Source organism: Phasianus colchicus, chromosome Z (assembly GCF_987193195.1).
Source record: "Phasianus colchicus chromosome Z, bPhaCol1.hap1.1, whole genome shotgun sequence".
NCBI classification, from domain to species: domain Eukaryota; kingdom Metazoa; phylum Chordata; class Aves; order Galliformes; family Phasianidae; genus Phasianus; species Phasianus colchicus.
In genome coordinates, this window is record NC_143476.1 from 21,571,646 (window position 1) to 21,638,019 (window position 66,374).

The 66,374-nt window shown below is 39.8% G+C and overlaps 2 protein-coding genes across 3 annotated transcripts; one reads left to right on the top strand and one right to left on the bottom strand.

The window, feature by feature from the left end:
* Positions 1 to 375: 375 nt before the first annotated feature.
* On the top strand, positions 376 to 1,817 carry LOC149912703 (uncharacterized). The gene has a single exon (XM_090131088.1). It carries the CDS (start codon positions 487 to 489, stop codon positions 1,408 to 1,410), a length of 924 nt encoding a protein of 307 aa, XP_089987214.1. The 5' UTR covers positions 376 to 486; the 3' UTR covers positions 1,411 to 1,817.
* Positions 1,818 to 7,980: 6,163 nt separating this feature from the next.
* Positions 7,981 to 59,176, bottom strand: LNPEP (leucyl and cystinyl aminopeptidase). Of its 2 annotated transcripts, none has more exons than XM_031609042.2 (18): positions 58,936 to 59,176; positions 42,660 to 43,500; positions 38,880 to 39,018; positions 33,724 to 33,855; positions 31,669 to 31,789; positions 30,905 to 31,059; positions 30,585 to 30,698; positions 28,957 to 29,088; positions 26,825 to 26,956; positions 23,523 to 23,683; positions 20,746 to 20,834; positions 18,908 to 19,088; positions 18,024 to 18,180; positions 16,850 to 17,034; positions 16,114 to 16,275; positions 15,237 to 15,377; positions 14,203 to 14,284; positions 7,981 to 12,794 (listed from the first exon to the last, which is right to left on the bottom strand). In XM_031609042.2, the coding sequence occupies exons 1-18, from the start codon at positions 58,952 to 58,954 to the stop codon at positions 12,663 to 12,665; spliced, it is 3,075 nt and encodes a 1,024-aa protein (XP_031464902.2). In that variant the 5' UTR covers positions 58,955 to 59,176; the 3' UTR covers positions 7,981 to 12,662. The 2 variants fall into 2 exon arrangements, with proteins under 2 accessions (XP_031464902.2, XP_089986796.1); XM_090130670.1 differs by lacking the exon at positions 58,936 to 59,176 and adding an exon at positions 55,463 to 56,521.
* Positions 59,177 to 66,374: the final 7,198 nt, after the last annotated feature.

Consider the following 66,374-nt stretch of genomic DNA (forward strand, 5'->3'; position numbering starts at 1 on the left):
TGAGGGATAGTGACATACGCAGCAGGGGATTGTGACCTCTTGGCCCTGGCTGCCTGTAGCCGGGCACAGAGTCTCTCACTCTCACTTGTGCCCGCACTCCAGCCGAGCGTGTCCGTGAGGTTTGGAGCGAGGAGCAAGGATAGCCTTGGTGCTGGTCTCGTGCTCTGGGAGCTGCCGACAGCCGCTCTCAGTGCTCGTCCCCAGAGCCACTAGAGCTTCTTCCCCGCCCTGCCTGGCTCAGGCAGCCGGGGCACCCAGGAGGCCGCAGCAGCAAAGGGAACCGGTAAGGGGACGCCTCAGCCTGGGCGGCCCAGCTGGGAGGGTTTCCTTCCTGAGGGACCCAGGCACTTGTTCCTCTGCTGGCGGGCTCAGCGAGTGACCGTGGCCTCTCTTCTTTTCCTAGCGTGACCCCTGCTGCTGCAGCAGCGGGGTGAGGAGCAGCCCCTCATCCCCTTAGCTCTCCTGTCCACCCAGCAGCTGGACAGCATGGCCACCGAGCTGGACCGTCGCTGCCCCATTTGCCTGGACACCATGGATGACGCCAGCCATGTGATGCCGTGCCTGCACCAGTTCTGCTTTGGCTGCATCCAGCGGTGGGTTGAGAGCATGCCCACGTGCCCCCTCTGCAAACGCAGGGTGGAGTCCATCCTGCACTCAGTGCGTGCGGACGACAGCTTTCAAGAGGTTGTCGTCGGACAGCAGGAGAGGGCCAGAACAGCACCCCACCACACAACACCAGCGCAAGAGCAGCCAGGGGCGGTGCCCGCCTGGGCGTCCATTTTCCGCCTGCCTCCAGCTGTGCTCCTGCCACTGCTGCCCTGGCTGCGCCAGGAGCTGGGGCAGCTCTTTGGGGCTGACCACAGGGCAGCCGCTGCAGCACAGCGCCGTGTCCTCTCTGGCCTGTGCTTCTTTGGTCTGGACGGGGGAGCGCTGACTTTGTGGCTGTTCGGCTCCCTGCGAAGCCAGACCGCCAGCTTTGTGCGACGGCTCGTCGTGCAAGCTGCGCATGTGTGCAACGGGCTGGTGCCACCCGCTGGCCCGGAGGCCTCCCGCGCTGCCACGGGACAGGAGGGCAGCCCCGCAGCTGCCCGTGGTGCAGCTGCCTCCCAGGCACAGACCCCACAGCCCTCCAGCAGCACTGGGGAAGACAATGTGGAGGAGGAGCATCCTGTGCCCTCGACCACTGCCCTCAGTGAGGGGCCCAGCCAGCCTCCATCCCTCCCGGCTCCATCGAGGACCAGCCAGCAAGCAGCCCAGGAGGAGCCGGGGGAGGCAGTGCCGGGTCCCTCCAGCACCAACAGGGCCAGGGAGCGCTCACGCAGGGCGCCTCGGCGAGCCCCGAAGAGGAGGGCCCACGACTCTGGGGCCTCCGCACCTCCTGCCAAGAGGCCACCCCGCCGGCAGCGCTAGGACACCGCCCCAGCAGCTGGCGAGAACAGGGCCAGGCCTGCAGCTGGGGCACAACCAGCCCTCAGGGGCTCGGACTGTGTCAGACCCACAAAATCCCAGAATGGCCCGGGTTGGAAGGGGCCTCAAAGATCGGCAATCTCCAACTCCCCCGCCACAGGCAGGGCCACCAACCTCCACACGGAACACCAGACCAGGCTGCCCGAGGCCCCATCCAACCTGGCCTTGAACACCTCCAGGGACGGGGCATCCGCAACTTCTCTGGGCAGCCTCACCACTCTCCCTGTAAAGAACTTCCCCCTGACATCCCACCTAAATCTTCCCTCCTTCAACTTCAAATCATCTCCCCTTGTCCTGCTGTTATCTACCCTTTCAAAGAGCTGACTCTGCAATAAAATTTCAGAAAAATCTCCGTGTTGCTACCAGTGCCTTTGTCAGCGCTGTGCATGGGGGAGGTCAGACTTCTGCTGGGCCTGGAGGCCTCCCACGCTGCTGTTACCGTTTCTTTAGAACTTCCCTTAACACACTGCAAAGACCAACATCCAGAGCTCCACCTCACTTCCTCTTCCCTCCAGGTCCTCTGGGGATGCCGCCATCCCCATCAGGATACTCACAATGCCCATAAGGGGCAGTCAACGGGACCAGAACATTAACTCTTTAACTCCCACTGGTCCACGTGATGTTCTGATGTGAAATACTGACAATAAAAATCACCAAACCACGACGTCTCCCTACAACGGCTGGCCCTTCCGTGAGCCCACGGTGGGTCACAGAATCACACAGAATCACAGAATCGTAGGGGTCAGAACGGACCTCCAGAGATCATTGAGTCCAACCCCCCTGCCAAAGCAGGTTCCCTACACCACGTCACACAAGTAGGCGTCCAGGCGGGTCTTGAATATCTCCAGAGAAGGAGACTCCACAACCTCCCTGGGCAGCCTGTTCCACTGCTCCGTCACCCTCACCGTAAAGAAGTTCTTGCGCACATTTGTGAGGAACTTCCTATGCTCCAGTTTCTGGCCGTTTCCCCTTGTCCTGTCTCCACACATTGCTGAAAAGAGTCTGGCCTCGCCACTCTGGCCCTCACACCTTAGATATTTATAGACCTGGATCAGGTCCCCTCTCAGTCTTCTTTTCTCAAGGCTAAACAGACCCAGTTCACGTAGCCTTTCTTCATAGGGGAGATACTCCAGGCCCTTCCCCATCTTTGTGGCCCTCCGCTGGACTCTTTCCAAGAGATCCCTGTCTTTTTTGTACTGGGGAGCCCAGAACTGGACACAGTCCTCCAGATGAGGCCTTACCAGGGCAGAGTAGAGGGGGAGGATCACCTCCCTCGACCTGCTGGCCACGCTCTTTTTAATGCGCCCCAGAATGCCATTGGCCATTGGCCACGGGTCCATCCCTTCCGGTCACACAGGGAGCACAAGTGCCAGCAACTTGCCTGCGCTCCCTAGGCCAGCCTCACCCCTTCACCAGGTGCTCAATCACCAGTGCAAGCCATGACCTAACAGTTCCCCTGCATGAGGACGCCTAGTCTCCACCTAGATCCGACTGGTTGGTTACTGTGCTGGAATCGCGCCCCTATTTTGAGGATGTTGCTTTTGTGATAGAGGTCTTGTGGTCAGAAGGGACATTTAGCACAGAGAAGCAATACACCTGGAAGCAACTATGAGCAAGTACCTTGACTAGGCAAAATGGCAGATATGCAAGGGCACTGCTCTTATGAAACACTACACCTGCAAGTCACAGGCGATCAAAAATGGCAAATAACAGCTGCCCCTGGCCCAGCTGCCTCCCCAGCGGAAACTCCTGCCTCTGGCCCAGAGCCCTCCTGCAGTATGGAACTGCGTAGGTGAGGTCCCACCTGCAGCTTTCTCCCACTTTTTCAAGGGAGAATTTGACAAGCGTGGCTCCTTGCCTTCCAGTCTTGCAGGACCTCTTTCCCTTCGTGACTCAACAGCCACGGGGCCTGGCCCTGCATACCTGCTGAGGCGAGGGCCTCTCAATCGGCTTCACAGAATCATGACGAAATTAAAGCTGGAGAAGAACTCAAAGCTAACCAAACCCAACTCTCAGCTCATCCTCACCGCGCCCACTGAACCTCGTCTCTAAACGCCACATCTACGTGCTGCTCGATCTCCTTCAGGGACAGTGATTCCATCACTTCCCCGCGCAGCCTGTTCTAGCGCCTCAGCACTCTTTCAGATAAGAAATTCTTCCCCTACGCACTTCTTCATAATCTTCTCGGTCCTTTCCTATCAGCGATGGTGGAAGGTCTGCAAATCCTGATGCAGTACATCTAACTGAAACATTAACAAAGAATGTAGTACTCCTTTTGTGGAATAATTTCCTACTGACTTCCTTCCAATAAAGTGATGAAATAGCTGCTTTTTCTTTCTCTGAGTTGTAGACTTGTAGAATCATTAAAGGGCCACATCCTCATTTTAAAAAAAAGATGTAAACTTTGAACACGTTCTTTTCTTTCTTGCTCAAAACTAGTTCTATCAGAGCCAGAGCCTTAACACATTGCAAAGGCAAACGTTGAGAGAGCAGGCACTGCTTTATTTCTACGCTGGGGACAAGGTGGGTCATCTGTACCCATCAAACACACCCATGACCTTAGACTTGCACTCCCAAAGGTTTCACTCCATATCTATAGTAACACAGTAACAGGATGGAAAACACAGGAATGATGTCGGAGTAGCCAAATCCTAGGCTACAGGAAGTGATGATATGCTCAAATACAGCAGCCATAAACAGACTCAAAGGAAAAAACCTGCTTACCTTTGGAAGGCCACAGGTAGGCAGGGATCTCCAGCAAGGCATCCTTGCCTCTTCTGCCATCCCTTAAATGAAGTCTGGGAAGACGTGGATCCTGGTTCCACCCCTTCCAGACACTTGGGTGCATTGCATGCACCTGCTTGTCTTAGTGAAATCCCTCCCCGATCCTCATTGGTCGAGGACTCTGTTGTCATTCTGGGGCCGCTGTGTCCAGGACAGCTTAGCACTGTGTCTCTTTCCAGTCCTCTGCTTCTCTAATTATTACCAGTAGTTAGCAGGTTACTTCCCTTGGCAGGCTCCCTCACCTGATCCTTATTGGTCAAGGACTCCGGGATATAATGTCTGTTTGACACTTTTAATTCCCTCAGCAGATGTCCCTCCTGTGTTCACTGTTTGGTTTAGCTTTCATGGATTTATGCTTTGGTTGTCAGTATTCCACACCATACAAGCATTTCAAGCACTAGGAGTTAAACAGTTAATGTTCCAGTTCTACGGACTTCTGATTTCCTGGGTACCTGGTTCTCAGAAGAGAAGAACTACATACCCCAGAGGACTTTGTTTTCAGAGGGAAAGATAAAACTGCTCGCAAGTCACAAGACTGCTCTCTTCTTAACTGGAGGATGGCTCTGAGCTCTTCACTGTATTGTTTTCCTGCCCACATTTTGTTTACGAGCAAGCACATAGCCTGCTGCAAGATTTATGTGCTTTTTTCTGCTCTGGCAGGGCAGCGTCTGAACTGAATGCAATTCCTCCTCAGCATCAGAATCTTATGAATTTTGCATAAAATACATATCAGACCTCAGACCTCACACAGCCACTGAGACAGGATTAGCCATGCATTTTATTACTACTTCATAATGAAGAAGAAGCCCAGCAACAATCAACACCTCAAGGGTCCCAGTAAGCTTGGAGATGTTAGTGCTGGGCTGCGTTTAAAAGATGCTCTGTATGCAGACCTATGTAGTTAGAAGAAGATGCCTCCCTGCAGCAGATGCAGCAGAAGCTGTGACCACACAGTTCACATCACAGTGAGTTGCACTGGGCCCAGCCCTCACAGCAGTGATGAGGGAGAGTACAGGTCACCATCTGCTCTTTATTCACTTCCTTCCTACTCCTCCTCCCAAACCTTAGTTAAGCAGGCAAATTAACATCATCCTGGTCCTCCACATCAGATCACAGACCAAATTTTAAAATATGAGTGCCCTGTAAAGTCTGACAGGAGGTCAGCTGAGTGGCAAGAAGTTAGATTATTTCACTGGAATCATTTACGCTTACAGATAGCTGTTGTTTCAGGCTCTGCTGTGTCACTGCTAGTTTGCCTTCCGATGCTGCGAACAGGAGCTCCATTTGTTCTAGCTGTTACAAGGTGGAAGCCTGATATCACAAAAGTAAATAGGAAGAAATAGCTTGTTCTACGCTGAGCTGTGAGTCGCTGGACAACAATGTTCTTATAACCGCGAGTATGATGGCAACTAGCTTTGCACTGAGACTACAGTCATGGCTCACATTACCAAAATACCATTTTTTAATGACCCTGCAGCTGTCAACAAAACCACTTAAGTAAGAGAAGGGATCTATATCACTCATTGCTCACTCAATGTTATCATTTTACCTGTTATTAATCACCTTTAATAAATGGTATAATTATCAGTTAACTATCACTAATAACATTATTATTATAACAATAATAGCTCTCACGGTAGGGAATAGGTAGACAATAAATTCTGAATTTTGTTTCAAGTTTTGTCCACTGCATCATGACATCTCAGAGCTTTTACAGCAGAGAAAGATTTTCCAACTTTGAGAAAACAGCCTGTGGAACTTAACATATGCTCAAGTGTCATACTGAATAGTAACAGTACCAACGGTAACAACACACGTTTCTTGACAGTGAGAGGTTCATACAACAACTGTGCCAAAATCTGCTCTTCTATGTGTTGCTCAAGTAAAAAAAAAAAAAAAACTTCTTTTCCTCCTCTTCTGTATGGACAAACACATGGACTGGGAAAAAGGAAGGAAAGCATACTCCAAAGACAGGAGAGTTTAATACAAATCCAGAGCCAAGATGACACTGGAATTATGCTATTAAGGAAAAATTACTGTATGACAAAAAATTAGTGCAGAGTATCATAATGGCAAAGTTATTTGTTGCTGTGGAACAGTTTAATCACTACCACCACAAGCTGAACAAATTACCACATTCTTCTTACTAAATCGAGAGGGCATACAACTGTCCAGATTTCCGCTCCGTTTGTAGATGTAAGCAACACTAAACAGCAGCCATTCATATGTTTTCCCCACCATCATGGCCCTAATGTTCAAGATCTCCAGATTGCTGTTGTATTTTCCACTCCTTCCAAGTAGCATCTCCATAAAAATTAGCTAATACAAACAGTGTCACATAAGAGTAATTAGAAACACAGCTACCTTTCTGTATAATGTGGCCAGATACGGAACAGTAACATATACCATGTGGTGGAACCAAGTAATTGTGTGAAATGGGATACAGGAACTCTGAAATCCAGCTTACAAGTCTGGATGAACAAAACACATACAAAATGTATGGTTGGTGGGATAGCATTGTTTGGAATTTCAGAGTGCAAGGAAAGATAACATCTTCCAGCACTGGAAAAATCCAGTTCATCAGAGGAAGGAATGTTCCATCTAATGTAGAACAGGTGAAAATATGGAGACAGAAAGAACTCACTTTACGGCTCAAACTTCCTGCAGCCCGTACATAATTGGTGAAAATAATTCATGCCACCCACAGAATTCATGCAGTCTTGCTTTTATAATGAACGGCCAATTTTATCTGCCTCAGACAAGGCAAGATATTTTAAGCTGCCAGGACTTTTTGAAATTGCAGTGACAAAAATAGATCACCATGGTACCTGTAAGTTCTGTAGCAGAGGCTTTGAGATGAGATGCTAGCATTTGGAGAAAGGTTTTTGTTTAATGCTAAGTATACCAATGTAGTTTGGTAGTATCGTGATTGTTTTTTAGAATACAGAGCACTGGAGCACCTTATTATCCTGCTGAAATAATAACTAGGTATTTGCAGATGATAGACTGTAGTTTATGCAAGGAGACTGACTTTCCCCATAGGTGCAAGTTCCCAAATATACTTTTCTGACTATTTCCCACAACAAATTTTTCCACATCCCATCAGTTATTTCCTTTATTCTAGCACCTGTTTCTGCCTGAGCCATACGAGGACTTGCTCGTAAACCTAACACCACTAGTCTGAAGCAGGAATCCACCAGCTTCTTTCTGCCATAGGTTTGTCTGATTAAGACAGAAATGATGTACACTTTGGCTCCGTAACTGAGAATCACACAACCCTTATACCTGTTCCTGGCCCCCAGAACAAGCTATGACTAACTTGGTCTACATAAAACAGATGACAAGAAGTACAAGTGGAAAGGATAAACCCTTCACATTCGTGTCAATTCTGTATGGTTATGACACTGAGGGCAAGTTAGGTACAATTTTCCTAAAAAAAAAAAAACCAAAAAACAACAAAAAGCAGCCACTGATGTTCAGTAATGTCCTCATTTATACCTGTAATTCCATTATAGCTCAGGCTGAAGAACTAACAAACTATCTATTAATATATCAGCTTGCTAAAGCTGCAGCTATGGAGGCAGTCCTAACTGGTCAAGGATCATCTCCTCCAAACTTCGGGGACACCCACACCATTGAAGAGAACCAGGCAATAATGCCTGAAGTCTAAGTGAATGAACAAGGATTTCTGGGCACACTCAAATATAAAAATACAGAGGGCGGAAGCACAGACACGTAACCTTAGTTATATTGAAATACTTTATTTCTATCTCACAAAAAGCAATAGTGTTTGCAGTACACATGCCTTTCAAATCAGTGCTGGTAATATGCAAAAACATTTCTCTGAAATATGAAGAAAATCAGCTTTTTCTCCTTTTACAAATGAAACAGACAACTTTGCATATTTTATATATATCTATACGTACACACGCACATATACAATATTTGAATCCCCATTTGAAGGCAGGTGTCTTACAACCTGCAGTTTTACCACTCACAGTCAGACACCTGTGAATTGACATTGTCTTGTATATTTCTACAGTGTTTAAAACACAAAGAGCAACCCCTTACAAGTACCTACACTACACAGCATTTCAAATGAACTCATAAGTTATTTTTCAGGGATACCTAACTTAACCTTGACTAAACGAAGACAGGACTCAGTTCTCATTGTAGAAAGTTGTTTTATGCCATGTATTCAAAACTCTTCTAGTCTCCAAATCTTGGAACAGAAAATCTATGCTTCATTTTTAAGAACTCCATTCAAATTAGATTGTTTAAATCCATTCAAGCTAGTATGTTTTTTAACAGCTGTACCTTTAAGGTTGTGTTATAATTTGTTTTTGTGCCACCATTACTAATTCAGAAAAGATTCCTGTCTCCTATTCTGGATCAAAGTTGAATTATCACATATAAAAATCAATATCTCTATTACAACAGCAGGTTTAAATAGCACAGCAAAATTAAAGATTTAAATTCTTTAGCAATATGACCTGAGTTTAATATGGTAAATATTTTTTTTTCTAGAAACCATGTGACTCCATGCCTTAAAAAAAGTAACAAAAATTTTTGAACATTTAGTAGCATCTTGATGAAAGTGATAAGCATAAACAAAATGATTTTGAATAGTAATATTATGTACACACTTTATTGTAAATGTCAGACAACGAACGTTCAGCGTGTGGCTGAGTGCACTACGTGACTCAAGGATCAGAGATATGTGAGGAGCTAAAATGTACATGACTGAACCCAGCAAGTGCATTCAAGTGAGAATGGTCACTGAGGCAGCATTAATAGAATTTCAGAGTGCAAAGAAAGATACCATCTTCCAGGAAAGCAAAGGAAGGATGGTACAGTCTGTGTCAGAAAATGGAATGTTCTACCAAAGGGAGAACAGGTGAAAGATAGATTCAAAATGTTTGCTTAAAAAGAATTCTGAAAGTTACACCTTCTGTATCTGCTGGCCACCAAGATGAAGTGATTACTTGCACCATCTGTTTCCTCCTAGCTCACTCTTACAATGCGCGTACAATCAGTTTATAAATTTTCAAGATCTACCCTGTAGTAGACAGTACCTTTCTACACCTTCTCAGTGCCAAGCCCAACAACTAATATGGATTTAACAGCCCAAGCAAGCTGGCTCTCTATCAAGTAAGGGATTTCCATAGATGAGTGGATAAGAAGGAAGTTTCAGGATTAATCTTGACAGCAATATAATAACTGTGAGTTGCTGTGACATTATTTTCAAAATGTTTACACATGTGGCAGTTCTGTAACTGGAAAATCTGTATGCTGATGTACAGTTTTTAATCATACTTAGAGCACACAACAAAAGCCAACATTGCTCAGTTGTTCTCCCTCTACCATACCTCACTTACCCACAAAACAATCTGTATGACAAGGAAGCACCCTCAGCAATGGTATTCTGCTTCCCCATCAGCTCAGAGTTGAATTGTGCTCAGAGAAACAAGCCTCATCAGCCTTTAAGACCTCATCCGGCTCCTGAAGGAAAATGGGGTGTTTATGCTGTCTGGCATATTGCTTCAATTACTAGCTGTAAGGCACAACAATCACCTCTATGATCAGTTACACAGAAAAAAAATTATACCTATTCTAAACTTCTTCATTCCATATGTTACCATCTTTTCACACATTAGGAGTCTTATACTCTGTCCTGCACTATTTGCACTTTTTCCATCTCTAAATTAAAAAAAAAAAAAAAAAAAGAGGTGAGCTGGCAGTGGGATCAAACCTTTCTCCAGGGTCAACTGCTTGCCTGCACTTTTCCTGGTAGGCAATTTTACATCAGAAAAATATTTTGTTTTACTTAGAGAAGTAAAAAATATTTATATGCTTATTTGATTTTCACCACAATAAGTTCTTAAAAGTCCACTCACCAGGAACTGAGGATACTGGAAAATAACAAAACGACCAGTGTATAATGGCTTCAAGGACAGTAATTGACGCAGTCCAGCCGAATACAAACTGTGCAATTCCAATGTATTAAACACCATCATTTCACACTGCAGGAAATTATGCAGTCTCAGCATAGCTTTGCACTGTAAAGCTCTTCTACTGCAAAGTAAGAGTGTCCTAAGATGTACAGAAAACATTAGCTCTGCAATTTTAACTAGAAAATACTATGGAAATTAAGTAAAGTGTTGCTGCCGGCTAGAATATGTTTTTCATTTGACCAGAAGCCAAAGAAAATTCAAAGAACTAGTAAGATTTCATTCTCTGCAGCAAGGCATGACAGATGTGACTCTCAAAAGGGCAATTCATTGCTCATGCCTTTGCCATTCTAATCCTCATCAGTTTCCAATAATCTCAAAAACAGAGGAGTATATTTAAGAACTTCACTTGAAAGAAAGACTCCAGTATAACTTTTAATGAATTTATAGACTACATGACATAAAATAGTATCAAATCTTATGAAACTGACATACTGAAAGTATTGTTTATTTTTAAAAAAAAAGAATAGCAAAATGAAAAAAATATTCAGAAATCCCTCCAAAATCTTTGATCTTCCAGACTTCCTTGGTACAGTTCACATTCTGAAGATCAGCTGCATGCAATTTCCTTGCAAAGAGCTAATTATCAGTAAAGCATCTGAATCAAATGTTAAAAAAATCCTACAGCAGAAATCAGGAAATAGGAAGAAGAGGGAATTTTCCTCCACAGTTTCCATTTGAAATTTATATGCCTCAGTACCAGTCAGAGCTGAAGAAAAACAAGTTTGACAGGATAGAAAAGTGAAAGCCTTTAACATTGAGAAGGGTCTGCAAAACAAAACTGATAACTAAGTACACACAAATATACAAATATGGAGATAATATTTATGCAAAGAGCACAGAGATTTAAAATAAATGAAGAAAACCACAAGACACGATAGCTGGCTAAAAGAAACAAATAATGTAATTAATTACAAATCTAATTGTATAACTTGTATGGAAGTAGAATGGTATGACCTACTTTCAGTACTCAAACCACCAATTCCTTCTGAAGTACCTGTGAAAATTGTTCATTTCTGTGCCTTATGGGCAAACATATGTTTGTACACTTTCAAAGCTAACATTCTTTCTGATAACTTCAAGATTAGAACTGCAAGTGTTATTTTTAATGTGAGCTGATGAAAAAATAAGAGATTTCTTTTCTAAGAAAGAACTTCTTATTCTGAAAGGGAAAAATACAGCATGGTTTAAGCAATCATAGCTTACTGTTTCTGCTAATTAACTGTACAGCCAATGCTGCAATTTCATAAATTAAAGCCTTCAGTTTGAATTATCTGTGACAAATTCTCAGTGTTATTTTCTTCAGAATTTACTGGTAAATTAAATTTGTTTTGTTCAAAAAATTCAACTTCTGTTAGCACTTTCACAGCAGTTTATAACTGATCATTTAATTGGCTTGTAATAAGACAACAGGTGAATCTGCTTGCAAGAATCCACAAAAGGTGTGTCAGTAGTGAAATGAACATTTGAAAACATCATCACATCTACACATAAACAAATATGCTTAATCTTCTATGTGTTGTATGTATATGTGACACCTCAAAAATGGCCTTTTTCACTGCTTTTGAAAGACAGAATGCACAATTGGTATTTTGCCTTTCCAATGTGGTACATCTCTGCTTTTAGATCCCCTTCTTTTAAAGAATTTGCAGATTTGTCTCACAAGGTTTTTCACAACAGTGTAAGAAGAAACCATTAAAATCTAAATGAGAAGATTTCTAGATGTTAAAACAAGAAACAGTGTACATAATTTGTCCTATAATATAGGAGGTAACAAGCAAGGGAAAAAAAAAGTATAAACTTATCCAAATGAAGTGGCTGGCACATACTGCCTAACTGTAGAACCTCTGAAACAAGTGATGAAATTAAAATTAAACAGTCAAAAGTGGAGAAATCAGTAGTCACTTTAACAGATGAACTAGCCTGTAGCCACTTTCAATGGTAGTTTTGTGCAGTTGCTCACAGATAACATAGCAACATCAATTATGGTTCAGTCCACTAACAGATATCTTAAGTATGATTCTGTTGCACAACAGGTTCTGTAATTTCTGTGGACACTATCTGCATTTTTACGTTTAAAAAATTATTAATTCCACTGTTGAGAAACTGGAACATGACCCCAAATAAAGGATGTAAGTTTCAAATATAAAAATTAGGTATCATCACTCATGGAGATGTTTGGTCTACAGATGAAAACAGTTCCAGAATAAATACTTAATCCTGCACATAAATGCTTCAAGGGAAATCAAATTTTATGTGAGACATGCCCTGAGCTTTCTAGACTCTCTAATAGTGCAAACAATGTTGCGGCGATGCCTGGTTTCATCCTGGCTTTTGCAAAAGAAACGGAGCAAATGTCCACAGATTTCCAATGGCTGGCACACTATAACATTATGTGCGCTACAGCCATTCTTGTAGCTTTGCTAAGTTTGTCTCCATCCACTGGACATTAAGCTGAATTGTGTCAATTGCCTCTTTTACACAACGCAATTTAGAGCTCTCTTCTGATTTTGACTCAAAAAATGTTTTCACCTGCATAACAAGAGAAAAGAAAGAAAGTCTTAATTAAAATCAACACTGGCCAAACAAATAGGTTCAGAAGCAAAGGCTACATGCATGTGTCAGAATTTGTATCAAGCCAAATTCTCAGAGCTGGCTTCCCAAAATGTAAGGAGAACATATTTTACAAGAACTGCAGTAAACATAGAATGGATTGAGTTGGCAGGATCCTTAAAGACCATCTAGATCCAACCCCCTGCCATGGTGGGTTGCTGTCTGGTTTCAGTAAGTTAGTTTACCAATAAACAGATATTCACTCATTACATTAAATGCTGAGCAATCACAAAGCACTCAAAGTTCTAGAAAAATGTTTTGTTTTCTAAAAAAGAACTACTTGTTTTTAGAGACTCACTTCAGTCCTCTGGAATGACCCCCCACTTCCATTCAATATTATACCTATCAGTGGTTACACTTGAAATATGACAGGTCAAATCACAAGCGGCTATCTCTGTCCAATTTTCTGAAGGAAAACATTAGCATAAACCTTAAACCACTTTTAACACATGAACTTCAGGGCACTGTTAGGGAAACCTTGGAGATTTCTAATGAACATTAACTGGATACTGAACATCCAAAACAGCTCTTCAGGACTGCTGACAGCTAAAATAACATAAAGCAATCCTTATGGCACTGATCCACAGAAAAGTAAAGCACAGACTATCCACGAAGTCTAGACCAAAGCCTCTCCTATCAGGACAGGCTGAAAGCTGGGGCTGTTCAGCCTGGAGAAGAGAAGGCTGTGAAGTGATCTGATAGCAGCCTTTCAGTGTCTAAAGGGAGGCTACAGGAAAGAAGGGGACAGACTCTTTAGCACGGTCTGTAGCAACAGAACAAGGGGAAATAGCTTCAAACTCAGGGAGGGTAGATTTAGTTCGGATATAAGGAAAAAGCCATCTATAGAGAGAGCGGTGAGACAATGGAACAGGCTGCCCAGTGTTGTGGTGGATGCCCCGTCCCTGGAGACTTTCAAGGGAAGGCTGAATAAGGCACTGGACAGCCTGATCCAGCTGTGGTGTCCTTGTTCACTGCAGGGGAGCTGAACTAGATGGCCCTCAAAGGTCCCTTCTAATCCAAATGATTCTATGATAAATTTTTTTATCACTATTTTGGGAGACAGAGCATTCAAACAAACAGGAAACCAAAGCAATATAAAGAGATAGCTGTACTTGACTGTATGTCAACTTTGCCACAGATCCAAAATGTAATCTTCAGCATGTTTCTGTATACATTCCTTATGTGCGACATGAAGATACTAATAGCTGTATATCCTTGCAAAGGGACTTAATCACAATAAATACCACATGTTTTCCCCATCCTCCAAATAACCAAAGACAGCACTGGCACTAAAAAATATTATTTTCTGTTTAATTAAGTCACCAACCTCAAGTAGATGCACCTTTGTTGCAAACTGGGAAGTTGATGAGCTAATGATATTCTGGATAGTGTATGAGCCTAGGTGAAACCTGAAATACAAAGAAGAAAAAAAAAATGAGAAGCCACTTTAACATACAGTTTCTGCGTATGTACACGAACTTCTTATTCCTTTTAGTTTGTTTGTTTCACTAGAAATTGCTAGAAACAATTAAATTCAAGTTTACATACCTACTTTTTTCAAAGCAGATACAGGGTCTTGGAAATCTAATGCTCAGGATATTTAAAACCTCTAAAAATTGAACTTCAGAGCCACAGAAATTTTTCAAGCATCTATGAACAGTAAAAGCTGAAGACACCACACATTGAACAGCAACGTCTGTATTTGTGGTACACATTCAAAAACAATCAAGTTCGCCTCCAAAACTAATTCTGAATCAAGTAGTTTTGTAATACTGATTATTAATTAATCCTGCTTGCTTAAGCATGAATTTTCATCTGGAATAAGCCTTTTTAGCAACACAAAGATGTTACAGATCACAGCTTTAACACAGAAATACAATTCCCCATGTAACTGTCAGCTTATATAAGATTTGCAGACCAGCTCTCCAGCTGGATATCCTTTAAGGTCAGTTATGGAGAACATATATTTCTAAAACAAGTGATGTTATTTGGTTTTGAGATTACTATAGAAAGACTGAATAAAAAAAAGGATGAATTAATTCCCTGGGTCTACTTCTGAATGTCTTTCATCACATAGGTATCCTACATAACAATCACAGAGGGTATGCTTTTAACAGAAATTCAAATCAAGACCTTCTAGAATAATTAATAGGCTCTAGGTGTCTCCAAAGTCACATCAACTACTAGTGAGATAAAAAGACACATTTTCCAAGTATTTTTGTAAAATCAGATTTTAAAACAGGAATTAAAATTTCAATATAAATATTCTTATATGAAGCCAACTACTTATTCACTGGGCCATAATAAGAGCTATCCTTTTGCCAATGGGACTGTGCATTTCAGCTACATCAAAAGCCTTACTTCCGTGTAAGTTTTTCCCAGTTCTCTTTGACAAAGTCCCAGGCCAGCAAGTGTCCAGGCAAACTGTGGCTAATAGTTGCTATGATATGTGAAAGCTCCTGCGTCCTGATGACTTCTCCTTCAAGGCTGTTCTGCATTAACCTAAAAGACAAAGTATATGAAAAGGGGCAGGAAAAGAAATCTTACTTGTATTTTCACATGGTTCTCTATATACTTGTGAATTAGAAGGACAAGGTTATGTAACAGAAAAAATAAAAACCACTTTCTGGCATCTGGAGCATATTGATGCTACATTCTATATGCACTGTATTCATTTCACTTGAGTTTTCAAGAACTGAATGACATCAGCTGTAATCCAAGTACCTGAGTTTTCACTGCTATTGAGGTGAAGTAAATTTTCATAACTTCTAAAATAAAACATAATTCACTAAAGTTAAAAGAGAAAAGTTGTAAGTGGAGTCACCTGCCAGGATATGTTTAGTGTGTCCCTCACATAATAATCAGATTTAAACTTTAAAGAGGTATGGGAGCATGGTGTAAGGCCAGAGAAATAACAAAAAAAAGTTATTTTCTTGGTTAATAAGATGTAAATAGAATGATCTGCCATTTGTGCTATCATTACCACAAAAACCTGAAGTTCCTTTACTACTGCTACAAAACTTTTGAGTTCAATTGTTTTCTTTGTGCATATTTCACCTTGACCTACTATAAATTATTTTGAAGTGAATTATAGTATGTTCTTCTTTTTACAGAATCCTGTAGAGAAGATCTACCTAGATTTTATTTAATATGTAGAATTTTTTTCAATGATAGCACATAAAAAAGAAAAGATTTTCTCTTAATTTACACAACACAGAACTTATTGTCTATTTCATACCACATCATCTTTCTGACATCTTCTGTGCTGGCCAAAGCTTCAATCATTTTGCTTTTCTCTGCTTCAGGGACTGAAGAGGAGTACATCTTTAGGAGGAATTCCCAGCCATCATTAGTTTTGGCTCCAGTTATAAATATGGCTTTCATAAGGTCACTAGGAAGACTACAGGGAAAAAACAAAACAAAACAAAACAAGCGAACAAAAAAAAAAAAAGAGGGAGGACAAAAATGCTCATCTGAGAAAAGAAGGAAGAAAAGTTACAAAATGAAAAGATTAGCTTGAAAGAGATCCCTCTCATTTCTGCAGTTTATTTCCATAGCACTCGTATGCTTGCTGGACACAAGAATTCAAGCCATTCTAGTACTTTAACACACTTGGAATAAGCCATATGATAACACAGCAAATGGTACAAAAATTAGAGTCATTTTGTGCACAAAACACAAAAAACCCAGAACAGAATGAGTTCTGCAAGACAAAAAGGTACACTTCAACACTGCTAAGGAAGTATGAGTATGCAGCTTAAGAAACACACATGGATGCAATCTGCATATGGTTTTGCAGTTATCTTCAGTAAGACTTCAGACAAAATTTTAAAATCTAACAGAGTTTCCCCTCTCATGTTAAAACTGCAACTACTTGTAGACAAGCAACAGTGAATGACAGAACGAAGTGCCCTCAGATGGCAGGGTAACAAGGAGAGGTAGGTAAAGCAGCAAAAGCCCAATGGTTTTAGTACCTCATTGTTCCATTAGATTTCATCCACTTGTCAAAGATCTCAGACGCATTTGTTCTACAGTTTCTTATATCATGGGTGCATGCAAAAGTTAGCAGCATCGACCGGAGTTCTCGTTCAGCCAATGTCCCATCATCTGTCCAGTGCTGTTGATCAATTTTATTTCCAAGTAGGTATTCTATTCTGTTCTAAAGGAGGAAAAATTATTAGCAATAGCTAATTCTCACCACAGGATTTTCCACAAACCAAATCAGTTAAAAAAAAGAAAATGAAAAAAAAAGAAGTTTTATAACTGTGGAGGTTAAGCATAATAGTTTTTCTCAAATACATTAGGTATGACATAGATCTCATACACAGTCCAGTCTACATCTAAATGTTAAATATGCAAATTGAAGATGATTCCTCTAGCTACTACAGTTCAAACTCATAGCCACATTATGATCTCAACTAATTACAGCTTCTGTATGTTTAACTGCTTTTAACTCCATCAAGTGACAGTAGAGCTTCTTAGTTTAGCACAAACAACAAAGCTTTATCTATAGCACGAACCTTTTCCGTTCCTAGTTTTGTGGTATTAGCTAGGTGCCCCACCAAATACCTCATCAGCTGAGATATCCAAATGTAATGTTATCATCTAATAAACACCACAGGTTGTTTTTCAGAGCAGATAACGAGGTAACAAGAACTGAACCTACCATCTTCATTTTATTGCTATGTCTGTAGCACTGCATTATGCTAACACATCTCTCAGCTGGAATGAGGGAATGATGACCATTTGCACATTTGTATTTTTATAGAAAATAGCATTATCTTTTTCCCCCCTGCAGCTTCTATATCAATGTGATCTGTGATCTCCAGATACAACAATTTTGGAAACAGCCTTTCTGTACTAGAAATTGTCACAGACTCTGCACTACCTTAACCTTCATAGCCCCTACTACAATTTCCCAGATTCCACTACTTTGCCAGTCCTACAAAAAATTGGGGAAAAAAAGCCACTACAGAAAATTTAGCACTGCAGTAGATCATTGCTACCTCACAGAAGTTGCAAAGACTGACAACAAATCCCAATTTAGTTTGATGAGGTTAGTGAATTCAACACTCAACTCTAATTTAACTGTAAACATTACAAAAAATTATTATTTCAAACTACAATTAGCAGAAAACTAGGAGATACCATGACACGTGCTGCCAGTTGTTGTTCTCCCCTTTTCTCAAGAAGGTTGAAAATAAGACCCAGCTGAAACAAAGCTTGAGTGAGAGGTGCAGTGCTGCTCTCCTCCTTAAGGTAATCAATCAGATCAAAGGCCTTTTTCAGAGACTCTTTTCCTAGACTGCAAGTTAATGAACAGAACATTGAAATGGTTTAAATGATAACATCTGTATTGCCCAAGTTACAATAACCTCCATTACACTAACAGAGTAATAGGTTAATAGAGATAGTAATAAGAAATGCTTCAGATGTACACGTTTTTGTATTACAACATCAGCAAGAAGATAGTGACACTAACTTTACATTAATGTCTTCAATTAACATAAACTGAAATAGGTAGAAGGGTATAAAAATGACATCCAAAAATATTTATCATAAATGAGGGTACTCAACTAAAGGAAAGTGATATCCAAGAGGTCTTCTAGATCATTCAACCTCACAAGTAGCGCCAACAGTGAAAGAGCAGGGGAGCAGCCAGTAAAAATTTAAAAGGCAAACCCCTTGCTTGTCTATGGATGAGTATTCGTTGACAGAATACAGAAAAAAACCAAACAGCAGACTAGGAGACAACTAAAGAAAATAACGTCTTCCAGCAATGGAAGCAATTATGTGCGTCTGGGGTGCAAACAAATGGATGCTGCTCTAAGAGAAGAAAAAACAATGAAAGACAGAGAGATGACATCTCAAACCAATATGGAAGCATCAATGAAGCAATAAATATATATATATATATTGAACAATATGTAGTTTTAAGAAGCTAATGAAGCCATCACCACAATCCAGATCTGATTTGACTTGGAAAATCCTGTAATTCATATTAATTATGTTTTCCAATACGAAAGTCTTACCTTGCAAGGCTGAAAATATTGTTGATCAAGTTGGCTCTGTCTTTAGCACTTAAAGCAGTGTGGTTTTTTTTCAACAGATCAATCAGTGTTTCCCAGTCTTCACCATAATTTACTATGTAATAACCATTCATGTCTACATTGAATTTTATCCATTCCACCTCTTCTGGAAGTTCAATGGCAGCTAATGGACAGACAGCCAGTTAGCAGCAGACACTAAGACACAGCATCTGTTCTTTCAAATCCAAATGTACGAAGTAGTACTTCTAGAGAGTTATTAATTCATTTTCCACTCACTAGTACCCCCTACTATGAGGGAGAATAGGTAGCAAAAATATTCCAATGAAGGCTCCAAAATATTGGACTGTACTTCTTCACCTTTCCAAGCTACATCTGACTAGTGAACAATAAAATAACAGCCCCTTCTACATCTATGCATGCTAAAATACAACAAAGGAAAAGCAACACGGCAGGTAACTGCCATAGCACTGTGAACAATTTTTATAAGCGATGCTCTCCTACCCAGAAACAGATAGGAACACTTCTCACTCATGATGACTGTGTGTAATAGATAATAGGGCACACTCTATTACTCTTGAGATCAGGACAAGTATTTCAATATGCTAAATCAAGCCTCAGGCTTGATGAGACAGTAAAATTAACACTGTTATTCTATAGTCAGGGCTTGTGAGTTACTATGTATTCTACTATTACAGTTAATTTAATAGAAGTAAACTACTGCAAACTATTACAAACTAGTACAAAGTAAAAAAAAAAAAAAATAACAGCAGCAGATGATAGGAGAAGGGCTAAGCTCCACAAGTGATAGCATGCTTTCAAATTAAAGGAGTAGTTTGTAGGGAAGGATAGATACAAGTCAAGTTTTAAGAATTTTGAATTAATGATAAGAAGCAAATTTATAAGGTGCTTTCATATTGAATCCATATCCACTCTTAAACCTTTTAACACTGTGCAACCAAACCAGTTAAGTCTCCATTGGCATCTGCAGCACTTACTAGTTAAGCGAGACTTGCTGCCAGCACTCCTTTCTAATAACCCTGTCCCAGTCTCTCATACATGATTACCAATGACACATTACACAAATAAACTGACAATTAGAGGTGACGTTAAGGTGAAAGGACAATGTATGGGAAATTTAACAAAGAAAAAATGTTTCTTCATTGAGATGGTGTAAAACAGTAAGAGTCACTTAAAATGCAAAAAATTATTGATGTCAGCGGAACAAAGAGGGAAATATCTGAAATGATTTTAGCACAATACTACATGACACTGTAAACAAATATTCACGTAGTATGGAGAAAAACAGGACTGAAGTAAAACAACAACATCACAAAGACATGAAATTTAAGACATGAACTAGCTAATGCAGCAAAAGCAGAGCAGTTATCCGAAAAGATCATACAGTTTCAAGTTTTACAATAGCTTTCTCAAAAACTTAATCTGTTCCAGACAGGATACATTCTTGTAACAAGAAACAAAGTAAATATTTGAGCTGAAAATAACTTCTTCAGATTTCAGTACATTGGCAGAGCAACTCTAATCGTATTCACTCCCTTAAGGATATGCAGCTCAAGACAGTTTGGGCATGCATTAGGATAAGAAGAGAATAAGATTTAACAAATTCCAGACCTGTGTTTCTGTGCATGTTGTTATCAGTTCTTTAACAACATTCTTTGATGAGAGACCTTACTGTGCTTTAATTTGGGTCTCTGCAATTATTTTGTACTCTATGGGTCTTCATCTTTGCATCCTATGCTCAGAAAGGTCAGTAATCTGTAATACTTAAATTAAAATGGCTTCCAAAGTTTTGAGTCACATACCTGATTTCTGGTCCAGTAAATATGCATTAATGCAATGGGTAAAGTTGCACCTGTTAGTTGTGTAGGTGAGAGGAATATCCCAGAGATAACTACAAAGAGAAGCATATATTATGCACAATTTATTATTTGTCTTGAAGGTTACTGTGTTTTGGTTCTTAATTTAAGCATTTAATACATTAAAATTACACTGCATGCTGCATAATAAAGTATAAATAACATTCATATAATCTGAATATGATAGAAGAAAACACATACAGCTTTTTTAAAAATTATTATTCCTATCACGTTGAGAAAATTTCCTAGTACTTATTTCTTAGTTCCAGCATGCTAAGTACCTTGCCCAAAGTAATGTGGACAGAAAATCTTCAGCTGTATCAGAAATTCAGCCAGTACTATTTTCAGTTCAGTCTAGTGTTTCTTTCTTCCTGTTTCATTAAAAACAAACAACAAAAAACCCAACAAAACAATTCAGGTTGATTCAAATACAAGACTCAGATTTCAAATCGTGGTAATAGAAACCATAATTGACTGCACATCACCAGTACTGACCCAAGTGAACTGCAAACTGAACAAATAAATGCTAACAACTAAAGATGATTGGGATGCGTTTATTTAGAGAAAATTTAACTTTAAGTGAGGCAAAACAAATTGTAGATACACATCCTATTTGACAGGAGGTCCTTCCATGAATGACTCACATGGAGCACTCATCAAAAACTTTCCATGCACTTCCCAAACTGATATCCACCAGACACAGAATGACAATCAAGCCCAACAATCTTTCCCTTCCAACCATAAACTGTTTTTTTTTTCTTCCTCTCCAAAAAAACAAAACACAGCCCTGTAACTTTCAGCATCTCAAGAGACAAATTCCTTCCATGGGTTTGATTATGGAAGAAGATGCAAATAATTTAGTTCTTATTAAGACTTCACATAACTGTATAAAATCAACAAATTCTCTAAAAAGATTCTAGCTTATGATACTTCATTTTGCTACAAAATACAGTTAATTTTCATGATAAGACATATTTGCAATAAATTCACTTTTACAATTAACAGCAGCCTCACCTTTGCTTCTTCAGAACTTATGTATGTACTTTTATTTTTTGGTACAGTAAGAATTGCCTGTAGTCTATTCAGCCATTTGCTGTCAAGCACTAGAGCCATCTTAAAAATTTTTAAGCCAAGAAAGCTTTGATTGTGGTTTTATACTTTACTGTAACAAGGCACAAAATGCACAACAAACACTGACAAAAAGGAAAAGCAGCTCTACATCTCTAAAGAAAGGGAAATCAGCATCTTGTAGAGACTTCTGCAATGCAGCCTTTTTCAGTTTCTCATTAATTTTTTTCTCACACATCATCTCCTGAAAGATATCTTTACCTGTGAGGTTAGGCTTTGGATATCAAATAAACTAAGCAGTGCATTCTACCATTTACCACAACTCATCAAGCCATGCTTAAAAGCTTCAGAAAACAAGAAACAGCTTACAAAGGAAGCCCACAGAATATTAACAGTTGCTTAGGTAGAAATAGGCATATATCATCAATTATTTTTCCAGTGCAGATATTAGATGTACGTCCTGTGCTAAATTATCTTATTATCTCATTATTAATTGTATTGTTGTTATTATTATGTTATTATTATTGTAAGAACGCCAGGAGGCCTCCATGGATCAACACGGAGCTCCTGCACTTCAGCGCAAAAAGAAAGTCCATAGGGAGTGGAAGCAGGAATGGGTTACCATTATCGGTATTCCACATCATAGCATCAAGTAGTGCACTGGGAGTTAAAGAGTTAGTGCTGCAGTTCTGGGTATCTGTCCCAGAAGAGAAGACCTACGTACCCCAGAGGACTTTGTGTTTAGAGAGAAGATATAATCCCTGGCAAGGTCACTTGATGTGCATTTTTTCCTTTTCGATCATCAGGCTCTCCTCCCTGCTGCTCGTCCCAACTGCACACCCTGCCTCAGCATTAGTGTAAGGCTTTTCAGGTTTTTTTGAACCCTCTTTCTCTCATTTAATTTGATTCATTAGCTTCAATTTTAATTATATAGTATTATATTGTATTATAGTGAGTTATCTTGTATTTTGACATCTTATTTAGTAAATTAGTCTGTTCCTCCTCGTTGCCACTTGTTTTGTTTTGGGGCCCATCTCTCTACCCTTTTTCCCTCATCCCTCCACCCTGTCACAGAACAGGGCCAAATCAGCCCATAAACCATTGACAGGCCCTCAACACAAGTACTCAAGCTGTTGGAGAAAGTCCAGAGGAGTGCCTCAAAGATGACCACAGGGCTGGCGCGTCTCCCCTATGAGGACAGGCTGAGAGAGTTGGAGCTCTTCAGCCTGGAGAAGAGAAGGCTCCAGGGCAAACTTAGAACGGCCTTTCAGTACCTGCAGGGAACCTACAGGAAAGCTGAGGATGGACTTTTAATAAGAGTATGTAGTGACAGGATAAGGGGAAATGGCTTTATCTGGAAGAGGGCCGATTTAGACTAGATATTAGAAAACTATTCTTCAGTATGAAGGAAGTGAGACACTGGAAGAGGTTGCCTAGGAAGGTTGCGAATGCCCCCTCCAGGGAGGTGCTCAAAGCCAGGCTGGATGGGGCTTGCCTGTAGCAGGGGGATCCTGCTACCCTGCCCAAACCATTCTGTGCTTCTTTTTTCTCAAGTAGTAAAAACATAGAGCCCAAAAACACAAATAAGAAAGGTACAAGACAAAAGATACTGCAAATAGATTTTAATGGACAGAAAGTAGTAAGAATGTAATTACCTTGTGTCTGATGTCCAATTATCTGGTTCCACACGATATGAAAATTTTTCCTGATGTAATGAGATGATCTTTCCCTTTCGGTTAACAGTCACTAAAGGAAATCCTTTATGCAGAACCCAAGTTTTCATTAACTTTTTTACATCTAGTGTTCCATTGGTGATCTTAAAAAAAAAAAAAAAAACACCATACAATAACAAGAACATGGCAAAACAGGAATACAAGTTTTCAAATCTCTCTGTTTAACTTACCAAGTTGCACTACTCTATAGTGCTTTGACACTGAGTGCGTAAATTTCACAAGCAAGAATCTAGGGGAAAAAATCTATTTTATTTTCCAAAGTAGAATAAATCCTAAGCAAGTAGTGAAAAGAGAAATTGGAATCTTCATATAGATAAACTGGTATGCTGAGAAAATAGAGACAAGAACATTACAGAAAAGAAAGTTATGGAAGCTCCCCATACCTAACTTGTTGTCCCCACTTGCCCTGACACTGTAATTGATATTACAGTATTTTGTGCATGTTTCAGACTAAAGACCTTTTCAAAATTCTGAAATGAGTATTAGAAATGTAATTAAGGTTATGATGTTTGTATTACAAAATGATAAATTCACCCTTTATACTAAGCATTCTCTTGTAGGATTTCTCTTTTTTTTTTTTTCTTTTCTCCTCACTAGTAACCCACTTTACCAGCCTTTGTATAGCCTAACCCCTAACCTATCCCAAATTTTCAACATTTGTTTGTAACCGTAACATCACCACTGCAGGACAAATACTTTATAATGTCTACATACTGCTGCTTCTCTACTAGCAAAGATGTTCATCCAACCCTAAAAAGACAATACGACCTCTAACAGTACATTTTAAGTGGAGCTAATTATGGAAGCATCATACACCTTTCACCAACTCATGTTGTCTCTTTGTCTGGGTACCCTCATCAGCATCTTACTGCTCGCCTTATGGATTCAAGTTATCTATTCACACCAACATTTAGCATTTTCTTGTTATAAGCTGGAAAGGAGGAGGCTGAGGAGGAGCCTCGATGTCTATAAATACTTGAAGGGAGAGTGTGAAGAGGACAAAGCCAGGCTCTTTCCTGTGGGGCCCAGAGCCAGGAGAGAAGACAGTGGGTATAAACTGGCACACAGGAGCTTTTCTCTGAACACCAAGCAGCACTTTTGCAGTATGCAGGTGGCACAGCAGTGGCAGAGGTTGCCCAGAGAGGTGGTTGAGTCTTCTACTTGGAGACCTTCAAAAGCCACCTAGATATGGTCGTGGACAACCTGCTCTAGGTGTCCTTGCTAGAGCAGGGGGAGGAGTAGAAGGACCCAGAGCTCCCTTTCAACCTCAGCCCGTCTGCAAAAGCAATGAGAGATTTAGAATGTCTAGATTTTACTGTTATCCAACTGTTTGAGTACAAATGGCAGAGAATCTGAAAGACTATCTAAAAAAGTAAGAGAAAAATCACAATTCAAGGTGCAAAAAGAAAAATATGAAGAGAACTTCCATGGAAATGGAAAATGAATACAGAGATAGTACATCTCAGAAAATTCAAAGTTGGTATTTCTCAGGGAAGCAACAGATAAAAGGCCCAGCTGTAAACAAACTCACTGCAATACCAGACTAGTCAAGCTAAACACTGAGCCTTCCAAAAAGAGACACATAAATGAGTGTACATGAAATGCAGGATAAGTCAAAACACAAAATTAACAGTATTAACACTTACAGTATTAATACTTACAAAAAAAAAAAATGTAAAAAACCCCACTGTGAGCACATCACAGGAAGGTACCTTCTGGCAGATAAAGCTATCAGTAGGAACTTGGTAACTATTAAATAAGCCCCAGATACAAAGTTTTGTTTGTCATTCAAGTAACAAATAAACTCTTGAGTTCTGAGGTTAGATGTTACTAAGTTGGTTGGAGGCAATTTACTTAACAATATTAATAGAGGCAGATACAGCAATCCCAGCACTGTTAATAATTAGTTTTGACTCTTAAAGATGATGACTGAATTTCAATGGACTGAAAAATGAGGCCTGCTGAGTTCACAGAAAAGCTAAAGTTGCCCCAAAGACAAACAGCAGGGCTATAACAAAACAAAGACTAAAACTGAGTTATTTCTGGAGACACGGATACAGACTAAGAGAGAAATCTTACATCTTGAGAATGGCCCCTTTTCCATGCTGGAAAAGCAGTGAAGCCCTGCCTCACGCAGATCAGATGCAAAGCATCTGTTGGGGTCACTCCATGCTGTAGGTACTATTGCCCACCTCACAGGGCACTCTCTACAAATGCATGACTGAGGGGTGTTGGTTGGAGGTTGCTTTTTCCACTATGTGTAACAGATACTCCTAGAGAGCTCTGTTCTGTTCCTATAACTGAGCATCTTGAAGCTAAGATATCCAGCAGCTTGTTCCTGTTGGGATCCCTTCTTTTGCTGCTGTGAATCAGCATTTTCTCTCCTTCATCAGGCCCTCTCTCCCATACCAGGCATAGCCACCTTCCTGCCCTCCAATTCCAGAGTGGCAGAACTTGGCTACCAACAATCCTGCTTTCCTACAGCCCCAGCTCTCTTTGCAGAAACAGACATTGCCACCGACACAAAGTTCCACAAGGACAGAGCATTCCAAGATGCAAATATTTAGACAGACTTAAGATTCAGCTCCTTTATGAAAGAAAAGTTTTGTCCTGCATTTAAGATGACTAATTTTAGTCTGTCTATAACACACTAACAGTGTAACTCTAGAAAGAGCGCATGTGTATATATATATACACATGATGCTGGGTTTTCCATAGGTTGGATATAGCAGTGCATACCCACTTACAGCACCCTTCTGGGATACTAGTAAATAGAGTCCTAAAAGCTACAGCACTTTCTGTATTTATACGACCAGAGTGTGCTGCATCTCTTGATCTGGAGTGTGCTGGATCTCTTGATCACAGCCTCCCTCTGTGCTTCTGGGAAGTGGACAAGAAAGGCCTCTGTGGACAGCGGCTCTAACCCACAAAGTGCTGTGAGGTAGGAAAGAGTTGAACTGCATAAGCACAAGTTGCAGGGGGAATTCCTCATGCGTCGCTCATAGCTCATTGCTGGGCCCAGCATCCCAGCACAGCAGTGAGCAGGGGAGTGCCTTTGGACAAAGCCTCAACCAGAAGCACCAGACAGAACTATGTTAAGACAGAGTATTTATTTGCAGCATATTGTCTTATTTCTTTCACAAACAAATATATAACCCAAAATGCACAACGCAATCTGAGAAGTGAAAAACAAAACACAAAAGCATAGTAATAAAGATGAGTACCTCATTCATGCTGTCCCACAAGTCATCACTCTGGGCAGATCCATACTTGTGATTATGCAAATATATCTCAACACCAGCTTGAAAAACATCTTTAGTGAGATAATGCTTCAGCATCATTAGAAGAGAAGCTCCCTTTGGAGAGAGAAAAAAAAAAGGTAAATTACTGTAACAGAACTCAGTGAAGAATATGCACACAATAGCTCATCCATTGCACACACACACAAAAAAAAATCAGAAAATAGCAAGTTTTATCCCAAATTTTATTTTTCATTTAATCCCAAAATTTATTTTATCATCAAAATAATTATCTTAACACACAGCTACTTTGGATATTTTCAAATACTTCATAAACTTCATATACAGTCAAAAAAAGGTCTAAAACCATTTGAATTTTTTCCCCAGGTACTTTGGAAAAATAAATTTTTGTGTATCTGAAAGGCTCCACATACAGTTACAAAGCAGGACAGTAATACTATTTCCTCCCCCTCCCCAGTTTACTATATCTACAAAATAACATTTTCTAACTGACAAGTCTCTCCAGGCTGACATTCTTCATTAGCAATATTCTTCTGCATGGTAGTGAACTGCACTCAAAAGACAGTGTTTGACATTTGTATGATTTTCATCTGTATCAAAAGTTCCCTGAGAGCTGAGCAGTTCCAGTTTCCAAGTAGACAGGAATGTTAGACGTAAAGGTATTTTTTGTTATTATAGACACATCACATCCACTACTAAACAGTTACCTGAGGACTTGTACACTGGACTGCTAAATATAAATTAGCAGCCATTCATCACAAAAAGGTAACAGTGCACTATTGGTACTATTTTAGAGTATGCATCAACAAACATTAAAAGGCAGATTTTCATGAGAACATGTATAGTTTTCTCACACTCTAAATTCTAGTCTGGGAATTCAAGTAACATCTTGCCTGAACGTGAAGGTTGCCTGAACTCTGTTGATCTAATTCTTCACTGAACTGTAGGAATACCCCCTCACTAACAATTTTGAAAACATGGTCATTATTTTGCCTATAACAAAAATCTATACTTAAGTTTTACTTCTTTGTATTACTGTCAAACAGTTCCAAGACTGCAGTAATGGTAAGTGGACTGTTGTCCCATTGACACATTACTGATAGTCTGTAAAACAACCAGGCTAAAATAATTTTACATGTCAATTTCTACTTCAAACAATAAAATTCATCTGTGTCAGATTGTAGGATAGCAATACAGTAAAACAAAGCAACTTTTGTACACAGTAGCAGCCACACCCATAAGACTGCAAACTATAACACTGCAAATGTCTTTGCATTCCAAGTGCCAAGAGTATTAGCAAAGTAAGGCACAGAGTCAAGAGCACTGGAATACAAAGACTATCTTACAGTAAGCAATAGTGTTCCCTAGTTTCTTACTAGACAAAAAAGTACAAGCACATACAGATACGTGGTGCTGAAAAAATAACAGCTAATCCAAAAGAGATGTTAAGATTTCCACCTGAAATACTAGTACAAGGGATACAATACATAAAACCTAAGATACCTAAGACATATAAGTAAAAAATTCAACAAAGAAAGGTATTTGCTCTCTCCAAGTAAGACACTGTGAAGCTTTGAAAAAGGGAAAAGGGAGAAAGGGAAAAGGGAAAAGGAAGAAACTTCTCACATATTTCTCACTACAAATTAGAAATGAATATAAGGTATTTGAAGAAAAACAGGATACGACATAAACTCAAGTCTCCAGTTCTGCAAGGCCCTAGAATACTAATTTAAAAAAGCAAGCTGTATAAGAAAGGAAACATAGGTGCCTTTTTCTCACTCTTTTCTATAAAGCCAGTTATCAGAAACAGGATATATGTGCAGCTGGTCATTTGTCTTACCCACTAGATCCCTTCTTACATCTTCGTAACTTAACTTTGTACTGAAACAAGCACCATACAGAAGCGTGTTGAGTAAGCACAAAAATTCTTTTTTTTTCCCCCTCATTAAAAGCCAGTTGCTCATAAGCATCACTGAATGGTACCAGAGGTAGCCCCAAATGACTGCCTGTACATGTCTACTTACACATAATCCTATATTCATGCTTACAATAGGTAATACATCACTTTCTAATTATTTCTACATATTTTATGTTACCTTGATGTAAGAGAGTGCATCAAACATTTCTTCGATTTGCTCTGATGACTGGACAGCAGAAGAGACTGGATGTGAAGAATTCAAGGAATCCTTCATCATAGCCTTGAATATAAGGTTTAGGAAATCTTCATCCTAGAAGATGAACTTTTTTTTAGTGTCTGAGAAGCTGGAACATACACAAGTAGAATAGTAAAACTCATCTTTGCCTCAGTCTTCCAATAGTCTGATATAGCACTGCTCGCCTTTCTGTCAGTGGAGGCAATAAAAGATGGTCAGAATCTGCATTCATGAAATCTGCTCCTTCCCTGACATATTTCAGCAGTAAAATCTACCTCCACCATTTAATCATCATCCAGACCCTTAAGCGCTCATCTCAGTAATATATATGCAGCACTACTGAAAACAAACATACCTAATAAACAAATAATTGTGAGCTCAATTTCAGATTCAGCTCAACAATGTTTTCAGTTCATTTGCAGGAAAGAAAATAGAAAAACATGATTTCTGTAGAATATTCTAATGTTAAAAGTCTGAAGTCTACAGCATCATGTTATTCATAATTTTGTTAATGTAAACATCTTACCACAGGATCCTAGCACCAAAGTGTCTTCCTTCTTTCCTTCTAGATGAAGGATATTTGAATTTAATACATTGTTAGCATAATGGAACAACCCCAAAAGCTAACTTTTAAACTACTTTTAAAGAAGCTGACTGCATTCATATTTGTCCACTTCATTTCTGTGCAACTTCACCAAACAATTATCTGTACAGTTTCTGTATAGAAGGAGTGGATCTTAATGGCTTTCTGGAAAAACAGAAAAGACCTGTATAATGAGATAATCAAGATATCCTTTATAGTTGAACATTTAAAGCTATTCTCTTTGAGTGAAGAATTTGGAGTGGATTTTTGTGTTCAACAAAACACTTTTTTTGGCATCACCAAGTGGTGGAACAATGTGTGCAAAGGTACCCTGTCAGGCACCTCTCAGAAGTAACTACTCCAACAGTAAATGTGATCTTGTTAAAACAGTAGCCTAGGCTTTTTTGGCCCTCCTTTCAAACACTTACTTGCCCCAAAAGCAGAATGTCTTTGGAAACATACTTCTAGTGGTCAAACACAACAACCAAGGTAAGTCAAATAAAAAAAAAAAATTAAACATTCAGTTCCAAAACATAAATCTACTGAACAAAGTTAGGAACCCAAGCTTCTTAACGCACTAACAATTATGAATTAAGCACAGAGAACTCACGCGTAGTTACAGGATACTGACAAGGACACAACCCTGCCCATGGAGAAAGACAATACCAGCCAACAATGTACATTCAGTATAAAGACTGTAAATTAGTATTTGGTATGTATACAAATCTACTCCCTTTGACAGCTGATATTTTGCAGAACATTTTTAACCTACATATAACACAGGTACACTAGTACCAAAATAAAAAAGGCCCACATAACAAAAAGAAAGACAAAAACAAAAAACACATCTAATATAATGAAATACAGTGTGAAACTGGAGATACAAGTGGTGCTCAAAGTGAACTTCAAATTATCAGTCCTTCATAGTCAGCATGAAAAAAATAGATCTTACCAAAGGTGTAGTAAGCGTAAGTAAGAAAGAACTTACTGAATGTAATTCTGGAAAAATCTCCTCCATCGCAAAGTACTCCATGAAAGTGGCAAATCCTTCATTCAGCCAGAGATCATTCCACCACTCCATAGTTACTAGATTGCCAAACCACTATGAAAGATTAATAGCATAATTATTTTTTCTGAAATAAAATCCAATGAGTATAGTGACACTCCACTCCTCCTCAACTTTATTTTGTGGCAAAAGTTTCTTCACAATATCAGTAATGCTTTTGCATGAAAAACTCTGTAAATATACCTCCACTGTATTCCACTAGAAAACCCCACCAAATCTAAATAACGACCTCTGACATCTACCTGATGGGCAAGCTCATGAGCTATCACTGCAGTTATTAGCTTTTTATCCCCTGCAGAAGAAGCATTATTGTCAAACAAGAGTGTTGTTTCTCGGAAGGTGATCAAGCCCCAGTTTTCCATTGCACCAGACTGAAAATCAGGAATTGCTACGAGATCTGCAAAAGATTTGAAAGAAACTGTTGAAAACAGCTAGAGTTAAAGCAGCTCTCTATTTCAAGTCTGTCTATTCTACTTCATAATCCATAAAAAAACCTCATTATTTAAATTCTGCAGTGTGAGCATGTGCTGGCATTTCAAGAGCAGAGGCCCTACGGATTTATAGCCACGTTTCTTCAGCAGTATTTTATACAGACAACTTAAAGCATTACACAGACACTGCCTATAGATACTGTATGCACACAAGCAAACAGGAAACACAGCTGACACTTCTGAAGGCAACATCATCCAAAGACTAGGAATTTTCCATTTTCCTGTCAAAGCTCCAGTACAATGAATTACTTCTTTCATGTCACACAAAACTGTAAGTAATCCAGTGTCAAAAGATTAGAAATATTTTCTGGCTTGCAATTCAATTAATGTTTGCATTCTGTAAACCATATTGTGAATTTTTAAAATAGTTTTTAAGGAACCTTATTTCAGGGATATTTTATAATATTTTTTTAAAAGGAAGAATGAAAATATTTGAGAGGAATTACTGTTCCCCTTCACTTCTCAGAATTGATTAGGGTTCCTTTTTATGCTTAAAAAAGTTCAAAAGAACTTACCTAATTTTTCAAGAGGGTAATTTATTAAAAAGTACTTTTCATAAAATTCTAGAAGTTTCACTGTTGTGTTTAGAGCATACTCTACTTGGTTTATATGCTGCGGTATGGCATGGACAGATACCTAGACCAAACAGACAAGAGTAAAGATGTTGAAACTTAACAGCTTTAAAGAAACTTACATAAATTCAAGTGGTCAAAACTTTCTGAAATAGATACAACAGATGCAAGTTACAATAAGTGGTTATAAAGCTGTGCTTAAAGATCAGATTCCTTTGCTAGAGTTTATTCACTAGTCAAAATATACAGACCATTCAACTGACAATGTGTATACAAGAACAATTCAAGGCTGACACCTTTAAGGAAGATACTCAGGAAGAGTCTGTACAAACAGAAATTGATCCATTTTCCCCTTTTATTCTCTCTATTAACTGATCTTCCTTGCATACTTCAATGAATCTGTAAGTTAGGCTACCAGTATGAAAACACTAGAATCATCTGCAAGAAATTTTCTCAGTAGACAATAATTGGCACAAAATTCATCCAATGCCATATCTCATGTGTGACTACTTTTGATATAGTGCAAAAACCATTCACAAAAATTGATTGGATACAGTCTCCCATTCATGTCGAAGTGGCTCTATCAAAAAAAAGAACTTTCATTAAGATACAGATTAATCCTGGTTTAGGATACCCTTGCATACAGAAGCACAAAAGGTGTTGAGAGTATTTTTCCTTCTTACAGTCTCCAGTCTTGCCAATAGAATAATTCATCAGCTGCACTCTAGCCTGACCTAGTATTATCATTTTTATACTTTCCCTCATTAAGCTGGTAAGTATATATATTGCTAGACTTGGTGTCTTATAAAGCTCTGCTAGACATCCTTAGCTTAGCTAAATCTTGCTTGGTCAGAATAAAACACAGAAGAATTGCCCTCCCTCTGTCAGAATACATCATTCATTCTTTCTCTTCTCCATGTGCTTTGCCTATCATAAAATACTTCTAAAATATTGATTATCTAAAATCTATTATGAAAAAAGGAAAGCATACCACACACAGTTGTTTCAGGCTCTCTGCAAACATGAAACATTGAGTGTAGTGACCAACTTCCTTCCTCCCTAGTAAAGAACTGGTTACCCTTGCCAAAACAAATTTCAACCACAGAGCTCAATAGAAGTCACAAGGGGAAAAAAAAGAGCAACTTTTCAAGCTAGATCAAATGAACTCTGTCCTATTCAGATATAGTTAAAAATACTTGTCCAAATTAGAATGAAATCCTACGGAACAGCATGTTTTACATCTGTATATTAGAGAAATATGTATCATGATGTTGCTCCACTGGCCTACAAGGCAACAATTCTCAGTACTGCTTTTTAAAAGGGCTTCTTATCCCACCACGATGCTATTGCTCCCTATGTGACGCTTGCTCCTTCTCGGCACTAAGTAGATGCTGACACTTCCAACATTTCACCACAAATGGGCAGTTCCTGCTACAGTCATGAAAATTACTGCTTACATGAAATCCCAGGAGTAACTAAGGAACATTTCCTAGAACTATCATGTTCTTTATTTAGTTACTTAAATACACTGTAGAAACTGCTCGGTGATCTTAGGCTATATTCACAAAGAGCAAATAGCATGCAAGCTTCCTTTAGAAACTGTACTGTTCCTGTTCATCCTCCGAACAACTCATAGTTGTATGACATGAATCTCTCATTGATCAAGCATTAAAACTAAGCATCTAAAGCTTCTGATTAAGAAAGCTGCAAGCAGTTTTACATTTTCTGAGTATCTGCTGCTATTATGTTGAGATCCACGCTGTAGAATTCTTCTCAATCTGACATAAGCCCAGAAATCAATTCAATCTGCAGCATATGGTCACTGTCTACCACCTGTGATAAGCACAATGAAACCAAATAAATAAATGGGGGAAGGAGAAAGTCACTTGGTATTGTGAAAAGTTTGTTTGCTCGCTCACTGGTCTTTCCATCTGTTATCGTTTTATTTGGATGGACAGGGAGAAGGTGAAGGGTGACTTAAAAACAGAATAAACGTACCAGGCTCCCATTAGTTTCCATACTAATGTTTTTCAAGTCTGCAACAACAAAGGCTACTAGGTAGGTGCTCATTTTCAAGCTCACAAAAAATTCATCTTGAACAATTCCCTTTGTCACAGGAGTAGTGGCTTTCTGTAAATAAAAGAAAAATATTAACACAAAGAAAAGAACACTAAAATAAATAAAAGAATTACTTTTAGGTGGCTAAGAACAGTTTATAAGCAAACTTATAGAATATATTTATATTTTAGTTATGTTCATTGGAACAGATAAGGCCTACGACCTTCTCATGGTGTAATAAAGCATGAGAAGCTTGGAACATTTTAAGCCTTTATACCCCCAAATTACTTAACAAGCTTTTAATATGAAGTATTATCAGACTGCCTTGCTGGAGACACCCTGTATCTCATTTAGTTCACATAAAGCCCCTAGTTTAAGCTCCTAATTCAACAGAAAGATTAGTATTAATCCACAAGAGCTTTAGGCTGGAGACACTGTTCAGTACAGCCTGCTAAAAATACAGATACTGCATGAATTAAATATTTGTCTCTCCATACGAATCCCCTCAAAATTAGGTAAGTAGACACATTCATTATTAAAAATAAAGAAATAAAACAGAATTATTCCTCTTTAACCTTCTCACCCACAAACTGGAAGAGATTTCATCTGAAAAAGTGAAGAACGCTTGCCTTCTAAAACTTCCTAAGTACCTTTGTTTCCAGAAACAATCAACATTAAAAAGAAAGCCCTCTAGCTTTAGACAGAATTATTTCAAACTCATTTAAAATATGAACAATGGCTAACACTTAACTGCCCCCAAAAAATTAACTGCCAGACTCAAAGAGGAATAGATGCTTAATTCTGAATAGAGAAACAATCACCTAGTCTGACAACTACATAGGAGAAGTTTAATGCCGAACTTCTTCAGCCAATTAAAAATGTCTGTCTTTACCACAGCTTCATTTTCATAAAGACATGACAGAGGTGATACTCTGAAAGAGAATCTAATGGCTGCAGATAAACTCTTTCAAAAAAGGGGAAAAAAAAAAAAATCAACCACAAAACGCCACAAACACAAAAGACACAGTTTATTCTAGCTTGAATGTGTCAGCCACTAAACAGTGCCGCATTAGCTACGTGCATGCTAGTTGAGATCTGCTTCTGAGCTCTCCTGCTCACGCAGATACTATGATGAGGCTCATCCTTCAACATTCTCCTGGATAAAATAAAAACTCTGATATTAGCTCTGTTATTCTACACCAATCTGTATTTTTTTTTTTTTTTAAACAAAGGTTTGCTTAAGTGCTTATTTTCAGAAGTAAGCCTATCCTAGTAATGATCTCATCAATGCAACACAATTTATGCAACATGATCCCTTAATCCACATTTCGTTGTGTGCAAGAGCTAAGCAGCCTATAGCACTGCACTGGGAGCTGAGACTACCTAACAGAATACCTAAGTCAAGCTAAATCTAAAATTCAAGAATTTGGCACGCACTAGAACACTTTGGACAAGAAAAATCTGAAGTAAACCATGCCAATAAAAGGTTTTGTGTATAAAAGTTGGTACTGCTAAGGAGAACTTGTTGATACTAGGAATACTTGAGATAACTTATTTTTCCATTGAATCTCTCAAATCTAATTCTTTTATTTTGTTCAGTCAAAAAAATATGCTATGATTTCATGATTTTACTCTGACTCACAAGCAAGGAGACCAAGTCTTTTTGACAAATTACAAAACCCACAGGGACCATTTCCAAATCTAGTTAAAAACTTGGATGTAAAATTTTAGATTCTTGGATGTAAAATAACAGCAAATGAGTGTGGGTGACAGGATCTTTTGCCTATGGCACACGGAGATAGCTAAGCAGAAGAGATTAGTATCTAAGATAACAGAAGGCAATTCAAGTGGTATGACAAACAGGAGCAAGAATCAAAATGCCAAGAAGATTGTAGGGAGACATCATGTCACTGAAATGGAAATTTGACGGCAGGACTGCCACCAAGTCACTTGAGAAATGATTCTACGCAGACCCAGTGACAGAAACAAGGAAAGACATGCATGTTTTCTATCTAGTACAGAACAGCTAAGCTACAGTTAAGGTGACTGCAGTGGAATTGCCAAGACACAGCGTGAACCAGTGGTTGAGCACCAGGTGAGAAGGCATGTCTAACCCTGGGAAATAATGTGCAAGCAATGCACCTCAATGATTAGAAGCCTGTACCCACTCCTTCCTCATCCTCATTTAAGGTTTAGCAGTGGAAGGTGCAGCATCTCTCTGGATACAGACTGCACCCCTTAAACATTGCCAGATATCAGAAGGGGTTAACAAATTTTCCTTCTTTATTACGCAGTACTGCTCTGTAGTGCCTGTATCCCACTCAAAGGCACTTTCAATAATTTCTTTTGCCATACAAGTGACCAATCTGGAAAATCTACAAAATCGCTGTTTATAATACAAATACACAACATCAACCTATTTTTCACTGCAAGTAGAAAGGGTAGAAAGTCACATTTCCCACACTCCTATTGCTCAGATACAGGGTTTGAATTCTGGGTGATTCTGTATGAGGCCATGAGAAGGACTAGTGGGTCTATTCCAGCTCAAGATATTTCGCTCTGTTTTGAATCCATTCTCATCCTCTCCATTATGTCTATCAGAAATAAGCAAGGCAGAATATACTAGAAATAGAGCAACAGTAAACATCCTATAGTAGTGTGGTGCAGTAGAAAAGCTACTAACTATTTTGGGGGCAAATGTGTCTTTCAGAATACTCATGAACTGTGGAAGGTAAGCTTAATAGTATGATAAACTTTTAAAAACCATTCGCATTTTGCTTGGTAAATCTACTAAAGCAATAACAGCAAACAATACTTTACTATTTCTATATAAAAAAATTACAGAAGCTGTTTATCAAAGTAGTCTTAGCCACTTGTCCAATACTTGCAGAGAAAAACAGAAGCGCCCTTTCTTGTCTACATCAAATGTGAAAATTGTCCACAAGGGCCTGCATATTGAATCTTTCAGAGAAAGAGAGAACAGCCAATGAAGTATTCTTCAGCCTGGTATAAACAAAGTGCTTGCAATCCCATCAAAGAGAACGTTGAGAATCACCACATACCCATGAAAATAAACATTCACCCAATATGAGCAAGATAATATTTTGCAAAGGCATAATTATCAGTTTGGTTTTCAACCATCAGCACCTGAGCCTTTGATAGTCTTCAGAAAACTAAATTGCGCAGTGTACATGTAGGTTTCATCAACATCAAGGATGTAATTCTTTTTTAATTACTGCTAAGATTAATGTCAATATTAATGAGTTTCTACTGAGTGATAAATGATGATAATGTTTTCGATGAGAGGCAACTTCATTCTGAGACATGCTGGGTAATGTCAGTCTTGATGGGCTGTCTGAATGAATTACGCTTCTATAAAGCTTTCTTCAAACGCTCAATGGCATAAATCATCACCATAAAATACAGATATGCTCATGTAAAATGATATGCTCTTATAAAATTTTAACTGAAAGGATCTAGTTGGAGGAGTTCCAGATTCTGATTTGAATTCTGGAGCTGAGGCTCCAGAGCTGAGGCTCTGTTCACAGCCTATTTCCCTTTGCTCAGGTTCAAAAGCCATGGCTTCCATGTTAGGCATATCTTTCACAAGAACTGTTTCTAGTTACTCAAATTATGATGAGGACATTCCAACTTTTTGCAAATGTGCAATATCAGCAAACATAGAAACCTCAAAGGGAATCTTAAGGGCTGTTGAGACTGTTTCAGTTAACAACAAAATTCCTGCAATTGGCTTCTTAACACTGAGTAAAAATCACAGAATCACTAAGGTTGGAAAAGACCTTTAAGTTCATTTAGTCCAACTGTCCACCTACTGCCAATACTGCCCACTAATCACTCCCATAGCCATTCAGCTGTCACAGAATCACAGACTGTCAGGGATTGGAAGAGACCCCAAAAGATCATCTAGTCCAATCCCTCTATGGGAGAGGGAGCAGGAACACCTAGATTAGGTCACAGGAACATTCTGAATGTCTCCAGAAGAGGAAACCCCACAATCTTTCTAGGCAGCCTGTTCCAGAGTTCTGTCACCCTTACAATGAAGAAGTTTCTTCTCATATTTATGTGAAACCTCTTGCGTTCTAGCTTGCACCCATTGCCCCTTGCCCTATCACTGGATGTCACTGAGAAGAGCCTGGCTCCATCCTCCTGACGCTCACCCATTACATCTTTATAAACATCAGTGAGGTCACCTCTCAGACTCTTCTTCTCCAAGCTAAAGAGAACCAGCTCTCTAGTAGAGGGGGAGGAGAATCTCTCTCAATCTACTAACCACACCCCTTCTAATACACCCTAGGATGTCATCGGCCTTCTTGGCCACAAAGACACAGTGTTGGTTCATGGTCATCCTGCTGTCCACCAGGATCCCCAGGTCCCTTTCCCCTGTGCTGCTCTCCAGCAGGTCAGTTCCCAACCTATACTGGTACCTGCAGTTGTTCTTGCCCAGATGCAAGGCTCTACACTTGTCCTTGTTATATTTCATTAAATTTTCAGCCCCCCTCCCTTTTCTCCCCCCAGCTCTCCAGCCTGTCTAAATCACGCTGGATGGCAGCACAGTCTTCGGGTGCGTCAGCCACTCCTCCCAGTTTTGTGTCATCAGCAAACTTGTTGACAGCGCACTCTATTCCCTCATCCAAGACACTGATGAATATATTGAATAGTACTGATCCAAGTACCAACCTCTGAGGGACTCCACTAGATACGGGCCTCCAAACAGACGCTGTATCACTGACCCAACTGTCTGGCTTCTTCCCTTCAGCCAGTTCACAGTCCACCTCAATATTACACCCATTACACAGTGAGACACTCTGTATGTTCCTACACATCCCTACATTGTGCAGTGTGTTAAACAGTCTAATTTTCTTTATAAAGATACTTAGTTCAAGTCCTTGAGAAACAGAAGCATTTTTATTATATAAAGTCACTGAGTATGCAGTTTACCTTCGCAAGTTCCAACATGTATGTTCCTGCAATTTGAAATTAAACACCTGGACTTTAATGCAACAAATACAATGCAAGCACTTAAGCGGATTACCTAGAGGACAGCGCTACTAAAATTCCCATACAACAGTAAGTACCTTTGGCATATTCGACAGCGTGGAAAGTTTCTCATCTCTCTTGATTCTGATTGAAAAAGTAGCTTTAAGTGCTGGTTCATCAAAGCATGGAAAAGCAGACCTTGCAGCAAGAGGCTCAAACTGAGTTGCAGCAAACCACCTAGTGAAAAGAGTAAAGAAGAACAAATTAAGAATTATGAAAAGGAGTAAGGTTGTTTAATTACAGTAGAACACTGTCACTTTTCCTCTGACATACGGAATCAAACTCTGTAACCCAAGTAAGATTACAAAGCAGGTATGGTTTATGCAACAGTGCACATATGCTGGGTGCAAAGGGGATAGATCTGCCTAACTTGCACCCTGTCAGGAAAAAAATGTGCTACAGATATAGGCTAACCTAATACATAATCAATAGTTTTTCTGGAATTCAGATACATATTCATTACACCCCCAAGAGTTCATTAGCATGCAGACCCTCCCCTCTTGTGTGCATAGTGGGTTGTTAGGGTCTGCTTCTGGTGGTCGTGGACGAAGAATCCTCATCTTCCTTGCTGTAAACTTCTGACCTTTCAGGAGGACATCCCCCCAAACCGGTTTCTTCTAGCCCTGTGGACATCTAATCACCCCCCTGCCAGATGTCCTTGGGCTGTTCTCAAACCCTTATCTGTATGGCCTTCATCCCCCTCACTATCCCAGACCCAGTGTCTGCCACCCCTTATTTTCTAACAAGCTCTACATTCTTGCTTCTATAAACTATCTCTAACTATCCCCCTTTACCCCCCTTTTTCTCAGTCACTGTGAAGCCTTCTTGCCTTTTGACCTTCACTTACGGGGCCCTTCTCACCTTTCACCTCCACAATCCTTGTACCTGCTTACCATAGAAGCAGCTTTCCAATCTATACATGACATGGTTAGTCCAGCTACGAACAATTTCTTTGAGATTATGAAGAAAACAGTTCTTTAAAATCAGAGATAAATTTATTGGAGGACTAATCTCCCTGGTTGTTTTTTGTTGTTGTTGTTTTCTTATCCTACACCCAGAATAACATAACTACAGAATAATTACCAAAATATGTCAGCTAATTTTCAGTAAGAGTGAATTAAACATAAAAAACCTGAAGAATTAAATTAGTGATCACACACACTACCCTAAAGTTTTGAAACCTCAGCAGCAGACAGGACTGCAGCGAAGCTCTTCTATCTGAATGTTACGCATTTGTCTTCAGACACTCCCACAACTCTTCTGTCTTCCTGCTCCCTTCCCTGACTACTGGATGCTGTGTAAATTCATGCACTGTCTTGTCTGCAATACATGTCTTATGTGAGAATCTTTCAGTGGACTATGCTCCTTCTCAAGCATTTTGATATTGACTAGGTGCAGAAATTAAAACTTTTACTAGAGAGTATCTCTGATGAATTCTGTTCCTGCAGACAAGAAGAGCATAAAACAGACCTTAACAATTTGTCTTCCATTTACCAAAGATCAGAGATAAACAGAGGAGAGAACAGTGTTTTCAGCTGCTCTTTTTTTTTTTTTTTCCCTACTTAAAGCCTTCTACCAACTTCCCACAAATTCTGAGAGTTAAGTTTTCTTCTTCCCTACAACTCCAACACTGTGGACCTACCCTTTTCTGAGGAGGCATGTTGCTGCCGTAACATTTCTCTCTATGCCTGCTTTCAACTTCTTACTCCCATCTTTCTTTTCAAACATTATCTTGATGTTGGTACAGGAAGCTTCAATTTTTTTCCCTTTCACCCCAAATGGGATGCAATCTGTTTATGGTGGCTTTTGGTTTTTACTTTTTAATTTGCATCTGGCTACAGTGACTTTTTTGGCATTTAATAATTTTAACACTTTCATCTTTAAAAGAAAATAAAACTAACATAAGAAAACGTATTTTCTTGCAATAGGTTAAATTTTACATTGAAAATTCAAGAAAAATAGAAAAAATAGATGTTGTCAAAATAGCCTGTATCTCTAAAACCAATGGTATTAAACATACAAAGACAAACCTCTTGGAAATAGACACGCAAGGCAAGAGAAATGATAGTATCAGTAACTTAGCTGGGAAAGATTTACTGAAAAATGCACAAATTAAAGCATCCTGTCTCTGAACAAAAAGCTGGGAGCACTATACTAAAGGGGAAAATCCTCCACAAAACATACACACAGATAATCTTTTTTTCTCTGCAAATGCTCATAAATACTCTTTCTATTACTGTAAGCACAAAGAAAATAAAGTTTCAATATATCAGACTGTAAAACATACAGAAATTCAGAAGGAAGCTAATTACAACTCTTATGAGGCTTTGTATCACTCACTGTAAGACCCTTATCATACTTCACTCAGTATTTTATGGTAATGAATATATTTCAGTGTTACATTTGCACCTCAGAAAAACATCTTCATCAGACAGGGGCAAACTGAAAACAGGTCCGTAACCCTTCTGCCTACATTTCCATTCTTTAAATTCTTGATCTCTTCAAGGTCTCCAAGACAAGATCAAGCGAGGAACAGTAGGAACACATACAGGAAGGAGGAGAGTTTCTCCCTCACTTCAGATGCCAATCAGTTCAGGAACTCAGTCATGTTCCACAATTCCTCTGACTGCAACAGTTTTGCATGTACTTGAAAATTCAACTGCTGCAGATAGCCTATTTTCTTGTACATTTTAGCAGCAAATCTTAGCCCCACTGTGATCTAGCTAAGGGTAGTTTAAACAGCAAATTGTAAGTAAATTTCAGAAAAAATAAATAAGCTTTGATTTAAACATCTTGTCAGTGCTTAGAAATGCCAGATGAATCTGAAAGAAAACATACTGTTTTTATTTATTTAAAAAATAAAAAGAAATAAATATTCCTTATGTTCCAATGAAATCATCTTTATACTGAGACATTTTATTATTTATGAAAGATGAGCAATCCCTGAAAGATTCAAACATTAGCAGCATACATATATTATGTGTATCTCACTGGAAATATTATAGCCAAATTTTAACACTCGTCTGTTGCAGTCTTCAAGGAGTCTCATTCAAGAAGATTGTAACAGCTAACAGGTTTTATTTGAAGTCAGTGAAAATAAGTGTTTTTTTTTTTTTTTTTTTTTTTTTTTACACTTTAGGTCTCGGCATTTTTTAGCACAAGCTGAAAAGGGTTTCATATCTTTATTTATCTAATAGCTGTTTTACAGGTTCTTTACAACAACTTTCCTGTCAACAGAGTGAACTGACCTATACCACTCTGTTTCCACAAAACCTGCATGGATTGTACTGTGCTAACAAAGGCATGAACAACCTTAAGAATGCAATAAGCGTAAGTAGCATTTGAAATGGGGTGGTAGACAGCTACATTCTCTAATCTTCTTTGTAAAAAGCACTCATTCCACATAACAGTGGTCCTGCCAACTAGCCAAGTACACGTTGAAAAAAAGAAACAAAAATCCAACAAAAATCCATGCTAGAGTGCCATGTGGAGCTCACAGGAAACTGAGCTCCTGAAACACTGAACTGAGGAAGAAGCTGCCCTGATTTAATGAACTCACCCATGAAAGACAGTTTTCAGAGTGCTGATTTTAATCACTGTTAAAATCTATGTCCCTAGCAGCTTTGCATAAAGTGTCAACAACACAAGGAAGAAATTTGATATTTTAGAAAAAAGCTGTAGATTTAAAACATCAGATTTTTCATTTTATTCAGTAGGAACCAGTTGCACAAAACATTCAACAGAAAGAATTACTCATTATTTCTATCAAAGCATGATCTAAGAGCAACGTAAGAGAAAAACAGGATTTGTGTACCTACCTTTGCTTAGAATTCTCATCCTTGTAAGAAATCTTGTAAAAGCCATAGTATGTATCTGATAAATTAGATGAATATTCCAAGTTGACTGTGTAATTCTGTCCTGCAAGGAGAGACTCAGGAGCCATGACTGCAATCTGATCATGCAACGGATATTCCAGCAACTCAACTGCCTTTTCTTGACTTCCTCCTGATGAAGTAATAGTTGCCTTGGTGATATTTAGCCCTGAGCTGTGAAGCACAATCTTCTTAGTTACTTGGGTGACATTAACCACTATTTTCACAGAGCCTGTAAATTTCAGGGTAGTTAGGTTTGGCTGCAAGTCAAGATCATAATGCAGTGGTACAACATCAGAAGGAAGTCTTATTTTTGCCCATGGAAACAGTTTTCCATTGGTTGCCAAAGGGTATATTAGTTCCATTGTACGATTTTTTTTATGGCAGCCTTCTTTGGTAAAGGTACATTTGGGAAGAAGATAAATCACCATTATCACTGCAACTGCAATCACAAGAACACCAGTGCAAACCAGCAGGGTCCTCATAGAGGGCACTGAGCAAGAACCATCTGGACTTTGTCTATAGACAGACATGTTATTCCGGAGACCCGAGCTTCTGTTAATGAAGGACATCCCCAGCAGTTTTGCTGATGACTCATAATCCTCTTCATCATCATCCATTTCATGCTCCCCAAGGCCACGCACTAAGAGCCGTGAGCTTCTTGGTTCGTATTCAACTTCATCAGGCTCCAGGGGGTGTAAACAGGGCTCTTTTGCCAAGTCAACAACATCAGGCTCTTCCTCAAACATACTGTTTTCAATCATGTTCCTGGGTAGCTGAATCTGATCTGAAAAAGAAAACAGAATATGCTACATCATAAACAAAAGATGCAACACTTCAGTGACAGATCATTGAGGTAAAAAATGGGAAAAGCTTTCACTGCATATACTATCATTTTACTTTCCTGATTTGTTTCCACTAAAGCCATGTTTCTCTGCCTACTGCAATTCTTGTTTCAGTATCTTGTCCCTTTCTGAACTTCAAGAAGATGCTTCCGTTGCACATACTCAGTTGTCTCTTGTATCATAATTGGGAATCAGTTACATCACTGAATTGTACTTCCAGCTCACTGACACCATTGCCTCAGTTGCATTATGTCTACCCAAATAATTCTCCCTGTATTCAGCTACACTAGGTATGATGGAATAGTCTCTATGTTGCAGGGTGAAGAATAGGCAACCAGAACAGTTCTAATGGTGTTTCTAAGATTGCAGTTCTAGAGTTCCTGTTAGAGGACAAGACCTGCTGACATATTAGCAGCTACACAAACAAAATATTCATTTTACACTTTCAGAATTAATTTTTTACACATAAAAAAACCCTCAATTTCTTACATGGCAATGGGAAGATGACTGTTCAAATCAATCATTTAAGATCTAGCTTGCACAACCCTCAAAACTGTCTGGGCAGGTAAGAAGTTAAGTCAGAGCCAATAAGACAGTTAGTCCCCATAATTTTTTTTCCGTAAGACTTAACAGATCACAGAATATAAACCAAAAGTTTAAACTGCTTTCAAGTTTATCAGATACCCTCATATTCCACATGTAGTTTTATTTTAAGCAAACTTTTGATTGTGTCTGTAAACAGTAATGTCATATAGAAAGTTATCTTTCAGCTAAGCCACCCAGTGAAAGTGGTGAAGTTAGAAACACTGATGGGAAGAAGCGCATACAGGTTATTGGACACAGAGACAAAAATTGCTATATCAGCAAGGAGGTTATTTTTCGTAATGTGTTTCATCTAGAACATTATAAGCAACATAGAAGGAAGTTGATTGTTTTTTCTTAGGGCACCATAGAGCTGTCTGAAGAACAAAACAATTCAATTGGAAAAGACATCTATATGGAGATTTCTCATACCGAATGTCCAAAAAATCTCATTAACTTTTCAGGCCCTTGCAATCTAGTCAATATGAGTTAGTCCCCTATCACAGCCTCAAAGAGACTAAGCAAAACTTCGAACAGCAAGGCGTCACATATGAAGGTCTACTGCTAGCTGAAATGTCCTTGAGAAAATTGCTCTCTGCAACAACTTAAAATATCACTGTCATCATCACTGCTCTCATCCTAAACTCAAATCATACCAGCACTCCCAACACTATAAAGAAAATTAACTCTCTTCCAGAGGAAAACAGCATACATATCTTCTAGTTTGGAACACAGTTTCTTTCCTCAGTGTTTCTGGTTTTTGCCTCCCCTCTCCTGAGCCAATGGCGCACTTTGCAAAGTGCAAAGCTGCAAGCCAATTACCCCCTGTGACTGTACTGGTTCTTACATGTGTCTGACACAATGGAGTTTCAATTTTGCCAGAGCTTTCAGTGAATACTGTGACAAATGCAATTCATCATCAATGTTCCAGAAGCAGGCATTCAATGTTTTCTACACAATTCCATAAGGCATACACTTAATAGTTATAGTCTTGGTCAGTCAAATGTATCCTGGAACTCAGTTGCATTAACATGATTAATGTGCCTGTATTTACATGTGGAACAAAACTGCAGCCTCTTGATAGATTCCAGAGGAAAAAATTAAAAAAAACTTTAACTGAAAAGAATATATACTTTAACCATATATTTTTAAAAAAATGCTTTATTATGCTTATAAAATATCACCCAACAAAAGCTGTACAAGATTTCTTAAATTTGGCCCACAGAGAACTGATTTGCAGCAGAGTAAGCAAAGAATCCCTGCTGCTATTCCTAATGTGGTGCAGACGCAGCTCTGGAACACAGCAGCTCACCAGGATAGCAGCACTGGCATAACTCTTGCAGTTCTTAAGCAACACTCATGTTGTATGGGAAACCTACGCAAAATCCTAATGGAAACCTCTTTCTTCAGTAGCTCAGGCAAGCAATGGTATTTCAGGATTCACGCCCAACCACAGAGGAAAGGGGAACTAGACAGTTTGCATAAAAGTGAATTCCTCATCTGATTCCCAGCCTTGAAACTTCCCAAATTGCTCTATGCAGTGAGAAGCAGGACACATTCTACAGATGACAAGTCTAACTTCCTAGACTGAAGACATCCAAAACCTCATAAGTACACATTAATAGGTGCCCAGAAACATAAAAAACAACCAAAACCTTTGTTACGAAATTTGCTCTTTAAAAACACACTATAATCTTCACCACTGGAGTGGTGCACAGGCAAAAATTTAAGTCACTTATTTTCCGTTCTTTTGCTCAGTGTTTCACACTGAAGGGATGGTACTTATGGCCATCGCTTGAATACTGCATTACGTTACTTCTTCTAGTGGATAAGTATCACTATGGTATAAGAAGGGATACAATTCAATAAAGCAACACTTCTTAAAAACAGAGGTTTTCCAGGGAGCACAGCAGACAATTTTAACTTACAGTAATTTTTTATAGAAGAAAAATGAAGTCATATACACTGTATTATTTGATTGTAACACAGATGTAATCTTGGCTGCTTCTACAATTCTAGCTTCAAAGAGATCTCTCCTTCGACAAATATGAACAAATTTCATATTACTGATCACAAATAAAAACAAAATAACCTCAAGCTGGTAACACTAATCTAACAAAGATATCATCAGACCTTAAAAGTGGTGTAGTGAATGCACCTTTACTCTCAGGAAGTAAAATCTCTAAAATTTGCTTCAAACTGCCACATCTTAGTTTACGATCATTGCTTCCGATCACATCAGTTTAGTTCTTCCTCCCAAAATGTAAACTACCTCCTTTACAGCTATGCTTTGAGCTGTCTCCAATTTTCTGTTAAATATATATATTATGTGTTTGTTGTTTAAGGGAAAAAAAAAAAGACAAGAAAACTCAATTGGTCTTTCAAATCAGCTTGTTCAGCTGGTAACAACAACCATCAAATTCTGACTGAAGTTTTACTCTCTTCTAAGCATCTGTTACATGCATTTAAATTCTTCTTGAGCAAGAAATTATAAGTTAGTGCTATGCGGAGCAATTATCTGCTGTTATTAAAATAGGTAGGCACACAATGTTGTTCACCTAAATTAAAATCAGCATCTATCCACAGAGAGGAAACATACACTTACAACAATCAACCAGCTTAGAAATAAGACAAACACCTGATGGTATTTTGGGAAAATCAGAAATCCTACTTGAAATCATTTTGCCTTCATTCCATCATCATTTATTTCACTTACCAGCTTGGAGACTGAACAAAGAGAATGGAAGTCTTTATAAAAAGAAAAATGACATGCAACACAGCATACCTGAGAACAAGATAAAATCAACCAGCCAAAATTTATAGGTCACATCAGAAAACCAGTCTGTCAAAAAAATTGCAGTTCCCAGCCCTACTAGTTGTTTGTGCAAAAAGCAGCACTCAAATATCCCCCATGCACTCACATGCACACAGCAGCTGAAGTCCCCAGCACCTACGAGATCTCCAGAAGTACAACTGGGGGGCTCAGCAGCTGCAGCACAATTAGAGTTCAGCTGAAGCACCCTTCTCCAGACATGGAGGTTTCCAAAACCAAACCCGCAGTCCCTTCACAAAGAATGGGATAAGGCTTGTTGGGTATCCCAGATCTGCTACTCTTCTTCACCTGAATGCAGGTTTATACCCCCATCTTCCACTTGTGGGAGGAAAATCGTGAACTGACAGCTCCTTCAGAAATGACGAGTTATCCTCAGACAGAAACACGATCAGCACCAGTGCTGCGCATGAGATTGCATGTGCTCATTAATGGTCCGTGCCAGCTTTCTCATTATAAATAGAACTAAGGCATGACTGTAAACATTTGCTTTGGATGGAAATATCTATGGAAACATTACGTGCCCTGTTCTGAATTTTCAAGCTCCATGTTGTTTTCAAACACTGCGCAGCAAAGCAAGAGACACAGGAAGCATTCAGAACTGGACATGAGAGAGCGAGCTTGAATCGCTTCAAAAATGGATTATGGATTTTACTCACTAAAAACAGGGTCTTACATGATTTTCCAGACTCCCGTGAGTATTTTAGTTGGCTCCACAGCAATTAACGCTTACAGTTAAGAGCTACTGAGCCAACAAAAAATGACTGGTTCAGTTAGGTGAGAAATATGGTGCAAAATTCAAATAACAAAGCAGAAATGCAAGTCCCTCCTGAAAACAGTAAAATAAGATAGGCCCACAGAAATCCCGTATCAGAATAGCAGGCTGGCTGTCCAAATGTACCTATTGCTTTGTGTATACATAATGAAATATCCTGAAAGCCACTACTAAATGAGCATCTCCTCTGTCTGGAAGACAATGAATATCCAAAAGTCACATCACGACAGCCTGCCAAAAAGCCCTGAAAGTTAAGCCCTGATGACTAGTGAGAGCTGCACACAGAACTCCCACTTAAGGACTTTATGCATTGATTACTGTGTTTCCTAGCAGACTAACAACAGCACCCTGCAACAGTTTGTGACATACACCGCTTTGCTTCATGATGCTTTCAGCAGAGACAGTTACAGAAAGAGTCACAAGCTAGCACAAAACCAAACACAAACGAAGGAGTGGTGAAAATGATGGAAGCATGTACCACAGCAACATAAAGAATGTCAGCGCACACGCTGCGCATGATGTAAATATACCAACTGTTTTTATTTAAGGAGAAAAACGAGAGAAGGAAAGCACATCAGAGTTAAATGTATGACACTACTACTCCGAAGAGATCATATCTGAATTTCATGACATTTGAAATCCAGTCTCAGATTTAACATGACACTAATGTAACCTTCATAAATAGCATAGCAAGTTCTTTGTTTTCAGCAGGCACAGCTCAGAAGCAACTGGCAATGAGCAGGGACAACCTAATAAAGAGCTCACATACACACAGTGTTACGTTCATAATTTAATTTTCTCTTGAATATGCATAGTTGACAAAACTACAGAAGAAGAGATTTAATCAATACCCAGAAGAGATTCTACTCCCCCATATGTTACCAACCACCTGTATAGAAGCCATGAGGTCAGAGTTATATGTAATAAGTACTCTCTAAGGAGTAACCCTGATGACTGCTACAGCATACATACACCTCTGAACAATCTCAAATCTTGACTCACCTTGGAAAAATAACTACTGTTCACTGCAAACTTGAAACTATTTCCACTTAACAACGTTAAGTCCAATGTTCCAGACTTCTCTGCTCTGAAGCAAGCTTCACTTTGGAAATTTCCTAGTTTTGGCTAGGCTTGAATTAGTTTTCTTCACTGTGTCCAGCATGGCCACGTTTGGATTTGTGGCCACAATAGCACTGACAGCACGCCGATGTTTAGTTGCTGCTGAGCAGTGCTGCCCAAAGCCACAGATGTTTCAGTATTTCAGCTTCTTGTACTATCTGGCCAGCAGGAGGAGCTGGGGGGCACAAATTGCTAGCAGGGAACCTGGACAATGCTCTCAGATACATGGTCTGATTTTTGGGTAGTGCTGTGTGGAGCCAAGTTGGACTCGATTATCCTTATGAGTCCCTTCCAACTTCCGAGATTGGATGATTCACAGCAATAGTGTTTCTCCTCCCAAGCAGCCAAGCTGCATGATGAACCCAGTCATCCCACCTGATGAAAGGAATTCCTTCTCCAGCTTTGCTTACACAGGTACTTCTGCTTCACCCAGCAAACTGCCCACAACGCTGCAAAAGCTTTCCTCACTGCCAAATGCAGCCTAGCTGCGTTAGGGGTCAGACCACAGCAGAATTTCTATCTGCTGGTAAAAATCAGTGTACAGGGCAAATATCCTTCAGTTTTGAATGAAGAAAACCACAAGTATTTCAGCTTGCAAGTAAAAAGCTTCAGGTGTGAAAAGTATTTTGCATTTGTTAATATTTTATTTTCAGTAGAAAAATCTTTTTGAAGAAACAGAAACAAGATACGTTGGTACAAGGCCATGCGGCCATTTCCTGTCTTAGATTAATGAATTCAGAAGGCAGAGAGGAATAATGCAAGAGAAGAAGCACAGCCAAGAAGCTTTTGGAAATCCAACATATTACTACAGAAATTCCAGAATCACCCATATGCCTTGGCTGCTTTTTGGAGACTGAACAGAAGCAATATGTAGGCTAACAGCATGTCCTTACCTCCCATGATGCTACAAGAGTACACATATTCATTTTTAATACACCAAAAACAAACACCTGAAAACACAAGCTTATGTACTTTTACATAATGAACATAGTCATCTAAGAAAGAGAAACAAAACCATTTGTGTTTTGAGCCTAGAACAAGACTTGCAGTCCTCCTAAAATTACCGTGTATAGAAAGCAAAATGGCACACACTAACACAGACAGAAGCAACTTTAATAAACTAACATAAAATTAACCTCTCTGAAGACAAATGAGCATTTTTCTGTCATAGCTAAGAGCTCAGCGCTCTTCATTCACACAGATAAAGATGTTTCCATTTTGCAGAGCCATAATAACTGCAACAGGCTCTGTTGCTTTTTGCTGTGCCATTACTGAAGTATCAACCCTCTGTGCAGTTTTACTGCAAACTTTCACCAAAAGATATGCATTTCAGGAAATCTATCCAAAACCAAAGCACTGGCAGTACATCCCAGCAATGCCACTGTGGAAGGGTTTGATTTCAGTAGACAAGTAAGGCTACAGGGGCAGTCAAACTGGTAGACATTGCCAAAAATATTTGTAGTTACACATATTTCACTGTTTCCTCAGTTAGGTCACAATGGGATCACAGAATCACAGGGGTTGGAAGGGACTTCAAGAGAACATTGAGACCAACCCTAGGTCAAAGGGTTGCCAAAGCTAGGCCAGGTTGTACAGATAGGCACCCTACTGGTCTTGAATATCTCCATAGAAGGACACTCCACGAGCTCTCAGAGCAACTTGTGCCAGTGCATCATCACCTTTATCACAAGGAAGTTCTTCCACATGTTAGTATGGAACATCCTATTAGGCCACTGTTTCTTGTCCTGTTCTTATGGAGCACTGAGAGGAACCTGGCCATTCATTTGTCTCCGACCTCCCATTAGATATTTATAAACATTAATCAGATATCCCCTCAGTCTTCCCTAGGCTGAGAAGACCCAGGTCTTTCCATACATGGGAGATGCTCCAGGCCATTTAACATCTTTGTGGCTCTCTCTCTGCTGGACTCCAAGGAGGTTCCTGTCTTTTTTCATCTGGGGAGCCCAGAACGGGATACAGTACACCGGATGTGTCCTCACCAGGGCAGAGCAGAGGATCACCTCCCTTGACCTGCACTCTGGGATACCACTGGCCTTCCTGGCCACGGGAGCACACTGCTGGCTCACAGCCAGGAAAAACGAAGGGAAAAAAAAAGTCTAAACTGAAGTAATAATTTGGTCCCATACTAACTAATTTCAGCTGTTTTCCCTGTATTGTAAAAGAGGACAAATCCTGCTTTCCAAACCAAAATAAGCAAGGGAACATAAGATACAAGCCATACAAGGTCTCTCTATATTTGATATCCTGCCTGTACTGGAAAGAGTACTTTTGCTGCTTTTTATTATTATTATTATTATTATTCCCCCTTAGGAATTATGAGAACAAATATTACAACAGCAAGTTCCTGCACGTACATTCTGCCAACAAGACTGGACGATGGAAATTAAAACAATACACGGTTATGTATTTTCAAACCATCTCTTATCTTAAATTGCCATATGAAGCAAGAGCTAAGAGTGTAATCTTATTTAAGCAACTGTTTATTAGTCTTGGGTGCTTCTAAAAGGTTTCCTCAAACTCTTTTCCTGGTTTTTAAGGAAAGCACAGATGTCTTTGGCAAGCTTTAGGGCTAAAGAATCACATGGTTCAATTACATTTCAACATCTGCCAATACAAAGTTCTAAGTGGACTGATACACTATTACTGGCATGTCATTACAAATTATTACTTTGACACCATCCATTAAAATAAAACATTATGAAAGATACAGAGAAAGGTATCACTGAACCCCTTAACTAGTAAGCTGGGAGCACCCTATGTTACTTTTTTCATAACTTTCCCTGGAGGCCAGTGGGGATTAGTAGAGAATTTAAGGCTCTGCAGTACAAGCTCAGTCTGAATCTTTATATCCAAAATAGGCATATCACATTCATTCACATTTTGTTGAATGTTTCTGGCATTTTTAAATGACACTGCTCTTTAGGCACTACTGAGAGAGAAAACCCTATAGAAGTCCAACAGCATCAAGTCAGCATACTATCCTCAGTCACTGACTGGACATCACACAGGAGAACAGTGGGAGAGCTTCAAACATTAATTTTATAGACATGATTTTAGTTCCCAGTGTAATCAAGCACATCTTTTGAAATTAAACTGATATAAAAAGATTTAACCACAGGGTCTAACAAAAACAAGCCTTGGAGACTCCTGGAAGCTGAGTCAAATATCCTGAGCCACTGAAGCTCCCACAGCCAGGACTGCTGACTGTTTCCCAGACTGCAGCTGTCTGATGAACATCAGCTATGGCTGATTAACACCAGGCTAGTCATAGCTAAAGATACAGGAGATTCCTCTGTTAGCATCAGTTCTGTTGAACAAAGTAAGAGAAGTTTGTAAATCCTTCTTATGGATTGTTAGGCATATTATAAGACTGCATACAATCTGATGCTGCTTAGCTACATTTTTTTGTTTGTTTTTGCTATGTTTTGTGCTCTTATGCTTTAAGCAATACATTCAAACTGTCATCTTGAGCAATTTCTAGAAAAACCACCATATGTGCCTTACAATACATGCTTAATGCGCATTTGATAATTCCTAAAATATACTGTACAATAAAAGCATAATAAAGTCATAAGCAAGTAAATTTCTTTCAGACTCATTTTAAGACAAAATCAAGCACTCCGACCAAAAAAAAAAAAAAAAAAAAAGGCACAGTGCCTGCACAGCAGCTCAAGAAATACCAAGATCTAAAATGCTCCAAAGCCTCACACAGCTGTCACATACTCACATCAGTTGACATCAGTCTTGTGACAGCTGGGAAGGGGCAGCCCCAGAGCGTCAGGCACTTTCCTGATTTCCAGAGGGATCACCTCTGTCACTCGAGCAGGTGGAGAGCTGCTGACTGTGCAGCCCATTGGGTAAGCATGCCTGCAGAGTCTGTTGAAGGTCTCTGCAGAAATATCAGCAGGGTCACTCCAGAGCCTGCCTTGCTGGGGCTTCGACCAACACACATTGCTTTGCGACTGCTCTGGGTTACTCTGACCAGAACTGCCATACCCTGTCTCCATCACTATCACTGGATGTACACAAATTTCAAAACACATAAACTGTTGCCAAGAGAAGGACGAAAGACACAACAGGGGAGAGTGGAGGAGGAGGGAAAAGAAAAAAAAACCAGATGACCCTCAGATCCTTTCTAGACAAAACACACTTTGATTCACCATTTTTATTTAGAAGAATTTCTGTAAACCACAGCTCTGCCACTGGAGCATCCACTTACAAGAACACTTCAGTTCTGCTGCACAAGTTTCCCTTTCATTGACTTTAATCTCACAACCACTATTTTTGCACATGAAACATTACCATGCTATTGCCCACTCTCTTTGTGAGAAATGTCCATGTTTGGCGAAGGCATAACACAGAATCTACATATTTATCTTCCAGAGACTGCAAATTAATGGCTGCTTCTGCTTTGCACATCCACGGGGGGGAGGGGAGAAAGAGAAGGGGAGGAAATAAATAAAAATCAGAGGGATGGGTAAAAATATCCTTACAAATACTGCATACTGATATTTAGGATAGCCGTCAATATTGCAGACACCAACCCACCATCACAGCAATAACTGAACCTTTGCCAAATCCACCAGCAGTTGCCAACAAGTCAGACGCTGTGCTAGGGCTAGCTCCATCAGAGCACATAATGTGGAACAAAACGGCTTTCCCAGCACTGCAATGCAGATCACTGTCAAACAGCACCATAACCACAAAAGACAGATATGAAGGAAGATTTGTTTCCTCAAATTGTTTCTTTTCTTTTCCCAATGTTTAGCAGGTTTGCAAGTTCTGAACAACATTACTATTCGTGTTCCCAGTTCTATTTTTAATTGCTGCAGTGCAATATTTTGTACTGTTCCCTTCAATTATTTTCCAGCTGTTTGTAGAACAGTAATCACACACATCTGCACACTTAAGAGGCCAGTGCCAAGGCCTCATCAATATGCTTGTAAGTGACTAAGTTGGGTAATAAAACTGACAGCTCACATATTCCATATTCACAGTTGATTTTCTGGGGAACTACTTTTTGTCTTTCTTTTATCTGCCAAAGCTTACAGCTCAGAAGCAATAAGTCTTTTAAGTATTCTGAAGCTTTTAAGACTCCCACAAATACAAGCCTGACTGATCTGGAAAGACTGCTTCACATACATGAAAAACAGTCACAAGTCATTGTTGATATATTAACAATTCATTATTACAGCAGAAAAAAAGTGTCAGATTTTAAATAGAAGAAAGGCTGAAATACAATACAGCACCTGGTGCCAGAGCTGCCAGTAAATAAAGCATGTTCCTGGTGTTTAGCACAGGTGGTTCCCTTTGTAGTCAGTGGCACTGGAAAAAATGTCACACCTGGGCTGAAGTGTTTGCAGAACCAACTCCCGTAGCATCAAAGAGTAATGCAGTCGGGGAACTGCACACAACTACACTCACCACAGAAGAGTGAAATCTTCCAAACCAGGGGAAAAAAGAACACCCAACCAACTAACACCCCAATAACAGCAAAACAGTAAAAGGCATCTCAGATCTCTGTTGAACTCAGTCTCCTGTCTGCCCAGCTGTGGTGAAGGCCAGGGCAGCAGTACATGAACACAAAGCCTGAACCACCCAGCAGCAACACTGGGATCTTATTTGAACCTCTGGACTGAGACAACACTCAGGAGAGGCTGCAGCCCCAGTGATGCCCCAGGTGGTGGGCAGAGCAGCACTCTTTCATTCCTACCTCTGAGGTCAAATGGATGAGGTTTCCGGGTCTGCTCCCTACCCACTGCCTTCTCCCATCCTTCCAGGCTACAGAGTCCAAAAACTTTCTGCAATTCTTCTAGTTTAAGGTCAACACACTTCTACTATTTAAAGCAGTAGAAAAAATAGTCAAAACGCAGTTATTAGCATGTACAACTCTTAAGAGATGCTCTGAAATACATAAGTCCCAGCTCACAAAAACGCTGGTGTTTTAAAAGTTAATTTGATTTTATTTTAAGGTATTGTTGGACAGAAGTCTTATGCTTACAAATTTCTCTCACAGCCAGAAGAATAATACTGCTTTCCTTCAAAGAAGTCTTAACTTTTTTTTTTTTTTTTTTTAACATGATCTCTGCTATAATACTTAATAAAAGAAAAATACTGTCCAGTAGACTGGAAACTCACTAAACTTCCTTCACTCGGATCATTGAGTGAAAGAGGAAAACTTTGGTTGACTGAATTCACTTCAACTCATCTTTACAAAAAACAGACATTCACTAAATAGAAGCAAATTTGGCTTCTTAGTAGGTAATTGTTATAATAATGCCATTTAATATGAAAAAGCTGATTAGCTGTTTGTTTAGCTAATCAACGGATTTTATTTTAAGCTGTTATTTAGTTCATTAGCAGACTTTATACTAGCTTTTATTAGGTTTCAACACTTTCTATAGCTGTCATTAAAGGGCTTCATCTAGTGCACATGCATACAGCTAGAAAGAGACGAGAGTCCTGCAACAATTTTCCAGATGGCAGGTACTGAGGTCAGTACATTTTCAACAGTTACGCCTCATTACATATCCCACAGATGTTCAGTGGCTCCATTCATCCTGCAAGCGGAACCTACCTCCTCAGTGAAAAGGCACTAGCAGGACCCACGACTAACATTTACACTCTGATCTTCTGACATTGTTTTAACAGGGCATGAGACTTGCAGCCCCTTTCCAAGTAGCAATGTTGGCTCTCGTCAAAAGGAACACTTCAAGCAGTTCTTTCTCTTCCCCTCATTGTTCTGTCATCATGTCACCTTTCTGCTTGTAACAGGTGCTGGGTCACTCTGTTCAGGTTATGTTGCTAATGCAATGCATCCAGTTCCAAGCTTGTAGTTTACAGTGCCCGCAGAAAAGAGCACACAAGTCTCTGTGTACACACAGGGATGCAGGGACGATCTCTCCTTGCTACACAGACCACACCTGTTTCAGAGCATTCAGTACTAGACAGAGTTCACAGAAATGCAGAAAAAGCAAACAAACACATTCTATAGAGAAAAGGTTCTTGTTTAGCACAGCTGACACAGGAACAAAAGCCACAGATGTTACAACATGGCTTCGTGGAAAAATACCATCTAGCAACATGCATTTTGGCAGTGTAAGACAATGCAGAAACAAATAGGGAGAGAGAATTAGCAATTTTTTCTGTCAGTAATATCTGACTAAAGCAAAATGTTGGGATATGTAAAACATAGGGGGAAAAAACACTGAAAACAAACCTCTTAGATTTTTACCATCCACCATCCTACTACCACAGATTACTCACTCTGCTGTTCAGGACCAACTAATGCAAATGAAAACACAGGAACCTTTTGTGTCAATGACAGACAGCAATATGATATTGACAGTTAAGGGGAAGCATGGTGCACCCATACTTGGGCTACACTCATAGAAGATGCTCCTGCAACCTCTTGCAATGCACTGCTAGACCTATACTACTAAAATAAGAAAAACTATTTCAGAATTGAAAGGAATAAAAAATTGCTGAAATGAATTTTGCAAATTACATTCTTCCACAAATTATCTCACCATATAGCATGGCTTGTTTTTATCCTCTACATAAGCACAGCATTTCCCTCTATGTGAACCTTTTTTTTCACTATCAGTGGGAAAAAAAAAAAAAACAATCCAGCTATGGAACTAGATTTCATTCCAGAGCTTTCATGCGTTGCATTAAAAAGGCCTACAATAATTCTAAAAAGTTAACAAAAGGGATTGTTCTTTGCCTTTTCATATATCATCACAAATCATTCCTTCTGTACTTCCTTGTTTTTGCACATCACCTGTCCTGAGTGTGAAACACTGCGATCTCTCATTTCTGCATTTTCCTTCCACGTCAAATGGGTAGAAAAAAAAGTTTAATGTCCTGTGTATTAAACAGGAAATGGTGAAATGATCTTCTAGAAAACACATACAATCTAAAAGTAAAAACAAAAACTTGCAAAATATCTTGCAATATTGTTCAGAACCTACCCCAAATTACCTAATATATTCCAGTCAGTCAGAATTTCATTTGTTATCAATGCAAACAATTCATTTTTCCACAAAGAAAAAGAAAAAGGTCTATGTAACAAATAACTAGTCAGAATTAATTAATTAATTCTGGTAATTAATTTACAGTCCCCAATTTAGGGGGATTTGAGATCACACACAGAAAAAAATTTTACATGCCATAAAAAGTCTCCTGTGCACTTTTAATCACACTTCAATTACTCACATTTCTGAAAAAGACTTAAAAACAGTTTGTAAAACAGAAGAATTTGCCTCAAAAATAAAGATCCATTAGCAGCAATTCCTGAAACATTTCCTAATTCAGCTATTCCAGGCCCACAAACAGATCTGTGCTGAACTGCTCCTCCAGCGCCCCAGATCTCAACATGCCAGGAGCAGAGCTCCCACAAACGGGGAAGGAAGGGAGCAGCCAGTCTGGAGAGCAATGGATCCAAGTCCCCAGAGGGGAGCTTTGGCACGGTGAAGCCAAAGAAGGCACCTGATACATTTTTATTTAAGTTGTCTGTATATTTCCACAAGGGAGACTGTCCATACAAGAGAAATTCAGCACATCCTCTAGCATTTAGACAAAATGACCAGGGTCTGCCTTTACTTTTAAGATGAATTATGGCTGTGTTTTTCTTTACGATTACAGATTACATTTGGATTAGGAAAACGGTGATCTGCCATTTCCACTTCAGTGCATCTGCTGCCTTAAAATACTATTTTAAGATATGCAGCCCTTCTCAAAGCAGCTCAACATCTGTAAACTAAAAGCAGAAACAAACTTCTTGTCACTTTGGCATACAAGCATCAGCGTTCTAAATCCAACTAAAATGTTCTCTAAAAACCTTAAGATACGATCCAATCCCTCTGTTTAATATGGAGAAAAGCCTCAAAGGGCACAAGAATCATTCTGATTTTCCTGCGATAACCATCTTCTGAGTTCAAACAGCACCTTGCACAGGAAACCAGCCTACAGATTCACAAACAGAAGTCATTACCACCATATAAGTGAAAACCAAAAACCTCCCGGTTACTGTGGAACACGGTTTATTTGAGATACGAAGCTGACAAGTCTGCCTTGCAGACCACCAGCCAGGAAACATTCTGCTTGAAAACCAAGCCTGTAAGCCTGCAATTCACTTTAGGGTTTAGCAGTTGGGTACCAGACACCCGAAGATCAACAGAGGAGCAACAACTCTGCTTTGGTCTCTGCACACTCTTAAGCAGCCCTTCCTGCAGGAAGTCTGTTTTCTCCCAGCAGTCTCACCACCAGCCCGGGCACCGGTTTTCACTGCAGGGATCTGGGTCAGCAGTAACAGAAAGTGTCTTGAACTGTGTACTGGGACCTCAGCACCACTTCTTCCAGTTTCACAGGCAGAGAGCAGAAGTTTCAACGTCTTGTTGCACAATGCAGTCACAGCATTATTTCAAACCACTGCTGAAGCGACAGCAGCACAACGGCTGCCTCTCCTAACAAGAGAAGACTCCCCACGATGACTTAAGCAAACACTGCAATTAGAAACATAGTCTCTTTACAGCGAATACAGCAGCAGGTGTTATAACTGTGATAATAGTTAGCTGAAGTTGAATGGCCTTCTGCTAAGGCTAAGTACAGAAACATCAACTGCTTGGACGAAGTGCCAAGCACAGCAAAACACATCCTTCACTGAAGTGTCGCTAAGACACGCGGATAAAGGTGGACGTTGCTGCTTAAACCAACAGAACAAGCCCTGAAGCCCGCCTGCTAACCTGCAGGCAGTGTGCCGGGCGCGGGGAGAGCCCGAGGGCACCGGGTGCTGAGAGCACAGCGGGCAGCGCCCGCCTCTCACCTCCTCCCTGGGGTTACGGCCAGGCAACATCGCGCCTCAGAGCGATGAGAAGGCGAGAGAGCTCCTCTCGCTCACGTAGCGTCTGTGGTCAAGCCAAACACAAACGAGGCCCAAGAAGTCTCCGAGTTCCGCGCGGGGGTCACGGCCACGAGGCCCGCCCGCTCCCCCTCGGGAAGCGCTGCCCGCCCGCCGCCCGCCCTCGCGGGGATGGCGGCCGCACTCACCGCTGGGGAACGGCTCCATCTTCCTCCCGGCTCCTCCGGCAGCCCCGACAGCAAAGCCCGGCGAAGGAGGAGACGAAAAGTCGCGGCCCTTCACTCGTCCTCCTCCAGCCGCCGCATGCTCCGCGCACGGCCACGGCGACTCCCCGCAGAGCAGCTCCTTTTGAAGAGCAGCGGAGCAGCCAAGAGCGCTTCCTGCCCGCGCGGCTCCGCCCGCTCCTCCCTCACGCAGCGCCTCTCCCCGCCCCGCCCGGGCCGCGGCCCTGAGCCCGCTGCAGACGCCGCCCCGCCGCGGCAAAAGCGGAACTGCCAGAGCCGTGCGCGGCCTCAGGGCCACGCAGAGCGGGGTGGCGGGCGCCCGGAGGTGGCTGGGCCTGCGCTCGGCGGCGGGCTGTTCACAGTGTCCCCGCTGCCCTGCTCGCCCCGCTCCCTTACTGATAAAGTACCACCTGGGGTTTTTTTGCTCCTGGAAGTGTTTGACCGTCAGCTTTTGGATGGGTGGGAGGAGAAGGAAACTGATTACTCCCTGAGAATTCCAAATTTAAAAGCCATCTGTTTTCCCCAAAAAATAAAAACTGAAGTCTGACCTTGTGTTTCCCATGATGCGTGCACCGCCTCAGGCCCTATTCCCACTGCCGTGCCTGTTGCCATTGCTCTGTAAACCTAAAATTGCACTTTTTCACACAAAATGACTTAGTTGTATTGACGCGCCTGCAGCATAAACTGCATCTTAGCTCTGTTTCATATTAGAACCATACGATGCTAGAATATCCTGAGTTAGAAGGCACCCACAGGAATCCCCAAACCCAACTCTTGGCTCCGCACAGCACCATGCAAAATATAAGTCCTATGTCTGAGAACAATATCCGGATGCTCCTTAAGCTCCAGCAGCTCAGGGCTGTGCCCACTGCCCTCTGCAGCCCATTTCATGCCCACCACCCTCTGGTGCAGACCCTTTCCCTGACTCCCAGCTCCCTCCCCTGGCACAGCTCCATGCCGTTCCCTCGGGCCCTGTGGCTGTCACACAGAGCAGAGCTCAACGCTGCCCTCCCTTCCCTGTGAGGAGCTGCAGCCGCCATCAGGCCTCCCCTCAGCTCCTCTGCTCCGAGTGCACCAAGGGGCATCAGTTGCTCCTCACATATCTTGCCCTCCAGAGCCTTCACTGTCTTCGCAGCTGTCCCTTGGATGCTTTCTAATCATTTAATTTTACATTGTGACACCCAAACACACACTCAGTGCTGGAGGTGCAGAGCATATCGGGACAATCCCTTCCCTCACTCAGCTGGCAGTGCTGCACGTGGTGCACTGCAGGGAGCAGTTGGCCTGTATCTTACATTTCACATTGGAGTTTAGTAGCCCTGATGCTGGGCCCTCCTTGAATGACACTCCTTGAACCAAGGCATAGAAACTGCTTATCCTTTTGAGAAACACTTTTGTTATCAACTTACTAAATCAGCAAAGCTTCTAACACCTTGAAACATCCCAAGAGGTTTCTTTTCTGAGCACTGATCCTGCTTGACATATATTTAGATACATTAAAGAAGCATTAATAGTGACAGAGCTGACTCAGCGGTGCTGGGATCCTGCACAGTACCACACACACAGACTGCAAAGAGGCCTGAATGACTTTTTTGAGCTCCTCATTGCTCTCTTTCACCATTCTTCATTTTCTAATCCTTAATTATCCTGACACATCACCATGGAGCTGAAGAGCCAGAATGAGGTCCTGCTCATGAGCAGAAATTTCCGTATCTGAATGTTCCTGTTGAAATCAATTTTCAAAAGAATATATTCATATAGTTAAAGTTAGGTTCAGAGGTAATTTCATGGTAGTGCTTATTCATGTCTGTCTGATATTAGGCAAATAAGATTTTCAGTATAATTGACAGAAGAACATTTAGAGCAGAGTTATAACTGAAGTTATAACTGTTAAAATTAGAAAGCTAGAATTTCTGCAATATTATAAAAATTTGTGTCCAAAAGTTACAGAACCTTTTCACTGCAAAATACAGTCTTCAGTTATGGTTCTAGAGGGTCAAGTGATTGATAAAAATGAAGAAGGTTAAGAACTTTTTTTCTGTCCTTCAGCCAGCAATTGCCACACAGTCTTTTTATTTAAGATACAGAATAAACATTTATTTAAATGTTTGAATCCCTAGGTATATCCTTACAGCACATGCAGTGATATATTTTGCATTTGTTTGGTGCCTGCATTCAGCAACATCTTCGCTGACTCTTTTCAGCAGGGTAAAATACAATTTCTAGCAATCTCACCTCTTTCTCATCTTTGAAGGCCAGCTTTCTCTAAACAATGTTTGAGATATTTCAGCTTTTAAACAGCAGGAAATATGACTCAAGCATTCTTTGTTCTGATTTGTTTTTCTGGTGAGAAGAACAGAGACTTGATCTGTGAGCCTTACAAGTGTCAGGCAGACAGTTGGGTGCCCGTGACGCAGTGGGAAGTCACCAATTGTGTTCACTCAGATCTGCTACACTGCAGGGGAACATGGAGCTATGTAACTCTGGAGCTGTCAGGACTCTAGAGGCCTGAAGGCATGGAAGTTACTTCACCAGCCTTGCTAAATTATGTGGAAGAGAGTTCCACATCACAAAAAGCATCACAAAGGCGGTAAAATTACTAGCAGATAAACTAAAATAAAACTAGGGGAGGAAATGTACTGTAAGTACCTCAGTTAGAAAAATTATTCCAGCATGAACTAAACACTGGAGAATCCTTGCATAGGAACAGTTACAACTGTGCCTGTAGAAGGATGTAAGAGATAGGGAGCATCTAAGGAACTAAATACGAGAAAATCTTCAATCAAGAATTTGAAATGAATCGAGAGATATAAAGACAACCACATCTTATTAATTCTGTTGTTCACAAAATTATTTTCTTTAATTGTGTCGCTGTATATTTTCTTAAGTAATCTTTTGTCACTTTGGGTTCCAACCCACAGCATGAAGAGGAGCTGGCAGACCATGACCTTTGGTATCAACTTCTGCACACATCCCCATTACCCTGCAGAAATGAGATGCAAGTCATTGTTAAAGCTGTTATCCAGTTTATTATCAGCAGGTACAGTTAAGGGCACTACTTAATGCTTTTTTTTTTTTTTTTTTTTTTTGTCATGTTCTTACCAATGTGCTAAGGAAACGTATGTTCTCAGGATGACAATATTTTTTTAACATACCTCCATATTCAAAACAAAATGCTTGGTGGATGCTGAAAAACAAAATCTGCAATTTTCCAAGGAGGCTTCTGCACAAAATAAAACAGTTTGGCAGAACATATCTTCTGTTGAAAGAGAGGTTCTGCTGTGCATTAAATAGTGATTTAATGCAACTGATGCCAAACTAAACCTGTTCAGACTGCAGTCAGATTTCTTTTGAGCCCCTGCTTTCACTGTCTAGTGCACCTATGTGCTAAAAATGATAAGTTCCATATGATTAATCTTTGCAAGGAAACTTGCAGGAGGTACTGTTACAATCTCAAGAATCAAACATAGCTGGTTTGGCAAGAAAAATCGAGTCTTAAGTAGTTATTTCTCAGAATATGTTTTAAAGGCTTTGTATTCTATTTACAACAAAGGGATCGTTTGTTTTCAAAAGTATGCAGTTTGTTCTTCCTATGTTAATTACCTGTATTATCTGAATCTTCTCTTTGTTATCTAAACTGCAAATTTTAAGCTGATTTCAGAGCAACTAGAGTTTTCCTTGATGTGCTGATGTAATTGTTTCTGCAGATTGATAGCTGTCAAGTCTGAAAAGACTATATAAGAACTCTTGCCTTAAAAGCTGTTATTTACAAACTATTTAGGTAAGTGATTATATTCAGTAAAATACATCTCCACATCGTTCCGGTTCTGCAGAACTGCAATGGAGATTGTTATGCTTTCCTTTTAAAATAATTTAGTACTATCTTTTATGTATATAATTAAAAAGTGATGATTCCTTCTGCTGCTTTTTGTCACTTAAGTTCAGAGCAGAGCTCTGGTCAGTCTTCTGCTCTCAGTTGTAATAATGTTGTATCATAGTTTATCAACATTCTGCAAAGAAAATGTTACTGAATTCTTATATACATGTAATGGGTCATGAGAAGCAGCTTTGTTGAATGCGATATAGAAGGGTTTTAACAGAGGATGACACATCTCATTTTGTGTGAATTTGATTGACTTACTTAAAAACAGAGAATATACAGGAATCTTTTCAAATGTTTTGAGGTTTTCAAGAATAAAATGAAATTCAAACATTAAAGGGAAGTTATGCTCTCTGGAAGAATGATGATTTGCCAGAGGGAGGTGATTTATTTCTAATGAGTCTAGTGCCATATATCACTGGTTTTAATATTTATAATTCCATTTGCAGGCTTATTCTGTACCTGTCCTTGCTTTAAGTGGGACCATCAGAATGAAACGCTTTGCCAAACATTATCCAAGGTAAAACCTGAACACAGGCTGTCCCTGTTTTGGGGTGGTGTATCACCAAGCTCCATTTCAGTTTCACTAAGCAGCAAGGTTTAGTTGTTTAATTCCCAGCTTTGTAACAAGCATAGAGCAAACATCATACTAGGCTCTATCAGTTGTAATGTACAATAGAAATCATGTCTTGAGATTATTCCTTCATTTATTTTAGTATATTTTTTCTGCTTAAAAATCAAACTGGACTTAGTGTTCTCATTAACTGAGAAAAAAAATGAAGTTCTGTGTGAATTTGTAAAAAAAAAAGTTGTCAAATCTATGTATTGGAATAATAAAATATTTTTGCAACCTTTATCCTTCCTTTAGGACTTTTAAGTCAACCAAGTGGATAAGTCTTCCAGAGAGTCCTTAACCCTTCTAGATTTTACATAGAAATGAAAGTGAAGGGAAAGTGAAGGAAACAAGATGTATAGTCAATGAATATAAAGATGTTATAATTATGAAATAAACAAGAGAGTTTAAACAAGAGAGTTTGGCAAAGCAGATTATAACAGAAAGAGAATAGATAGAAAGCTGCAGAACCCAGAGGAGGGATCTCCAGAAGAGATCCTTCCCCCCTGGTAGTCAGCTCTTAAATGGGTCTAGGAGAGGTGGAGCCAGGTTCCACCTCTTCCTCCCATGGCTGACTCATTGCTCGCCTCAGGTGATCAATCAGAGGTTCAAGCTGTGACTCAGCAGTTCCCATACACAAGGCTTGTGAATAAAGTATATCAATTTAAGGAATTTACATCACTTAACACAAATCTAGCAAACAATTTAAAGTGTGCTTTATGTTAAAAGCATAGTCTTGTATTAAATAAGGCTTCTGACTTGTATGAAAAAATGAATTCTAATGCATTTTGAAAGTATGAAAGATTCAAAGAGAATGATTTGTTAATATTTAAGATTTAAAGTACGGATACATTAAATTAAAATTAATAATCTAATTATAAGTATTAAGATCAGAGCAAATGTGAGGAAATGAAGTAACCAGTCAAACAGTTTGAAATAGGAGCAGACCAAAATATTAAGAACAGCCAAAATTCAATTTTTTTCCTGCAAGATACTGAAATATTTTAGGTTTTTAAGCAATCAGGTTGATGCTGTAAGATCAAAATGACTTTTCTTGATCTCAAGAATCAGGTAGCAATGGCTTTTATTTCAAAAATTTTCTCTCAGGAATTTAGAATAAGATGACAACTCCAGTGAGCAGAAATTTTTTTTCCATTAGTTAGTGGTTTTTTCACTGCTAGCTTATGTGATTCTAAGGTCGCACCTTACCAATTGAGACTGTCTCACATCTCAAACCACACAATCCTACTTGTTTCTTTGTGTTATTGCTAGTGAATGTGTGGTTGCACCACAAAAATGAAAAGTTTTTCTCTCTTGGTTTCCAACCTTTTTATTGCTAACACTGACGCAAGGTTTAGGAACACGCAAAACAAATGTAGGATGGACAATGAGTTTCTGAACTCTTGAATCCTGAGTGATCTCTTTCCATTTCCAGTTCCATCAATCTTCAGCACCAAAGCACACCATAGGAGCAGGAAATATATTGCTTATTTACATGTGGGAACACATGCAGTACTATAATGTGTACTGGTGGTATACTTATTTCCCATAGTCTTACATCAGCTTTATTTCCCTGCAGCAGAAAGATTTGCTGGTGGACAAACTTAGCAAACTTATTTACAGTCTCCTGTATCACGTGTCTGCTGTGTTTCATGACATCATTTTGCATCTTCAGGAAGGCTCTGGTTTATCTACACCTTTCCTATGCCTTCCCCTCAGATAACTGAAGGCAACAATTAGATTTCCCATTCAACTTTCTTCATGAGGTCAAACAAACTGCAGCACCTTGGCCCCCTTCTTGGCCTTGTCTGGACTCATTTTATGAATGGCCATGTTTTTCTCATAGCAAGGAGCCCCAGATCTAAAACCCCAAACCAGTATGTACATATGATGTTACAATGGCTGAACAGAGAGAAAGAATCACTTAATTCTGGAATATTGTTCTGAAATTGGCCTGCTGGCTACACTCATGCTAACAGAGACCAACCAGGATGTGGTTGGTCTCTAACGGTGCCAAGAATGCATTGCTGATTTAGGTAGAATTTATTGTCCTTAAGGTTCCCAGATCTTCTCTGCAAAGTTACTTGCTCTTCATTCAGTGCCAATCCCATACCAGTGCATGTTCTTAATCCTTGCATGTGCATGACTTCACAGCTGGCTTTGTGGAATTTTAAGAGGTTTGTACTTAGCCCATTACTCCAGTCTGTCCAGGTTCCATGTGAATAGCTACCCTGACTCCATATATATTGCTCCCACAGTGTGGTGGTGTTTTTGTGTGTGTGTGTGTCTGTGTGTGTTTGTGTGTGTGTGAAATGTCTGCAACGGCAATATGTGCTGTCATCCAGGTGGCTAATCAATACATTAAATGGTGTTGGCCTAAATGTTGACAACATGCTGCTCATACCTAGCTCAGTATTCTGTAAAGCTCAGATCCTTTCCTGAAAATGCACTTTGTGAAATTATACTGAGCTCACTGAAGCTGCTGTGTGGAACCACTGGGTACTGGCATGTACATCTTTCTGCATAGTTTGCACTCTTCAGTTCACAGCTGTGCAGCTGCCCAACAGTTGAAAGAAGAGTGGGGTGAAAGCGCAAACCAAAGCTTTCTTGCTTCTGTAATCTCCCAGGCAGAGAGTTGTGGTGAGGTTGGAATCAGCTTCTTTTCCCATGTAACTAGAGAGAATGGCCTGATGTTGCCTCAGACAAAATTCAGGTTAGGCAGTAGATTAGCAAATACTTCTTCAAGAGAAAGTGGTGCTGGAAAGAGCTGCCCCAGGAGATGGTGGAGTCACCATCCCTGAAGGTATTGAAGAAACATTTGGTTGTACTGAGGAACATGGTTTGGTGGGAAATATTTGTGATGGGTGGATGGTTGGACTGTATAATCTTGGAGATCTTTCCAACCTTGGT

What these genes read in the sequence shown, in the direction of transcription:
- LNPEP (XM_031609042.2), bottom strand. An exon ending in TTTTTCCAGAATTACATTCA is followed by an intron (nt 29,089 to 30,584) that starts GTAAGTTCTTTC and finishes TTCATCTTCTAG; the next exon opens with GATGAAGATTTCCTAAACCT. An exon ending in TGGGAAAAACTTACACGGAA is followed by an intron (nt 14,285 to 15,236) that starts GTAAGGCTTTTG and finishes TTTGTATTTCAG; the next exon opens with GTTTCACCTAGGCTCATACA.
- LOC149912703 (XM_090131088.1), top strand. Translation starts at nt 487, where the DNA reads ATGGCCACCGAGCTGGACCGTCGCTGCCCCATTTGCCTGGACACCATG.